At 37.4% G+C, this 60,755-nt stretch overlaps 3 protein-coding genes across 3 annotated transcripts; 2 read left to right on the top strand and 1 right to left on the bottom strand.

The window, feature by feature from the left end:
* Positions 1-2,409: 2,409 nt before the first annotated feature.
* LOC124155944 (leucine-rich repeat and WD repeat-containing protein 1-like) lies at positions 2,410-13,980 on the top strand. Its single transcript, XM_046530174.1, has 6 exons — positions 2,410-2,762; positions 2,832-2,974; positions 3,054-3,280; positions 4,236-4,470; positions 5,836-6,134; positions 13,412-13,980. Exons 1-6 carry the CDS (start codon positions 2,607-2,609, stop codon positions 13,762-13,764), a joined length of 1,413 nt encoding a protein of 470 aa, XP_046386130.1. The 5' UTR covers positions 2,410-2,606; the 3' UTR covers positions 13,765-13,980.
* A 3,747-nt stretch (positions 13,981-17,727) lies between these two features.
* On the top strand, positions 17,728-34,922 carry LOC124155945 (regulator of MON1-CCZ1 complex). Its single transcript, XM_046530175.1, has 13 exons — positions 17,728-18,006; positions 18,139-18,300; positions 18,392-18,535; positions 19,777-19,951; positions 20,065-20,386; positions 22,215-22,320; positions 25,271-25,433; positions 25,780-26,129; positions 27,924-28,019; positions 29,493-29,813; positions 31,201-31,340; positions 32,133-32,287; positions 34,707-34,922. Exons 1-13 carry the CDS (start codon positions 17,899-17,901, stop codon positions 34,787-34,789), a joined length of 2,325 nt encoding a protein of 774 aa, XP_046386131.1. The 5' UTR covers positions 17,728-17,898; the 3' UTR covers positions 34,790-34,922.
* Positions 34,923-47,009: 12,087 nt separating this feature from the next.
* LOC124155026 lies at positions 47,010-48,863 on the bottom strand. The gene has a single exon (XM_046528771.1). The coding sequence runs from the start codon at positions 48,846-48,848 to the stop codon at positions 48,411-48,413; it is 438 nt and encodes a 145-aa protein (XP_046384727.1). The 5' UTR covers positions 48,849-48,863; the 3' UTR covers positions 47,010-48,410.
* Between the last annotated feature and the right edge of the window lie 11,892 nt (positions 48,864-60,755).

A 60,755-nucleotide genomic window follows, 5' to 3' on the forward strand; every position in this document is an offset into this window, starting at 1 on the left:
AGCTGACTGGTGGTAATGCAGTAGTGGTGGTAATAGTAGTAGTAGTGTTTCTCTTCGAGTGGGTGTACTCCTTCTCTCTCTCTGTTTTTTCTCGCTGGGTGCCGTGCCCAATCAGTGGCACGTAATTCGATTCTGTCTCGAGCCGCACCGGGACGACCACGCCCGCTTAACTAACGGCCTCGCCGGCTATGCCCATCGCCTCCCATAAATACGTCCCTTCCGTCCCACTCTCCGAAGCTGGACTCAAGCCCAGCATCGCCGCCCCTCGACTTTCAGACCCACCGGACAGGCGCTCCGAGATGACCAAAGGGTTCGACTCCCCTCGGCCAGGAGTGAGCCGTATTGGGAAGTCCCCCTGGCCTGAGTAGTTGGGAATCTCCCCGCATACCCATAACTGGGGAAGGATAGAAAGGATCCAATTAATGAGGGCACCGAGGGAAGAATGTTTGGGTGGATAAAACGTCTCGTATTCATTCTTAGAACCGTTTTCTTTTCTGACCCACGGTGGGCTTATTCGAGGCTGCCCCGCATAAAATTATGGGTGTTCTTAATTCAATGATCATATAAAACTATCTTATTATTGAAAAACGATATTGATTGATGAAGGTAATTTATATTGTGGCATTCTCGGTATCTGGATACTGCGAAAGAATGCGTTTGTAGCATAGTATGTAGTATCAAGAGACTGGATGCGCTGATGTGATAAAATTTGGTGGAAACGGCTGGGATGACGTGACAGAAATTTTAATCACGTGTGGCCATCGATCGAAAATAAGATACGTCACCACACTTCACGGCATATAAAGAATCTGGAAACTGCTTGTCGGAGCTAAAAGTTTCATGTTCCTAGAAATCTTCTGCATTTTTTATCCCATCATTCTCCAGACCCTTTTTCAAGGCCCAGCACTAAAGTTACTATGCTCCACTGACGTGATTTACACATGCATCAATATATTCATTCTAATCATATTGTGAACCTCATAGAATAGGAATGGAACCTAGTAGACATGTCTGGTATTTATTTTTTGGTTGCGAAATTTAATTTCTATCACCGCAGTAAAAAGTATAGTTTTTCTTTCATGCCAGCATTTATAGAGCCTTGGCAGCTAAAATATATTTATTGGGAACAGTATATGCATGGGAAGAGCAAAAAATAGATTGATATTGAAAGTGGAACAGAGTAAAATTATATGATACCAATTTGTGGTTTATTTAATATTTTACTTCATAAACAGGATGATTATAGGGTAAAAGAGGTGAAAATATATCAAATCAGCCTTAATTATATGGTTATTTTTGTTCTTTCTCTAACGCACGGTCGTTGTTTTTCAGTGCATTGTCCATATAAAAATGCTTACTTTTCCTTTTGTGCTAGGAATTCCATTATCTGTTTACTCGTCTCTGTTCCTCGAAAAAATATCATTTGTTGAATATCAACCTACTTTACTGACATTTTTACCTCATCCATAGGCAGGGGCGGATCCAGGATGGGGGTGGGACAAGGGTCTGACAGGTCTTATCATGCTTAATATCAAAAACAAAATACAGCAATTACTTTAGAAAATATTCTCTTCATTTTGATGTGAAAGTTAATTATATTAAATTAAATGATGAAGGATTCGTAATACACAAAATAAAACGAACGTAATGATAACCCTATTAAAAATCTTGTCTATTTTTTAAGCGTCTGGGGGGACCGTGCCCCCGTGCCTACCCCCTAAATCCGCCTATGTCCATCCAGACAGCCTCACCACGCATTCCCATTCTTTTCCATTGATTTCGTAATAAAGATGCTCTACTACTATTGACTTTGAACTAAAATTATTGTTCATGCTGAATATCAAAAATTGATTTCCCTCTACATGGTATATAGGCAATTTTGCATGAAAATTATTAATTAGCCTTTAAAGGACGGCTTTAAGTCAAATGGCTAGAGTAACCTATTTTATGATCTTAGCGAGTGTCATTCCAGGAGTCTAAAAAAATATTTACTCTATCTCAGCGACGAAACTCATTACCGGCCGATTTTAAACGAAGTGTGTCTCATTGTCAGTGGTCCCTAAAGGGACCGCAAGGCCATAAACGAAAACATTAAGTGGTCCCTTTTGGGACCGCATGGACGATAAAGGTTAAGGGATCCTATCCCTTCGACGCTAATTTGACTGCAGTTACTTTTTAAATATGGACATAACTCGGAAAAGCTACGTAAAAGTTCTGTATTTTCATTTCTCCATATAAATATTCCTTTGTATTTGTATTTTAACGAACTTATATTCCTTAGTGCTTTAATTCAAGTTGCATTGTCTTTTGCAAATAGATTCGAGCTCCCGCGTTTTTAGACCACAATCGACTCATATCGAAAAAATCGAATATCGACTATCTTCTATTTTTCGTTTGTCATTTGTAAAATTAGCGGGAAGTTTTGTGGTCGGGGGCACTGGGGTGAACAATATAATTTTTGTTGGAGTGAGATACTAGTGCGTAAGTCTGAACTCGAAGGTTATAAATAATAAGAGTTCAAATATCTGTGATTGTATTGGTATCATTTTCACGCCGTTAGTAATAGCTGAAAGTTGGGTCTGAATGGTTCAAATATAGTGTGCAAAATGAAAAGAAAGTTAACGTATGATTCTGATGAGAATGAATCAGGTAATATTGAGGAATGCACTCAAGGGCTTGAATATGACAATAAATTTTTTGAACCCGTTCATTTTCTTCGCTGCCATTCCAAAGCAAATGATCCTGCTGACGTGAAAACTCAGGTATTGAATTCAGAAGTGTAGCTAGGTATATATGTTTATTTCGATTTGATAATATATTTTTCCTTTTAGGTTTGGCAGTGTGCGTTTGAACCTGATATGAATTCTCCCGGACACACAACGAATTTATTGGCTACTTGCGGAGGAAATAGCGTATGTTTAGTGGATGCGGTAACCGGGAAAGTTTCGAAAAAGTTTTACCCTGAGGAGGCATCGTAAGTCACTATTAACGTTACTGTCTTTTGTTGAGTCTTTTATATTCGTATTTACTAAAATATGATTTCGTCATTTCAGAATCTTACTTTTTTCTCTGGCCTGGACAACTCTTCACCCTGGTCGCGGCCGCAAGTGTAACATCCTTGCCGTTGGAGGTTCTAAGTGCTATCTTCAACTTATTCTTCCCACTAAAAACTGCTCCCTGTTGTCTCCACCTCAGTTCTTGAGTCCTCCGAGTAAAAATAAAGCTAAAGATCTCATTTCCTGTCTGGTGTTTCATCCAACAATGCACGGTGTACTTTTCTGTAAGTAATACGTTATCATCTCTTAGCGTTTTCATTGTGTATTGTGAATTGCTTTTGGCACAATTATTATGGTATATTTTGGCGCAGAAATCTATTTACTCTGTATTGGTAATGATATCTGTATGTCTTGGAAAATCTGTTATTGATGAAGTCATATATTCTCTAAGAATGTTTTGATTGTGGAATCACAATTCTATTTCTATGAAAAAGTGCTATCCAGAAGCTAATTAATTGTATACCCTTACTCAGGCTCTTAAAGTTTTCTTTGGTTAACATTGGTCGCTGTATCTTTTCCTATTTGAAATCGATGCTTGCCTCCTATCTCCAACTAAATGTTTTTTACTCATTTTTTTATCAGAAATAATTCTGTTTTTACAAATACCACTCCGTTTTCTCTTGCTACGAATCCCTCTGTGTCAGTATACAGGTTAAATCATTTTAGCTCTCAACCATTTTGCCCATATTTTGTATTATTAACAGATAGTGTCTCATAATTTTTCCTGAGTGTCATTTTGGTGCATCATGGTATCATTTTTCTGCATGCTCAAGATATGCCATTTTAGAAACCTTATGGCTGTTCAATTTCCGCATGTACTTAGGCATTTACCGCATCCGTATGTACTCAAGAAAATTCTTCTAATGTATATGAACTGAGGTAGCAGTAAACATGAAGTAGTTATGTGAATCTGCAATAATTTCTTAGCTTCATCCACCTCCTTCCTAAAAGATCTGAAGGTACATATCAGGTAAAAATTAAATTTTGCATCTCAATCAATAATGGATTTAAATTTTACTTTTTGTTCATCATATTGTGTGTCTACTGAATTATGCCAGCATACCAAAAAATCCATATACACTATTTGAAAGTACATATTTATGTAATTTTGGTGGTATTACTGCTGTGTATCATTGTTTATGTCATTCATCCTTGAAATATTGACTGGATTTATTTCAGGTGGTGGGAGTAGTAGTAGCATTGCAGCATGGGATATTTCTCAGTGTCATCCCTGGAGTGATTCTTCCGAGCCCAAATTGCCTGAACTTTTGATGTCAATAACAGCTCATTCAGAGGTCTTCTCCTTGTCTTTCTCTAAGACTTCGAATGTATTGTTGGCGGGATGCAACTCAGGACTGTTTGGCTGGTCAATGAATGAAGTGAAATGGGAAAAGAATGTTGCACCTCACCAAAGGTTGTACAGCTAGTTTGCTTGTCATTGATGTTATCTTATTATTTTATAAATGCTTATTTGGAAGAAGTTAGAAATATTTTAGTAATATCAAATTGATTTGCTGTTATAATGCAAGTCCTTTTTTCTCGTAATCGTAATTTCTGAGAGATTAAGGGAAGTTTATTGTCCTTAAGTTTTTCCATAAAATGATAATGGATTCAGGGCTGCTTATCAATGACTAAATCTGGTTTATGCAATCAGTGAGTATTTGATGATTAAGAGGTAAATTAAGTTGACATTGTCAGTTAATGAAAATAACTTGCGCAGTTACTTGAAATTGAAGTATAAAATGAGTTTATGATAATTACAGACATAATGGTAAATAATTGCTTAATTTTGGTAAAAGTAAGCTGGTTGCAAATTATTTGAATGCCTATGAGTGATTTTGTGTTATAAATAGGCCTTGTTTACAAGGGTCCAAAATAAATATCCATGGAACCGAAAGCACCACAATATCTTTATTTATCATTGTTATTGAAAGTTGTTGTTTTTTGTGCAAGTATGGTCCAATATTAACTTTTTGATATAAAATGATAAAGGAAAAAATATCTACTCATTGTATTTTGGGATGTTTCCTAACACATTTATCTATTTCATATGAGCAGTATTGGATAGATGATCCATCCATTGAAGAGCCAGCCAGCAAGCCATCTATTAATAACTAACATTGGTACTTTTCTCTCCATGCATTGGCTTGTAAATAGGTTGAAAAATAATTATGTATTCTATACAAATGTAAATTTGAAGTAGAAGAATTTCACGCTTTGAATGCTCATTTGCCATTAGACAAATTGTTACAATTTAGCACAATCATGTGTTAAGGCCTGTTTACACGATACATTAACACATACGAGTTAATGTACATTTGCGTGAATGATTTTTGTGGACCGGAACGGAACGTGTACGAATGCATGAACCAAATTAGAACAGGTTCTATTTTCTGTGCATGCATTCGCACAAGTTGGGTGGTTACACGGTGCATTTTGGTGTTCATTCTCGCGTTCATATATTTAGACATTAACCCGTACGTGTTAATGTACCGTGTAAACAGGGCTTTAGATTAACTTCAGTTCCCATTTTATTTTAAAAATGATTGGTAATTTACAGTGGTAGTTCAGTGTTTACAAGCAATAGCTCTTCAATAAACGTTGTATGATCTCACTTGCTGATTTAGTTAGCTTTCTCATGGAAGAAAATTTAATTTGAGTGGCAGCCGCTGAGGAACGAAGAGAGTATTTTTTAAAGAAATCCTACACTAAATAATGCATCTGCATTATAAATGCTGAAATATATGTGTTCCTTAATATTCATTTGGGTCTTTTGCAGGAAACCTAAAGGCATTGAGTTTATACTACCTGAGGTCAGCGAGGGTAATGGAGAAACAGATGATGATGAAACTCTTGTGGATTCTGTGGTGTGTATACCTGGAAGCTCATTAGTAGCCACAAAGTGTGCACTTAGAGGACTGATTTACCTGTGGAACCTAGCTGCCACAATAGAAAACATGCAGGTCAAATCCAATAAGATTTCAGAATCCAGAAAGGTCAAGTTGAGTGTCACTCCCGTGAAATGCTTGCGGTGGAGTGACACTGATGACTACTTTATGGCAATGGGCTGCTCTCCTGGTAAGTTATAATTAATATAAATAGTGATGTGAAGTGAAAAAAAATCCCAAAAACGTTTATCACTCAGCAAATTTTTATTTGACCCTTTCCTACCGGCGCCTACAATAGAAAAACGTTTTCGTGCTACGAATAGCATAAGAATATTTTAAACGTCTCTGTACGGGGCTCTTTTTTCGGGGTGAGTTGCCTGGGATATTTTCGTCCCTCAGATTTGGGACCCAGCTTAACGGGGCTGGCCGACAGTGTACTTCACCCTCTAACCCTATCATAGCACGAATCCACGGTCAACTTATTGCGTTACGAGTGTTTTTTTCAACCAAACATTCCAGTTGATTTTAAATGATTTACTCTTCAGAAAGAATTACTAATGCTTTTTTTAAGCATTGTGGAGTTTTAAACGGGTTTCTAGCGTTAATAACAAATAAGTTGGTAAATATAAGGTAATAAGACTATAAGTCCGGAAGTCCATTATTTTTAACGCTAAAATTCCGTTTAAAAATTGCTTGGGCACAGAACCAAACGAAGAATTCATTTCAAAGTATAAAAACATAGTAGTATGCAATAAAACATATCACTGAAAAAACCATTGAAAACGTAACTGCTATGCAATGGATTCCTGTGGTGAGGATGGTCATAAATGAGTAGGAGGGTCGGGCTTTTTTGCCTAGGAGTGGCCCTAAGGACTCGCTAAGCTGGGTCTCAGGCCGGGCCTGAATTAATGAGACAATTGCTACCTCAGCGGTCAGTTGCCTTCCCTTTTGTCGGCCAGAGCCGACGTCCGGCCGTTTGCGTTGAAAAATCCGCGACAGCTATACCCGACGTCAGGTGTTTTGCTTATGAAAATGCCCGTTGGCTCCACCCGACATCCGGCACGAAAGGGTTAATGAGAATGGTGGGGGTCACTAATAAGCTGTAAATTCAAACACAACATATTACCATGGAGGTTTTGCATTTGCATTTGGCAGGGTACTTGGTCTGGCGGTAAAGTTGCATTAAAGGTGTGCCAGTATTGAACAATGTGACAACTTATTGACTTGTCATTTGTGAAATCTCATCATAATGGTCAATCACTCAGTTATTGGACCTGAAGGTTGGTTTGGTTAAGTGAGGGTAGTGCTCATGCCAGGTGAGTCGTCTGCATGTGAATATCTCTTGTTCAGATTAGATGGGTCTGGGCCATTTCCCACTTGGATGGTTGTTGGTGAGGGTGTGTAAAGGCTTTTCCTGAGATTTAAACTCAGGACCTTCGATCAGTAACAAAGTGCTGTGTCTCAGTGGCTGTGGCTCCCACACTCCCCTCTGACACAGAGTATCTGACTTGAATGGCTTACACTCACCTGTGGCTTAGTCTGGAGAGAGCTCTTACCCAAACGCTCTAAACCAACCTTAGGGTTGAATCACTGAGTAAGTTATCCTATTAGAAACAGCATCCAGCATAGTGTTAATGCTACCAAAGCGATGATGAGACGTGTAGCAGTGGCTGAAATTGTTTGGGGTGTTGTTAAAATACCAAAGTTTTGTTAGCCATATTTAACATATGCGCAGCCATTTGAAACCAGAATTTTCAGTGAGGTGTTTTGATTTGAAACATGAATCTTTCTTGAGAAAAGTTAGAAGAAAGAGTTACTAAGAACTCAATAATGATGAGGTTTTTTCTTGAAGACAGGGATCTGAGTTCACGGTTGATGGCTTGTAACGGCCATGTGGCTGGAGGCACCTCTAGACAGTTTACTCCCCTTTGTTATTACATTCTTGTTGTCTCTAATATCTCTAAAAACCACATTAAGGCATCCAATTTAAACTAGATAAAAAGATTCTTTTTTCAGACCCCCACCACTGTTGGGGGTTACCTCCCAGGATATCCCACACCTAGCTCCCCCCTTATCCCGCTTCTCTATATAATAAATACAATATATGGTTTGGCAGAATTTTCTAGAAGGGAGTATGAGAACATATGTATTAGTTTCTCAGCATGATTCTTGTGGGAAAAATGCGATGTGGTGATTGAATAGCCTCTGTTGCTATATTGTGAATGTAAGTACAAGGTGGCTACAGACCGGGAAAATACAAAAAAGACAGGGAAATGAAATGCAGCATAATTGGACAGGGAAATGTCGGAGATCTCAGAATCTTTTTTGAAATAAGGAAATTAATATAAGCATTCCGAGACTAGCCTCAGTGATAACTTTTACGGATTCACCCGCAATGCACGAATTGTGCGAAAAATCCAAAGAGGAAAATTCATTCGCCTTGACCGGGATTCAAACCCGGATCCCTCAATTTCTGGCCGAGTGCTTCAGCCAGTTAAGCTAATCCGGCCAATTAAGCCACTCAGCCGGAAATCGAGGAATCCGGGCTCAATCCCAGTCAAGGCGAATGATTTTTCCTCTGTGGATTTTTCGCACAAGGAAATTAATAATTAGTTAGTGCCATACATCATGCCTTTGGTGCTCTCCTCCTATGTTCCTACATTCACTGCCCAAAGAAGATATGTGCATTGCTATATGGGATCCATATGCCACAGTCCATGATTGAATCAAGACAAAATTGATGCCACATGAAATGATATCTGGAGTGGAGCACTTATGCACCCAACTGCCACACCCCCTGTAAAGTATGCAAACTCAAAGAAAATGTGTATTGCTTTAAAATTCCTCTGGGGAACTCCGTAATCAGAAAAGGCATCATTGGCATTATGTCTTGGCTGAAACTCTGTATAATAATCTCATGAGTGAAAATCTTACCCAACCAAGCAATATGCCCCTTTGAAGCAGGCAAATGCGTGTTTTTCACCATGAAAAATGCTAAGTATTTTTAATATTTGAGGCCGATGCACAACTTCTAAACATTGATTGATTGAGATCTTCTGTTGGAGAAACTTCATTTTATTGCTACAATGGTGTCATATTCTTGACAATAGTGTCATTTCTCAAAGTGTATCAGATGCTGAACAGTCCTCTCATTTCTTCATGGTGACATTGAGGATCATCTCTGAGATTGTACCTGTGGTTTGTCAAGTCAGACGTTCAGCCACTTAATATTAATGTAGATGATGTTGCAATTACGTATTGATTTGAAACTATCCCAAATCATTATTGGTCTGGCAGCCACCCTTGCTCTTCATCATACAAGAGTGAAGGGCATCAAAGTGGTTTTATTTAGTTTGGAAGGTAAGAAGTGTTTGGTCCCCATTGTAATGATAATCAAGTGGAACTCAGTTCAGTAAAAATTTACCATTGCAGGATCATTTCTGGATCCTTACAACATTCTTAAAAAACTTGAGCAGTGTAAAAGTCATGGATTCTTGTTTTGGGATTCTTGTGTCTGCCAACCACATGACCACTTTGCTGGGAGACCATGTTGGTATCCAGTTCAAAAAGTTTGTTTCCCAGGTGGATAAAGTACAGCTTGCTGGCTATAATAGGGATACAGACACTCATTCTATGCAAGCCGACTTAGCAAACGAGAGGACTTCAAGGATGTATGGGCAGCTGTTAAAATTAATCCTGGCACAGTAAAGCCTTTGTGCAGAAAGACATGTCGGGTGAGAACTCACAAGGATGCTCTCTTTCCATTGAGAAAAGTTTGGGATGGGATTTTCATTGTTAGTGTTGAAGTCAAGGCATCTGTGGAATTTGATCAGTTATGCAATTGGAGCAAATGTAAAGTGCAGAGATGTGGTTCAGATGAGGCCTGCGGAAATGGCAAAGAGGAGAGGAATACCGAGAGAAAAAGAAGAAAATGATATGGTGGTGAATGAATCCCTGAAAAAAACAGGGAGAAGTTGAAAGAAATATTAAGGAGACAAAGCATATAAAGTTTTTGCTTTAAATTATTTCTACTGTCAGGTGTTGTCTGAATTATTTATTTCAGGTCTTATGTTAGACCACAATATTTTCACACAGAGTTTCAAAGTAGAGGATCGATTGACGTGTTTATTTTTCTGTCAGTAATGCCTCATATTTTTAATTTTGAATTTTTATCAGAATATTTTTTCATATAATGAAAATACTAGCATGATGAGGGAAAAGGTTTAACTCCATAAGTGTTTTGCCATGTAGTTGTGTTACGATATACATAGAATCAAGGTTTCAAAAATTTGTAGGTTATGCGCCTGTTTCCATAAGGAGAATGACAGAAAGGACATAAGTAAATTCATTATGAAGCACATGCTTGGCATATAAATATTTTCTAAATTTGGCTGATGTTGCTCAATTCTTTTCTCATTGCAATAAAACAAGATGCAATGAACATAACTGCATTGCAAGAAACACATCCTGCACCAGCAGTCTGCTTACAAAAGCTACAAATATACCAATGGGACCAAAGCATAACATTGAAATTCAATGTGGGACTGCGGTTTAACTCATTTGTGCAATTCTGTTAGGGATTAAGTGATGCATTGCAATCAAATCCCATTCATATCAGCTTTTGTACTTTTTATAAATAAATTATCATTATTGTTATTTAATAATACATTTTTGGTGTATTTAGTGATGCAACAATGTATTTTTATGCTTGACATGTATATTTACCATAAAATTCTTTATAAATTTATTTTTTAATGATGCTTCATTTTTTAATATCCTTTCAAATGTAATTTTTGATCATTCAAATGCCTAGAGGTACCAGACTGTATCTCATAACTACATACTACTTCTAGGAGAATGACAGTTTGAACTTCATACAGTAAAACTTCGATTTTACGCACTTTGATTTTACATCAAGTCTCGTTTTTACGCAGCGACACTCAAGTCCGGCCGGAAAGCATAGGGAATTGCAATGGTGAAACTTCGATTTTACATATTTTCTTGATTTTACGCAGTTTTTCGATTTTGCGCAGCATAACCCCAGCCCCAAAGAGGCCGCTAATCTTGATTTTACGCAGTTGTCCTTCGACTTGTTTTGAAAATCCCGACTGGAGCAATATGAAGTTAGGTTATTTATTCGTCTCAATGAGTTGTAAAAATGAATACAGGAACGGTTGAAATGATGCCGCGCTGTTGAGCGTGAAACTAAAAACATCGCGAATCTAATTATTGCTTCCCCCTGCGCCCTCTCAGTAATATTTCAGGCTCCTTTACGAATGCAAATATCGCTGTTAGTTCAAATTATGCCGTAGGAGGAGATATCGAAACTTAAAACATACGGCAATCGCCGTGTATGCGTAACTACTTTTGATTAAGACAAATGATCGCCGGAGATATGAACATTATCAATTTCGTTTATTATTCGACTTATTGATCAACGCTGTTTATAACATCTTTATTGTAATTACAGTAGATGGTCGTTGATACGGAATTATGAACAACGGAATATCTATCCCTAACGGAAGGTTTTCTAGAATTTTGCCAACGCTATGCTTTTCGTCGCCCCAGCGAAATATAATGGCGAAATGAGCCGTTAAAAATCCTTCCGTGCCAAAATTTTGGCTTCCAAGGTGAATCAAAAAAGATAGTCGTACTTCTAGTATGGACGTAAGTCGATGGTGATTCAACACGATGGTAAAAGCAGCATGTGTTTTCTCATTCCGCGGGCTAACCCCGCATCTACGAGACGAATGGAGGCGAGGGAAAGTTGCTTGCGCGGAGCGCTTATCAGAACTTACTCAACTTGTATCTCATTGTCAGTGGGTTTTTAAGTGAAACATGGCTGGAACATGAATAGCTATGAGCTAAACTCCAGGAGACAAGCGTTTATTTTTAACGGAACGGGAGTTAATGCCCTCGGAGAATGACTCGCGTCGTCAATCGTCATGTAATCATTGAAGTCAAATTCAAGACGTGAGTGATAAGGCAGTCCCTTTAAACTCAAGAATGGCTTAACACCATTAAATTGAAATACAAAAAGTGTCCGGTGTTGTTATCAGATATGGGGAAGCAAAATATTACGTAAAGCTGAGTCACACGGCTTTTGAGTCAAAGGTCCCGGCGCGGAAGAATGCCGACAGAGAAGCTATACCCGGTAGATTCGATCTACTAATGCTAAAATTTCACGGGAAAATGCTTTTTTAATGCGTAAAAATTATAAAGTGGGAAAATTGTTCCGGACTATTAATAATTTTTTTACTCATCACTGGCGGCATGACGGTATTTGCGCGGTTATTTAAATAGCTCACTTAAAAAAAAGTGATCTAAACACCGGAAAAATCTGAATTTCCGAATATCCCGGGTCTTGTGTGCTCCGTATTATCTATGGTATGCTATTTGGAAGGAGGTAACCAACAGCTGGGGTCATTAGCGCCATGAAGTAAGGGCTGGGGGGATAGGAACCCTATGTTGGCATTAGCCAGGTTGTAATGACAGACTCCAAACGGACCAGGACTTAACGTCCCATCTGCTGGATAGAGTGGTGCACTGGAAAAGCCCTCCACATTACACTCAAGTAGGGATAGGGCTATCTCTGATAAGTTTCTGCTACTGCCAGGACTTGAACCTAGGCCCACAGGGTGTAAAGCTTTTGTGATGTATTAGCAAAATTTTGCTCCCTGTTAATGGAGTTAATTTGGATGACCATCCTCAGATATCTCATTTCTTAAATCTCCAATCTTTGTTTGTCTGTAGGTGGTTAAACGGATTTCCTGAAAAGTGCTTTTAATGAGAATATTTTCCAAAATTAGCTTCTCTGCGAGCATTTAGTAACACCATTCTGGAATTTCTCCTGGGTAAAAGAAGTAATCTTAGCACCAGAAATGCTAGCAATTCAATCATGTTGTTCAACCACGGGAAACATTGTTCAGGAATGCAACGTTGTTTCTCTAAAGGTAACATGTCATCTGTGGTGTTGCTTGTGAGTAAATAAGATTATTAGGCTTCATTTTCTTGCCTCCAAATGAGTAATAGAATCCGGGAAACGTATCAGACGCAATTGAAAAGGATTTCATTCTCTTTTACCGTAAAACCTCATATATGAGACTTTTTCTGGTTCCGGTTCTGGCGTAAATCAGATATATACAATGTGTATGACTGAGTGTTCTAAAAATAATGAGCAAGTGTTATCCTGAAATCTATACTCCTCCTCAATACCAACTCTTGATTTTACACACTTTGATTTTACACAGTGCCCATATTTCGGTCCCTCCAACTGCGTAAAATCAAAGTTTTACTGTAATTGCATATTGAAGTATAATGGTGATGTCTATGTCCACACCAAACACATAGGAGAAGTGGTTCACAATTTTGTCTTAAAATCATTGTGTGATTAATGGATAGCCTGAGCTTAAAATTAAAGTGAAGGATTATTTGTTGCATTTCACGAATGACTACATTTTGTTTCAGATGGGCAATTACTGGGCTGTGGAGATGATGAAGGTGGCGTCTGGTTGTATAACATTGGCAGGAATGTAGTTGAACACAAAGCAAAGAGGGTTAAAAGAGATGCAGATCAGCCATCAATGACAGAGCCTCATCAGCGTTTGCTATGGCCAAGTACTTTAGCAGATCCAGAAGTGCAAAATGCTAGGAAGGTGAAGAGATTGGAAGGGCATGGTGGAGTAATTGATCATGTTACTGTGGGCATCACTCAAAGTGGAGCCATTCACCTGGCATCGGTCACAAGTACTAATTTGGTATGCATATGGAAAGCTTTTGATGATGAAGAGATGGTCAGTGGTGACAAAATGTTGAAGTGACAGTAATGGCTGTGATTAATACATTCTTACATCAAAGAAGTGCAGTTGCATTTTATCAGTGAACTAATTTGTTAAAAGAACTTATTTAACAAAGAAGTTGTGGATTCATGATAGGTGATATAAAAATCTGTTATCACATTGAAACTTCATGGAATGTGTTTGATAAGAAATTTTTGGGTATGTATTACCATTTTTTTAAATAAAAATTTACATACATATCTACAAATATTTTGTAATAACCTAATTCCTGTGAATTACTTAGGTTATAATCTTACGTACCATTGATTTGCTGGTAAATGTTATTTTTTTAGAAAAGCTATGTAGTTTTTGGCATCAATGATCAAAAGATCAGCCTAAATTAAATCATAGTAGATAATGAGTGCAAAACATCATCAGCATATCAAGGTGTTTATAATCTCTAATCAGGGGTGGTCTGGCATTGGCGATCACAGTGGTACTCGAGCTTAGGGGGCCCTCCACAACGTTCGCATAGAATGTGAATTTAAATGAAAGGTGTAATAAAAAAGATATTAAAATAGAAAAAATAAAAAGATAATAATAAAAGACTCAGATTACTTTAATCAAGGTGTTTTTGAAATTATAAAATTCCGCGTTTTCATTATTTGCTTTATTTGCAACATCCTCAGTGTAAAAGGATTATGTTGAGAAAGGTATGGTTTGCGATAAATAACTTAAGCCGTTAAGATAAAGATACGCTTTAATATTGTAACGAACTAATGATCTATACAGGAAATCGCTCTGTTCTTCTACCAACATAACTGCTTGCTGGCTAGTGAGTGACTGACTGCCTGCTCACATACATCACACACATCGAGAATCTATCATTAGTATGCGCATGCGCACACAACACACACCAGATAGCGCTGATAATACAAAATTATTCACATAATTCTTAACAGATTATATTTAAAAAAAAACAAATTAAAGTTGTCAGAAAAATGAAGAGAACCTGATGCTTTTAAAAATGGTAGTTCAAAAAGGTTTTTTTTTTAGACTTCAGTGCAGTTTCAAGGAACAACTTCACTTAATAGATAATAGAGCTGTAAAACATCGATAAATTTTATGAGCTGTGAAATCCTCAATTTTCACAGTAATTTTTCTTAATTTTTTTATTAACTTTTACCTAGCTTTTAAGAGCCAAAATCCATTTTTTCGGGCATGCAATTTCCTAAACTTTTCCAGGGTAAAACCCTAGAATCCTCCGGAAAGGAGGGCCCTATCGCATGAGCCCTAGCAGAGGGCTCCCAATCACCCCAAACCGCCCCTAGCTCTAATACATAATTTGAATTAAGTTGCTATTACAGTATATTGAAATGAAAGAGAAAAACACTTCACAAGAGGCATAGGCTGAGACCAAGTAAAATGTAATGTTGTGTAAAATCCGTTAAAAAGTATGACAGAAAGAGCAAAATTCAGGTGTGGCTGTTATTAACTGGAAAAGGTCATTACATATTCTCATGCATTATACTTCATTAACTTTACTTAATTTCTCTGTCAGCTTCAAAGTGTTTTCCTCACAACTCCACCTGTTATGTTTACTGCTCTTAAGCCTGAAATACCTAAATATCTCTCTTCTTCTTAGTGTCAACAGCTTGTCAATATCAACATACCGTATTTACTAATTACCCGTAAAAATTGGGGTTTGCTGCTTACATGAATCCGCCAAATTTTAATGTAAGCCGCGTTCCATTTTCCCTCAAATTCTTTTTGTTCATTTCTCCAGATTTTAGCATTGAAACTTGGAAACCTTCACAAGAGTTAAATTTCTAACACTGCTAACCTTATTAATCATGGAAACGTAAATTTATCGATTTAGCAACGAATCACGAGTTCCTATTAGACCGCACCCAAAAAGCGTTAGGAAGTTTTTTTCCCCTCACGAGCCGGCCCAAAAATCGGGGTACGCGGGATACACAAGGGTGCGACTTACACGAGTAAATACGGTAGTTATGCTCATGCTACATAAGTATGTATACATATTACCACTGTACCAGGGCCGGATCAAAGGGGGAGCCCAGGCCGTGGGCCATCCACCAAGCTTGAGCCTTCCGACATTATTGAGGTAAATCTCACAATATCAGAAAAACAGAAAAAAATCATCATTTATGAGGGGTAAACGATTTTAATTTCTCTCGGTTAATAATATTGAGAAATTCTTCTCAGGTTCTCAACCAGGTTAATTCAGTTTTATAAGCCAACGTTTTGGAAGACGAGTCGTCTTCCGAACCGTCAGCTTATACGACTGAATTAACTTTGTTTTTCTTTACATTTATTTATTTATCCCTTTTCTGATGAGGCCAATTGGACAATCATCAGACCCACGGTAAATAAATAAATGTAAACCAGGTTAATTCAGTCATATAAGCTGACGTTTCAGAAGACGACTTGTCTTCCAAAACGTTGGCTTCTACAACTGACTTAACCTGGTTGAGAACCCGAGAAGAATTCCTCATGTATGAAGGAATTGGAACTAAAGCCGGGTTGTTTTTTTCTGTTAACATGCAGTCGTCCCGCCCTGCACTGTACTGGTATTTTTACTGTTGAAAACACGGTTTAGACTATCCACGTGTGTTGTGCACTTTTGTTCCAGTGGGAACTTAAGAAAAACTTTTAAACGAATGGGAAATTAACCTATAGATAAGTGGCTAATTAATTAAGGAGTTTTGATTAATACTAAAGAATTATTGTGCATGAATAAACACCCATTGCATTGTTAGTGCACGGAATTAAAATTTATGAATCAAGAACTAGAAATGTAGTGAAGAGAAGAATCTGCTTTAGGGAAGGATAATACAGGATTTGGATAGAACTAGCACTATAAAGGAAGAGAATGCAAAAACTGTGATATGGAGTTGTCAGCTGATCAGTAAGCCATAGTGATGAGCGATATATCGCTAACTGTGATTGAATCACCGTTACTGAAAAGTAGCAGTCACTGTCGGTGATTCAATATTCGAAATCACCGTGATCGGTGATTCAATCACTGGATTCGGTGATGATAGCGCTGGCTACTAACAAGTGATATGCGATATATCGCCACCTGTGATTGAATAGAAGTAGCCGATCACTGCCGGTGACAAAATCACCGAATGCTCGAAATCACTGCCCGTCACTGCCGGTGATTGAATCACCGAATGCTCGAAATCACTGCCGGTGACTAAATCACCAAACACTCGAAATCACTGCGACTGTGAATACGGTGAAGTTAGCTTCGGCAGCTACCATGATGCTACCAACGGTAAAATAACGACGTCTTATTCATATTTAATGGTAAATAAGACATTCTGTGCGAAATATACAGCTGAAGCTTTGAATTATGATGGTTTGATTATAAATACGTATAAAAAATGATTGCCCCTTATCAATTCTTCTACCACATCAAATTTACTTTATTGTTGTAATATAAACTCGGAATCAGAACTATTCCCTCAAAAAAATATTTTGTCTAATTTTACAACTTTCTATAAGTTTATTTGTTCCTATTGAGAAGAGCTCATTCCTTGGAATTGGGCAAAGTAGCAGGAATAGCAGCGCCACAAATCACCGATGACTTTAAAGAGTGATTCACCTCGGTGATCGCAATCACAGTTAAGAATCACCGTTACTGATGAGTAGCAGTCACAGGTAACGAAGTGATCCGAAAATCACAGTTCCGCTCATCACTAGTAAGCCAACTGAATTTTGGTCTCAGTAAAGGAATACAGTCGGAGATGGCACTGCTTTTCATAATATTAAATGCTGAAAATTTGAATTCAACTTCAATTCAATTCTATCTATGGTCTTCAAATCATATCTATGGTCTGAAATTAATTAATTCATCGATTCATCTACGCGGTGCTCCGACAATCGATTTGAAAAATAGCGCCTATATTGCCTGATTCAAATCACTGCGCTGTGTGGCTATTCAACTAACTACAAATAAGTGAGAATCGGATTGTGTCACTCCCTCCCCCCACCTGTATATTTTCCGATTTCTGCGTATGATCACGTAAGAAGGAGCTGGAATGCAGCTTGATTTTGTTTATATCAGTGGGAGCAGTATCGATTCTTTTATGGCACTTGCTATGTTGTCGTCGATTTAGATAGTCTAAAACGTTTTCAATATCAACAAAAATGGCATCATCGTCGGAAAAATATTATTTGGAATTAAGTTCCAATCCTATCAGGTTCCAGTCTGTTAGTAGTGTAACCAATGTTTTTTTCGATGATTCCAATAGACAGGTGAGTCGATAACTCTCTCGAAATACTAAAACGTATGTTGCTCGCATTTTAAGATGTTTTTTGCGTGTAATTGAGTGAACATAAGCACAATTTAAGTAATCTCTTTCTCTCTGTTTTCTAATGATTTCATAGGTTTTTACGGTTCGCTCTGGAGGAGCCACCGGAGTTGTTGTGAAAGGCCCTACAGAGGAATCGTCTATAAGTTTCGTGATGGAGCCTAAAGGCCCAGTGATATCAATTAAGTTTTCTCCTAATCAAAAAATATTGGCCATTCAAAGATCTAAAACTTCTGTGGTAAGCAATGAATTCCGTTCATCATATTTATTAATGTTTTTGCATCCTTATAAACGCTAGTTTTCATTAATAAATTCTCTATAACTCTCAGGAATTTGTAAACTTTCCGTACGAAAGGGAGTCTGTGGAGTACACTCAAAGCTGCAAGGGTAAAAATACAATGATACTTGGTTTCGTTTGGACTGGAAACAACGAAATCGCATTTATCACAGATAATGGAATTGAATTATTTCAAGTGAGTATACCCTTGTATTCATTTGGAATAGTATTTAATGCACCCTCTTAAAAACTATATTACATGGCTGTGTAGCTGTCAGTTTAACTCCAAGTTTATAACGATGGATAAGTTATACAATCTTTATAATTAATCATAATTTCTATGACATTTGTGTTGCAGTTATGGTACGATGATAGAGTATACTGTTCATTTTGTTTTTGTAGGAGAAAGAGAAGATATCCTATTGCCCCTTCAGTGTTATCTCGGAAAACTGTTGCTTTTTTTTGTTAATCCAATTGGAATTGAAATTCAGCTCTAAATAAAAATATTCGCAATGGCCTTGTGGCATTCGAGATGCATGCCATTGCTTTTTCAATCATGTGTCTATCATAGAGCTTTATTATGTTCCTTAGGTAAGCTCCTCCATTACCACAGTACAGGAAATAAGACAAAATATAATTTGTCGTATTATATGCATTCCTAATCTCCTGGGCTGGATCAGATACTGTGTGTCCTTTCCTCCCATGGGGATTTTGATGTAAATCTTACGATGTCCATGCTGTGTAATGCCTTGAGAATTAAGTAGAATTAGGGGAAATGGAATGTGACATGTAAATGGAACTGGGAAATAATAGCTTTGATTGGAAAGATAGGATTGCCTTTGATTTCATCATTCTACATCAGAAAATAGTTACAAAACAAAAGCAAGCAAATAAAGGGATTGTATATGGTAGAAATAGTGGAATTTTACTTCATATGTACTTATTGGTGAGAAATTGTGGCTGGCTTTGGGTTTAGCCTCAAGCAGGTGGAGAGTGTTAAAAATTGTGAGGTAGCTGGGTGCATGCATAAAATAGTATGTTAAGTTGACTTTCCCATTTATTATTCACTTGTGATCAAATGTTAAGGCTACAAATATGGTCACAATGGGCATTTTTGTCCTCTTTATCTGAATAATACAGCTTTGGAGTTGGTATGACAGCTAACTCAAGGAGCCACTCCAAGGAGATGCTATCTGTTTGTTGTTTCTGTTATCTCCCTGTACTGTTTAGTTATAAAATTATTCCAAAATCATCCCTATGAGGACTTCATTTATTTGGTGTGGTTCTTGTAATAAATATAATTTTTACTATATGTTGAATATGTTCTTAGAATGTGTTGCATCATTCTTATTTTTGTATTTGTTTCATATAATCTTAATTTAGTTATAACTTTTTTCCATATAATGTGCTTTTTCGAATCTTCCTATTATCATTCAGGTTATACCTGAGAGGAGGGTGCTGAAAGCATTGCGCAGCCAAAGTTGTAGTGCCCTTTGGTTTGTTCATTGTCCACGAAGTAGCATGGTCCTGCTTTCATCAGGAACTCAAGGACACACTTTACAACCATTTTTGTTCAAACCTGGAAATATTGTTCGCCTTCCAAAGTTTGAAGGTATGTTTTGACATGAAATTGAAATAAAAAAATATATAGTTTAGGTTAGTGAGCTCGGGATTTGGCGTACTTTGGGATACTAATTGCCAAATTATGCTTTCTTAATCATGCAGTTGAACCACCAACTGGCGCACCATCATCAGGGGCTGGTGGGTCATCTCATGGTTCTGGTTGGGGTGTTAGTGGCCAACGATCAAGTGGAATGCTTCCAGAGCGAGACGTCACATTGGGTGTCCTTTATGGGAACCCATCAGTTTTGGTTTTGAGACATCATCGCCCCAGGCCGCCGTCCTCCACTCCCATCGCCTCGTCATTAGCGTCTCCTGCAACGGCCCCCCCGCGTTCTCTTCACTTCTCTCGTCCGCCCATTGTCCCTCATCCACCTGCCAACAATCAACCCCTCGGTGCCGAGATTGTAATTTACACTCTACAAGGGTGAGTGGATGTGATTGATTTTTGCCATGGTTGTTTATTTGTATGGCTGGACTTTGCTATAACTTTTATTTTTGAAAACATTTACTTTATTATTTCCAGTGGAGCTTGGGATGAATTTAACCATCTTTGCAGTCGGAAATCTTACATACCTTGGATCTTTGTTAAATATATTTTGTATTCAGATGTTTTTATATTTAATTCATTACATAAATCACTACAACTCACCTTACCTTCTTCCTCATCGAAACACTTAATAATAGAGTGTTATCCTGGAGTCAGGAAATTTCATTTAATTTAATAATAATGACGATTAAACATTTCAGATTAATTTCATAAAAATGTTAAACTATTTCAAAATATGTTTTGCCAGATGCTTTGTTTCTATCATTTACCAGATGGGAATGGCTTCATTAGTTGGTAATTTAGGAATATTGTTAAAGAATATTTTCATGTATGTACTTGCTCAGAAAATTTGCTAGTGTTGTGTGTAATGTAACCTTAATGTTACACAGCTTGAGGGATTGAAATGTGGACGCTGTGTAAAATCAAAGTACACATTTTGAGTCAAGAGCTAAGGAAAGTATAACCACATGAGGTGCACTGGTCTGACTTTTACAGTAATTTCTGCACTCCTCCTTAAAGTAGAAAATCCTGATATGATAGCATTTGTGCAATTGATTCAGTACATTGAGAACTCTCTATATACTCTGTGAAGCTGGAAATATGAGTTCCACACAACTTCATGACTGAATGCGATTGAGCTTCAAATCCTACGTACAATTAAAAGTTCTGTTTCTGAAGACTTCTATTCAATATATTTTTCTTGTCAAATTATTTTTTTGGGCATTTTATTCTATTGTACTGGTTAAAAATAATTGTCTCTATTATTCAGTATAATGAGGAGTTTATAATTCCTGCTATGTTATTGCTAAGTAGTGAACTTGAATTTATAGTCTATGGTCATGGAAAATTAGTGGAATATGAAATTTAATCATATGGATGACAGAATTAGTTCTTAAATGATTTATATCAAAAGACGTTGATAAGAGCATTAAATATGTATTGTCTCCTCATTTGAAACTTTCACAGGAGTGGAGTTTTTTTTATTTTTTTGAAAGAATAAACAAATTGCATAAAAAATAATCATCAAACTAAATATATGTGAATCGAATGCTTTTTTTATGATGCCATCCTTTAATTATGTAAATTGTAAACATGATAGCTATGAAATTAAAACTAAATCTGAAACCAAGCCGCTACTTATGTTACAAATAAGCATACCACTCACAATGTCTGAAGTTGGGAAAAGTTATTCCATTTGAATCTGATAAGAGATGAGGCAATTTTCTTCTATTGAATTATAGAGGAATTTACTGCTAAACCGGTTATCATGTTTACATTCATACTGTCGTACCTATGTTTAGAATATGCTTCATTTACCATGGATGGTCTGTGCAGGACATAATGTAATGATAACTTGCAATGCTAAATGCTCTTTTGTGCTTAATGCATTTTGTGTTAGAGAGGTCTTATTGTTTTTTTTATTTCAGTTGGTTATTTATTTCTTTGCTAGAGATTGAGTCTGGGCTCAAATTAATGCATTTCTAAGTAAATTGTCTCATAGTGTGACAGAGTTATTATTTTTCTGCTCTAATATCTGGTGTAGTAACTTTGTAATGTATATTCCCTAATTATTGATCATTTGTTTGTGTGTTGATATTTCATTCCGTAAATAAGCTTTTAGACAGATGGAAATGGTCACTTTTTTCAGTTGTATTTTCCTGAAGTATGTGATTCTTATGGATGTATTTTATTTAATTCTAAATAGCACTTCCCAGCCCAAGAAATCACACATCCTTGAATTGAACATGAGTGGAAGATTTGCTGTGAACATTGTGGATAATCTAGTCATTGTGCATCATGAAGCGTCTAAGGTCAGTTTAAAGTATACCGGGACTAGCCGCGGTGATAACTTTTACGGGAGTCACCCGCAATGCACAATCGTGCGAAAGATCCACAGAGAAAAAATCATTCGCCTTGACCGGGATTCGATCCCGGATCCCCCGATTTCCGGTCAAGTGCTTTAGCCAGTTAAGCTACCGAGGCGTCATTCCTCCCTGTGGATATTTTCGGGCACTAGTGTTCTATGCCCGGGCCTGCTCTCCGGCTGTGGCGCTGTGTGCACGATTTGGACTGCTGGTGGCATCATATGCTCAGCAGTCCAGCCACATCTTGTCCGGTAGTGCCCGAAAATGCCCATCTCTGGGTCTGCCACTGGATTGTAACATACTACAATCGTGTAAAATGGGCCCTAAGTTTAGAGCTATTTTGTATTTCAATTTGTTAAAGTAAGAAAATATAACTAAATACTTTTGTACGAAGTGGCAACCGCCAAAAGTTTGGATTTTATATTGTGTGTATTTCGACCCAATGGGGGTATAGCTCCCTCTACCCCCATAGATCTGTCACTGTCACCATATGCATATCCAAGGATTTGGTCTTTGGATTTTACTTATTTATAGTAAAATCTTCCAAAATAGTTGGCACATTAGAGTATGGTTTCGCTAGTAGTGGGTCCTGGTCGCTCTCATAGCGGCAAGGTATTACCCTATCCCACCCTTTTAACCCTATCCGTACCCCGGAGACGTCGACGAGCTCCTATCGTGGCGGCGCCTCAATCCTTTTTCCTTCCCATTCCACTCCCCTCCCCGGAAGCGCAGGCGTATCAGTTGTAGTGCTTGGTTCCATCTCCAGTGTGTTGTATCCTTGAAGAGCCTCCCTTGGGTTCTCAATCTTGTCACCATATGCATGTCACATAAATTGTTGGTAAATGCTTCAGGATAAAATATTTACTTGCTTTGGATTTCATAAATTGTGGAAATATTTCATTCAAAATTTGTACTTAATGTCAAATTTACAGTAGGGATTTCAGTCATTGTACACCTTGTTTTGTAATTATACCATATTTTATTATTTTCCATAATGTCCATGTTGTAACATTCACTATTAATTCACAAATCGAATTTACACATTAGTTATATACACAATTGTCCTGGATAACTACTTGTGAAGAAAAATCTGGAGCAGTGACATGTTCCATTACTTCACAAATCAAATTAATACAAATTTCAAACACATTAGCCTTTAATAATGTACTCGTGAAGAAAAATTAGGAGGGACAACACCTACAATGGAATGCCTCTCTTTCCAGTACATGTCTCCCCATGTCTTTTATTTTGCATCGTCCACCATTATTTTACTCTCACTGTTTTCTCCTGTCATCAAGGAGAATTGTTACAATATGCATTTATCTTTTGCTTTGAAAGTTTAAATTAAATGATGTGGTAATGTTTGGTGAAGTTTTTTTTAATGATTTCATTGCTTCTTATTAAAATGAAAGGCCTAATCTATGAAACATTTTTTAACCTTTATTTCAAAAGAGTTATAAACATATGATCATTCATGCTCTTTGTCTTGAAAGATATTGTACTGATGTCTGAAACTTAGCACTAATTTTTTTTATTGTTATTTTGATACCGCCATTCAACACTTCTAGAGACTTCAATTTTTTGAAGTATTTATATTCCATGAAATATTATTGACAATAGGATGCAGAATTCTCACAGAAATGTCTTAGCTGATATGAATCAACACTGAATTTCTTTCATATTATTGGTGTCACTCTCTTAGCAACAGCAACATTAGCAACATCTTTGGGAGGAATTATTTATTGGATGATGATATTTAAAGGATTTTTATTACCTACCGGCGTAATTTATTGTCTTAAACTATTTAAAATTGTCAAGTAACTGAGTTCAATACAGCGAGAGAGAAAACCATCTGTCATCCCTTCCATTCATGACCAGTGTCTAGAATAAGTACAGCACGCTCCCGATTATCCGGGCTAATAATGGGAAGAGACGGCACGAATAATTGGAAAACACAGATAACCCAAACTTTCACTTTAATGTGTCTTGAAATGTTCATAATTTACGTAAAACAAACAGTATACTATTATTATTGCAGTTATTCTGTTATTCTAGAGTGCTTCTCGGACTCATTGAGAGCTTTTTTCGCCAGTTCCCGATCTTTTCAGCGGCAATAACATGGTTGTACTTATATTATTAATGCTCCATGTAAGGCCTGGTTTCGAAAACCACTCATCCGTGGCTGTGTGATCATGGATACAGAAAGAAAAGTGGTTAGCACAAATGCTTCAAAACCACTGCTTGACGTCGGAGACTACACTGTAAGGCACAACGCCACGTAGTCGCGTCTTGCACAAGTTGCCCGGGTTGCAGCTGCTGCGGGACGTGTATCCATAATCACGGAGCGTGGTCGAGCACTGAGAGGCTTGGAAAATAGGAACACGGTGCTCCTGTGAATGCAGCTAGGGTTCGATCAATTACGTTTTACGAAGTGAATTCTAACAGAAATGATAAGCCCGGTGTATCTTAGCATTGATGATAAATTCTGATGATTTTTCATCCAATTTTATATTTTTTATAAAGATCAGGGAAAATATTCAGCGAGTGCATGGATAATCCGCAACACGGATATACCACAGCCGGATAATCAGGAGTCTGCTGTATCTTGCAAATAGCTGATGTAATTAACCCCTGAGTGCTTGCATATGGAAAACTTATATAAGTGATAGGACTGAGAAGGTTTTCTGACCAAATATATGCACTTATTTTATTTCACCATGCATCCACTGTTTCAAACTTGAAATCCATTGCATTTCAGTGCCCTGTCACCAATGCGTAAGTTGCTATTACCATGTAATATATACATATATTTATTTTCTAATTTATTGTGGTGTATTTGTAAAAGGTCTCATCTTTAGCCTAAGAAGTCTTTCAGTGTTTTGTGTTGTTCTTTCAGACATCTGTCCTGTATGATATACGCTTACCTGGTGAAACTGATTGTGGCATTACTAGGCATAAGCCTGTGGCACCACCTCGCCCTATTCGGCCCTTCAGTTTGAGACTTCCTCAGCCTTTGCCTCTCCAGCCTTCAGAACCTTCAGAAATCCCTTGTGATTTATGTATCCTTTATCGTGATTTCTTTGCATGTCTAGTAGCATCTTGAAAGGTGAATTACTCATTATATAAATTCTTTAATTTAATAAGTCTGAATTTTATTTAGGTACCATTTTTTAACCTGCTGGTAAAGTTTTTTGATTGTAGCCAATTTGTTCTTAATTGACTTGATGAAAGGATGGTGTTGGAAAATATAGTTTATAGGCTCATGACTATATTTACCTTGCTCAGGTTTTTTCACTAATCTATTTGTTGATGTCTGTGTATTATTTTTGACTTTCTGGTTTATTACTTTTATTGAAAGTTTTTATATGCAACAGTGAGTCAATTATTCCTTAATTAATGCCAAAGATTCTCCAAATTGGGTGGTTTTCCAGCCTGATGTCATAATTGATGCTAAACTTGGCTGTTTGTGGTGCGTGGGAATTCAACTTGAGCCTTTGGCGCATTTGCTCTTACCCTCGCAAGCTCCTCGCTTGGTCCACTTTCTTACTCATCGATCTAGTCTTGGAGGAGAAGCTTGGCGTGTATTGCTGAATATAATGAAGGATATGATCCTTTCGCCCAGTGGTCCTTCCGAAACTGAGAGACCTTCTTATGTCGACCCAAATCCAGGATCCAGGCTAACATCCTTGGCTGCAATTTTTGACCGGTTGAATGCAGTGCATCATGAGTATGCAAGAGCTAAATTAGCTGCTCAGGTAAGGATTAGAGCTACCTTATGAGCTCAGATTCTGTGAAATGTTCGCTAATTTGATGAAATGATTCATGGGAGCACCCTAGCAAATTGGTGAGAGTGCTTAGCTTCTGATCAAAGGGTCCTGAGTTCAAAGCCTAGGTGTAACCCTAGGACACCCCCAAAAATAAAATCCTCGTCAAGGCACAAGGTGGCCTGGGAGGAGTGTGCTTGACACTGATCTTAATAATTATGATCGGTTTTCATTCTGAACCATTGACTCTGATTGGTTAGCAACAGGATAGGAATTTGTTGTTTTGAAATTTTCATTGCGACAGAGTTGTTAGTAATGGGGTAGTTTCCTTCATCAAAGAAAACGAAAGGCATTGACTGCAATTCGTTACCCACCATTAATGTATTCATAATATACAATTTATTTGGTTTTAAAAATACCGGTTTAGACAAATGGCAAGGGTAAATTTTATCCTCATTTGAAAAAGGCCAGATTGGCGCCCATGCGATGCCACTCCACCTGTCGTCACAGGGACCTAGTTTCTATACGAGTAGATAGGAGTTTTACATCGTCTGAAATTACCAATGCTTGCATGAGGCACAGAGCTCAGGGAAACATGTCTTAATAATCACCTATTAAAACTGGCTAAGGTCGGAAAGTTTTCTTCGTTTGATAAGGTATTAATAATCCTTACTTAGCCAAGCACTACCAGCTAGCATGGCACTCTGCTTCCTGCTAGCATCCTGCGTCGTATCAGCACTCAGAGCCTCGTCCCAAGGTCACCTCACTTGCGGCAGCGGGAACCAGAACGACGTCACACAGAGTTTTCCCGGCATTCATACTTAACCCGTCACGTTTTCGCGCACTTGAAAATTTTCACTTTTCATTTAATTGCAAAAAATAGATATCGTCATTTAAAAATCTAAAAGCGTGAAATACGTACTCCAGGAGTAATATTCTTTCGATTTAGGCAATAAAAAAATAATAGGAAACCACCCTATTAGAGTAATACATTTCAAACTCAAAAAAGTCTATCTTGTGGCAACCTATCGGAATCAACCATTTGGAATGGAAACTGATTTTAATAATACTAATAAGTATGGAGCTCATCTCCCTAGGGAAAGGAAATGGCCCCCATACTCTGCATTTGAGAAACTAACATGTATGTGGTGACCTCTACCATCAGCTATCCAAACCAACCCTCAGGTTGAATCACTGAGTGATGTATTAGGAGTAAAGTCCACAGATGCACACTTGCATAGTATATTAGGACTAGTTAGACAACGAGTTTCATGTGACCTTAGACCACTGGGTAACCAAGGTCTTATCCTACTTTTTCCATGCCTGTGAGTGTGGATATCTTGTCACTCAAATAAGTCTCTTTTGAGCAGAATATGCTACATAATTGGACCATTTTTGGTTCATGTTTCTATTTAAAGACTGGAAAGTAAAACCTTAATGAACTTGTCCCATATTTCTTTTACAAAGCTTTATGAGAGTTGGCTGCCTCAATAATTCATTATACTTATAGTGAGCAAAACTCTCACTATTAAATATTCTTCCTGGATTAATTGCATTTTCAAAAACATGTGGGGTCATAGTAAGGTGATTTTTCAAGTGAATATGATGGCCTTTTTTAACCTTCTTTCTAATATGAATGGAAAACAAATTTGGAAATAATAATTCTCTTGTCCTGTTCAACAAAATCTAAATAGTGGTTATGTAAGGGTCCTTTGATTATGCTTTGTGCTCAATAAATGCCATTCAATCAAAATAGTATTGAAACATGATAATCTTTTCTAATAGAAGAGTCTGCCTGCTTCTGGATCATCTCATCTGTCTGCTACACAGAGTTCAAACTCATCCTCCTCTCAGCAAGGGAACATATCTGCTCAGCCACTAGTAAGTTATTATACTCTGGTGTCAATATATGTGAAAAATGATGGAATTAAAATTATGTACTACAAATCCGTTCTATAGAAGTTAACAATCAATCCAAGGATCTCATTTTAAGATGGATATTGCCATTGAAATAACATGAATGTCATCAAATTTCATAATTAATGTGAGGAAATTAAAAAAAAATAATTTTAACATACATATTTGAGAATGACATATGAGAAACTATCATGGAGTCACTTGCATGGATTCACCATCAGCTTAGGTTTTTACCATCATTTTTTTGCAATTTATCATTGAGTAGTTAAAATTAACTATAAATTAAAAGTTGTAAATTGTTTTTGAAATACAGTAGAGCACATATATAACAAAGTTGAGGGGGCTGGAGGGTTACCTCATTATCAGCAAATTACATAATATGTGGGCCGACGCTTGTGAACTTTGAACTTCAAACCAAGCTTACTGCACTATTCACACAGCAAATACATATTTTATAACCTCACATGATAGAAAAAAATTTTCTGAAAGCATTTCGAAAAAGTGCTATCATATTAATTGACCAAGAAAACTGCAATTTTTCTTCATTTCATCGCCTATCACTTCATCCAAAAGCACCAATTTTTTTATTGCCTTCTCTTGTGGCTTAATAGTGATTTAACAAATATAATTACAAAATGTGAAGTCCATGACTTTGATTGACCATAAGTTTCATATTGGCCTACCGTTACTTTTCTTGACAAATATAGACTTCAGAAAAGTGCACACTGTCTTATTTACATGGTATTCTTGAGGCTAGAAATTTGCATAAATAATGAGAAGTTTTGTATTTATTTTAAATTAGCATAGGTTGTATTGTGTGTTTATGCCTTCTCTAAGTTATTCATATGTTAAACAAATTAGGACACATGAAATAGTGGACATTGTAATATGAATTGAGAGCCATCGAGTTAAGCAGCAGCTGAGCCAATTCGTGATTTTATCTAAGCCTCAAATTTGAGCCTTTTCTCCTCATTAATAATCTTGCCTCAGAAGGGAAGAACGTTCAATGCCTTAAGTTTTGGAGTAGCAATGAAAAGAAACCAAAGTTCACAAAAATCACTGCACTTCTTATGTCGTCTGCTTTAGTATCAGTCACAGGGAAATATCAGAACTAGGAATTAAGATTAGTTATAAAGACATGACGCTTCAAATGCGACTGTCAGTAATAATTTCACAATTTGAGAGTGTCTGAGTGATTTCAAAAGTTTTAAATGTACTTCATGAGCAGAAATTCTTATAAAAATAAAGAATCGTCATTGCTGCAACTCCATTACTTTGAATTTGTTCAAGTATTCCTTCACAATGGGTGGTTTTCTCTCTACATCAGTGATAATCACAGTTGTTCATCATTACATCTGAAAATCTTTGTGATTCAGTGCTGACTTGGTTATTATTTGTCAGAAAACCTGCTTTCAATTCCTTGTGTCTTTCTTTAAGGTGGTTCTTGACCAAGCAGATATGTATAGCAATATCTTCATCAAAATGGGGTCTAATCAAGGATCTGGAGAAGTCAGCGGGAAGATCCTTCAGCCGTCAAGGCCATCAACAGAGGTCACAGAAGAGTCGTGGTGGGCAGGGCCTCGAGGGCGCTTTGCTTCTGCTGTTCTCGTAGAGTACATCCGATCTCTCTCGGAGCACTCAATTCCAGTACAGCATTACCTTCATGAGATGCTCATCAATGCACTTGTGAGACGTGGAGCTTTCTTCCAACTTCACCAGTTTTTACAGTATCACGTTATTGGAGACTCAAAACCACTGGTAAGTTTGCGTCATTGTGGAGTAAATGGATATATGTACCAATTCATGCACATTACTTCATGCCTATCCTTTAACGTTTAGTGGAATGAAATGTGTGAATTTCTCTGTTTTGTTGGAATATTTACGAGACATTATGGTATACATATCCATTCCAGTTTGATCTTTTGTTTCTTGAAGTTTTAGGAGTGAAAGATATGTTTCTGGAGTTCTTTTTATAATTCTCATAATATTTCCTGTTAATATCTACGACAAAAACTGAATTATTGTTGCATTCTCTCCAAACATAATTATTTCAGGTTTAGCTGCAGGCAAACAGTGGTAAAGTCTTGCTTTATTCATTACTCCAGTTGCAATCTTTGAATAGTATTGAACTTTAAAACAAGAAATTGAAAGTCAGCCTTAATTTTAATCCCTGCAAAAATGCACTTTGAATTCATACACTTTACGTCAAGTTAAAATTGCATGCTATTGGCAATGAATCATAATAATTCTCTCCACACTAGATATTTGTTCTAGCCTTAGTTACTGCTACTCTTTGAAAATAGCTGTAGCTGACACATTGTGACCATCTCCTTTTATGTAGGGTTAATTTATGCATCATTCTGTATTTTTTGGAATAATCAATTTAATAATTGAATATATTTATATTCTATATTTAACTGTTGGAAAATAATATCTGAATAGTATTCATCATGCAAAATGCAAACCCAATTTGTTGGATATTTAATTTAATACAATAAAACCTCTATGTAGTGAACCTCTTTATCTCATAAAACCTTCACTTATCATACCAAGGAGACACCTCCAAGACTGCCTAACTACCTTCGCAAATTGTACCGAGATAACTAGAGACCATTAATTCAGCCACGATTACGTACATAGAATGATATTTTCAGCAATAAATGTTTCACACTTTTTTTTCTTTTTCACCTTTAATATGCTTTAATTTTCACACTAACTATTAGTTATGGCCATTTAGTTCCATATGAGAGCATACCTAAGAGTAAATAAGAAAAGAGATGTCTAACTATCCTAATCATTTTAAGTGACTGATGAATTAAGAGAGATCACATCATTTTCTCTTGAATCATGGTAAAAATCACGGGATAGCACTCGCTTTGTGTTATCATTATATAATAAACATATATGTTCACTAATGCAAGCATGTTTATTTAAACGCATAAATATAATGGTTTAAAAGGCAGTAGTGCCTTCCATTTCCAAAGGATATGAAAAAAATTGTGCATATCACTAAAACCTCTCTATAGTGAACATCCATACATCAAATTGCTCAAATTTTGGTCCGCTCCATTACTATGTAAAGAGGTTGTACTAACTAAGAGGTTGTATATGTGTTAAAAAAATAATTTTCCTTTTTGATCCTCAGGCTTGTCTACTTCTTTCACTTGAAAATGTGTATCCTGCTGCTCATACCTTAGCCCTAGACATGCTTAGGCGACTCTCTGGAGCTCAAGAGGAAATTGTTGAAGTTTTGTTGTCTCGGCAGCAAATTCTACCGGCATTGAGGTAAGTTAATAAAATTAAAATGTAATAGATGGGATAAAAATCTCAATGAACTATAATTAATACATTTAATGGGTATTTTAGAGGATACAAAGTCACTTTCCTTTAAAGATTACTTTTGAGTGGTGGAAATGGGGGCAGATTTACATGATTTTATGAGTAACATTTCCCTGCCTTAAATGACTTTATATTTTTGCTTTTTTTGTTCCAATTCATTATCTTACCTTAGTCTATATTTTGGTGCATAATTAATCCTTTTATTTTTTGTTCCAATTACTGTTGACTCTTATTAATGTAAACAAATTTTTCATAACATTTTTGTTACTATGAAGTAAAGTCATGGTTTTGACATGGGTATTTTGATGTATGGTATAATAAGCAATATTATAGGGTGTTCAATGTTTGACATTACTAGCATTAGACATGGTTCCAACTTTCTGAAAAAGTAACGCTATTCATATTGTTTATTGTGTGCACAATGGAATATAAAACATCTGCTTTACCATTAATGAGGAATTTAGCATACGTCTGAGAAATTCAATATTTCTGTGCAAAAAATAGATCACTTACAAAAGCAATTGAGCTGGCTTGAGGATACCGACTTATTAATGGTTTCAAATAGGTCATGTTTTGTCTCTACTGATTCAAGATTGTTATTGCAATTTTAGGAAATTGATTATATATTAATATTTAAATTAAGATTTTTTTATTATCCCATTTGACCTTACTTCAAGTTATAAAATTTTGTTTGCTTGATGGGTGAAATGATTTTAATCTGTTTTTCATATTTTATAGATTTGTCCGTAACCATGGATCTGTAGATCAGATATCTGCACGTAAATATCTTGAAGCAGCACGAGCCACTGGTGATCCTGTTCTTTTTGCTTCAGTATTCAAGTATTTCGAGGGACGCAATCTTAGGCTGAGACATGGTCCTGCCTTCCCTAAAGGTTTGTATCATTTGTAGTTAGCAGGAACATTTAACTTCAATTTTTTATGCATTGTTGTTTCTATTCATGAAAGGTGTTACTATTGAAATTTTTATTTATTCAGTGTAATATACTGAAACCCTTAGCTATTTGGCAATCGATACAGCAGTTGCTTTTAAAAATCCCTTATCATTCCTAGTCACTTCCACTGTTATTAGTGTTCAGACTTTATTTGGCAGAAGGGTAATTACTTGTCATTTAGTGCTGCAAACTATGTGTGTGTGTGTAGTCAACTATCCATTATCCTTGCTAATGGGGGTGAGGCAATAGGGTGGTCCTTATTTTTTAAGTTTTTGAATTTCTTTTGGGACGCCCCCCAGTTTTGTTCCATTTGGTGAGCAAATATATCATGAAAATTATTTTTGCAATGGGATGCTGGGAAAACGTGCTGCATCACACTTAAAGTTCAGAAATTTTGGTATTTTTGAGTGTTTTTCAGACATAAGTGAAGATGATGTCATTCTCGGATTTTTCTATCACTTTTTTGTCTTCTACAACGACTCATTAGACATTTGCACAGTAACATATCAAATTTATTTCGTTTCTGCCCTTTGGTTCCCGAGATATCCCACCGAGAGTTAGCACGCACCACCCCAGTCATACAATTTGGGTGGCACGTGGGTTGCATACTCTCAATTTTTGTTGATCATTCTTACTCGTCATGAAAGCATATTTGAGTTGCCTTCTCTTTAGGGCAAAAAATTTCACTGCGCAGTCATATAGTCATGCTTCACCCTCTGCAGTAAGCTGTGCTTACACCGTACGTGATAGCATTAGTTCCGAACTTCACCTCGCACGAATGGTTCCGTACTTTCCAGGGTGGGTTGACTTAAAACCAGCGAGTGTTTACCGTGTGGGTTCAGTAAAGTCCGGTTTCATTTTGATTATGTAGTTTTATTTTCATTCGCCTTCGGGCCATGGCCCTTCCAAAGAAACAAGTGAGAACTTTTAAAAGATGGACTGAAAATAATTGAAGATGAAGAAAAGAATCCGGGCTAGAAGCGCGTGAATATTGCAGAACGCCCCGGTATGTCCAGTAGCACATTACGGCAGGGGTGGGGGTAGAGCGAGATACCTGGTGAAAACAAGAAGTGGGATGAAGCCGAGGGTCAGGTGGGCGTGCCGCTGACGATTAACGCCTCATTGCCTCAATCACATTAAAAATTTAATTGCAAGAAAGGAACATTTCAAATAATGAACTATTTTTGGCCTTCTTGATCCATCTCATAATCAATCACTGCGACTGCGAAATCAGTTGTTTGAGGCATAACATGCGCATTTCTCTCGTATATATGTGTACTTGAAATGGCATATGATGGATAAGAATTTTTACAGTGAAATAGCTGTGAAAATTCCGAGTGGAGTGCAAACATTTTTTAGCAAGGCATGTTCCTTTAGGATATTTGAAAGAGATATAAGTCGAATCAACAATATGACCTAAGTGTTTCGATAAAGTAATAATATTCCTGTAATCAGCTAAAATCTTGTTTGAATCCATTGATGAATATTATAATTCGCTAAAATCCAGCGTTTCCTGGGACAAAGGCAACCTGGACAAACAGTCCCGCATCGATCGTTTTCCTGCATTCATCGTTTTTTTTCATCCATCCCCCTGAAGATCGAGGTTCCACTGTATCTACGGCCATCTTTTAAAGATTTTCATTATTTTTATATCTTACCAATTAGGCCACCATGATATCCTAATTTAATTAAGGATCTTGAATTCAAATAGAATTAAGTGATTACCATCCAGAAACCAGGCTGTGGATGTATGATTTTGTGATATTTATGATGAAGGCTTGTCTGAAGGCATGGATTTATTCTTTCCAAAATAATTCCTTCATTTTTTGTTATTTTTCATGTGGTTAGATTTTTGTGACTTCTTTATTACCTAATCTTTTTGAAAAGAGGAAATTTTTTTTGCTTGCATCTGCTCCCATCATGACTCATTAGTGAAAGTTATGGATAAGGGATTAGCGAACCCTGTTTTGATTTGAGTGTGGTGTCTGTGGCTTTACCTACATATTTATAAAAATTTTAACTTTTTTCAATTTTTCTATCAATTGTGGAAATATTTGAATTATCTTATTTTCATACTTTTTAGTGTGATTTACCTATATGGTATGAATTTGCTCTCTTCAGGAATGAAAGGTTTTTGATATTATAAATTGTGAATACTGGCCATCATTAAGCAAATTTACAATTAAAATGGTCTAAAGTCATGAAGGTCAAAAAATAGGAAAACTTCTTTCTGATCCTAAGTCAATAATAGATAATTGTTTAAATTTGGAATAAATTTCTATCCAAAGAAATATGTGAAGTATAATTGCATCATATCAATCTTTAGTTCACTGGTATTGATTATCTCATTTCTTTCTAGGCGAGCACTGTGATATCTATGTTAAACATTATCAAAAGCTGTTTGGAACTCCTGGTGTGGTTCGAGCTACAGAGTGGACGTGATGTACTCCTTCATTTGTTAATTTATTTTTGTTGATTTTACAAAGCTCTAAAAAGCTTTTATTCCAATATTGTTGTTTTTTATTAATGTGATGTAAAATGCTATTCGAAATAAAATATGAAGGGTTTATTTCTATCATGGAGTTTTAATTTTTGTACAAACCTATGCCTTGCTTAGTGCATTTTGTCATAGTGTAAATTCCTTCATCAGAGAAACATGTCAAAGCTTCTTAGCCTAATAAAATAGCCTTAGCACTCTCTTGATAAAACATGAAATTGCCACAAGTGCACACAAATTACTCTTATTTTACGCAGATCAATAGTATTGCTTGCCTCAAATCTTCTTCTTTGTTTATATATATTTGTGAAATCCATTGCTGTGCAATGGCCAAAAACATTACTTACTTGTGCCAACCAACTTACAGAAGTAATTTTATCTGGTCTCCTTAACTGAATGATAGTACATAGTTCATTTAGATCATTAAGTTTGGACCCTATTGGAAATATTCAATTCTGTTCAATTGAAAAGTGACAAATTTCAATTGAATCTATGGAAATTCAATTGAATTTCAATAGATTCAATTGAAATTTGTCACTTTTCAATTGAACAGAATTGAATATTTTCAATAGGGGAGATATCTATCCACGAGTGTTTGTTAATGTCGTGTAACGCTATGTCAGCTGTGGTGTAAATGGATGTAAAATACTTTAAATTTTCAAATATCAATTTGTATTAAAAAATAATATTCAAAGTCATTTAACACGTTGACCGCCATGCCGGTCATAATGACCGGAGTCGAGTGGCTCCCGTCATAGTCGCCGGTCTCTCCCACCGGTCATAGTGACCGCCCTTCGAGCGACTGTTTCAAAGTGGATTTCTGATGCCGGAGTGACTGGAATCTCTAGCTAACTTTCGGGCCATGACCGTTGTTGCATCAGAATATAAATATTTATTTTAAAGTAAAGTACAAAATCAAATTTAATGTTTTATGATCCGGGAATAGTTAATGGAATGGAAAACACCAATGTCATCAGAGGACATATCTACTAAAAACATCATGGCGGTCAACGTGTTAAGAGTCATGAAAATTCAATCCACCTTTGCTGAATGGCCAAATTCTTTAATGCTAAAACACAAGTTTTCTCAGTACAGCTTGTATCTGCACCAGAAGCAGCATTTCATTTGAACATGACCCAAATGAATCACGAAATCCTATAAGTAAGTAATATGAACAATGTACCAATATTGTGTGCTGCTTATTTTGATTTTTAACTGTTAGCTTTCACACTGGTGTTTGATTACTCTCAATTCTTCCATCAAAAATCCCCACATCATTATTGAAGTTTATTCGCTGCCCTTAGAAGTGGATTTGGTTGAAGTTTCTGCTGAGTTAACCTACCAAGGAAGTATTACATGCTTAATGTAGCTCAACGTATTCAAAATATTGAATGATAGAATTCAATATGGAAGACTAGATTGGAACTTACTTTATGATTGCCTGCTTTTTGTGATAGGTAGACATTTCTGTTGCATGTAATAAAGGAGGATTTTAATGAGATTTTCAGGTTATTCAATAACACACCCGTAGAGCAGTCACATCATAGCTGAGTCAGTTTGTATGGATGTCCGCTATTTATCACCATTGTTTATATTTATCCAAGAGCTTGCTAGTATCCATTTGAGTCGCTTTGTGGTTGTTTAACTTCAATGTATGATAAGGTTTATTGAATACGAGTTGTTAATAATAGGATATATATATATAATTCATTCAGGAAAGGTATGCAGCATTAAGTATGGGAGACATTAATTGTTTCGGCAAATATAATAAAAAATGTGTTGTCCATTTTTTATTCCTAAATTCTTTAAAATGAAACTGCATACAGCAGTGCAGTATCTAAACGGATGCAGATGGTATTTTTGGATATGCAAGGTTATATATGATTAATATTTGTATTTCTTACAAATTAAGAGATCATGAGGTGTATGCTTGGGATTCAAATGGCAATGTCATTTTCTGACACTATAGCGGATACATAGAATAAGCATCACAGCTTCCCTCTCAGCCTGGGTTTGAGAGAAAAGCATAAGTGAAGATTCGGTGGAACAAAATAGTTTTGTTTCTTCTTGCAGCAGAAAATTTATGCCACTGTGATATCATATTTGGTTTGATTTTAAAATTATGAAAATAAGGTTAATTTTTATCTGTTTTATCTTTTCCGGTGAGCAATAGCTGTTATCTACATACTCGCAAATTTATCTAACCTACAGATTCCTGATTAGTCAAAGACTGGAGAATCAGATTTCTTTCGAAAATCACGGTAGGAACCTTTAGAAATCACAATGTGAGAATTTTCATCTGGCAGCCGATACTGTTTGGCTGTCTCGTCTTTTTCCTGCCTGTCTTCAGATCTCCCAAAGTACAATGGAGAGGTCTTCATACGAAGCTATAGAGGTTCCCTGAGCAGTAATACTCCTTATATTTTATTCTCGCCATGGAGAAATAAGCCTCAAATCTCGCATGTTTTGCACCTGGGACGTTAGATTTTCTAAAAAATGGACATTTTAGAAGCCGGCTATTAGTGTCGTATGTTATGCCAGGAGGTAATCTTGTAATAATGTCATTAGAATTTGTTTACGTTTTTCCTCGCCTTCCGCAGCTTTCGTGGTTGTTGACTGATCATTGAACAGCTGGCTTCTCGTGCTTCCCCTTAACGGCTGGCTAGTCGTAATGCACCCCCTCCGCTTACCCTCTTTCCGTTGAGCACCACGCCAGCCAATGGAAAACAGAGCATTGGGAAGGAGGATGAGTTGCCATCCACCCACAGAAACAGCTCGAGTTAAGTTGGGCAACTTTTAGGGATACCTCCTTATATGTTATCCTCGCCGCGGAGATACAAGCCTAAAATTTAGCTGATTTTTGCCTCGGGGACATCAGATTTTCTCAAAAATGGACATTTTAGAAGCCGGCTATTAGTGTCGTATGTTACATTAGGAGGTATCCCCGTATATGGGGGCTTATTACGTAAGTCATAACTCCGGAGCTATGGAGCTATAAGAGTTATGATGGCTGCCATAGCTCAATTTGCGATTACAGTAGTCAAAATAACTCCGATAGGAGTTGCGAACTGGAGCTATCTCGGGGCTGGAATAACGCAGGCTTCTGACCCGTCCTTATGGTAACTCCAGCCCGATTTCCTTCGCTTCTCTACTGTCATTTGTTAATTTCTGCCGTTGGAAGGTCGGAATCTGAAGGATTTGGCAATTGATGGACCAATAAACATATTTGGGGAAGGATGATGAGGGTGTTTGCGGAGTATGAAAGAAGAAGGAGGCATCTGACATTAGAAATGAGACGAAATAAGGGGTTCCCACTATCCGATCGAATTATATGAAGACCATTTTCGAATGTTTTTCAGAGTGTCGAAAGTCTCTGGGACCCACACTAAGGAAATGCAGAGTATATGGACTAAACGTGGAAAAACAGATAAATATTATTAAAGAATTTTCATGATACCACTATGGGCGTGTGTAATGTTGAATCTTCTTATTCTGCGTCTGAGATATTCCGCGCTTCCTTCCTTACTGCGTGTAGTGTGGGTCCCAGAGACCGGTAGAGATATTGATAAATGTTTTTCGACACTCTGGAAAACATTCGAAAATAGTCTTCATCTAATTCGATCGGATTGTGGGAACCCCTTATTCGTCTCCTTTCTAATGTCAGATGCCTCCTTCTTCTTACATACTCCGTAAACACCCTCATTATCCTTCCCCAATATATGTTTATTGGTCGATCCATTGCCAAATCCTTCAGATTCCGTCGGCAGACATTAACAAATGACAGTAGAGAAGCGAAGGATATCGGGCTGGAGTTATCTCATTTTTATTTTCATTATTGGTATTTAAAAAATGTGTCGGTGTGTGTGCAAATATATCTTCGTTCTGTGTAGGCATCTGTCAATCTCACCAGCACATTTTTGTTAATTGTCAACGAAATATTAAGGTTTATCGCCCCACATTTTATTAATTGTTGCCTCCCCGTTTATTCCTTGGAATACGCCAGGGCAAAGCTTCTGTGGTCACTCATAAAATTAGTGAGCACCACGCACTGCTTCCTGCTCATTTTCTCCGACCTTTGCAGGTATATTAAATTGTATTCATTGCCATAATATAAACATGGGCAGAGAATAGGTTTGCATTCGACGATAAATGAATGACTGTATACAATGGATGGCATGTAACTGTATATGAATAAGCTTTAAAGTATAAACATTTCAACAATGTAGTTTACATTAATTATTTCACGTCAACTTACGAAATACAAGTTTGGGACTCCATTCCGAAATTCACGTTAAACCCGTCTGCTCAGAAACATTTACTATCGAATACCTAAGCTCCTATTGGTTGATTCATTTCTGGAGATTTGCTTTCCGAATTTTCCATAGCCACTGTAGCTCCGCATTCTTTCGGAGAGTTCTCGTAACTCCTGCCGGTACGTAATAGGGTTGGAGCTACAAATCAAAACAAATCCGGGCGGAGTTACAGATAGCTCTAGCTCCGAGCCAAAGTTACGTAATAGGCCCCATGGTATCATTAGAATTTGTTTACGTTTTTTGCGTCGCCTTCTGCTGCTTTCGGCCTCGTTGACGATCGACTTAAACGACTGGCTTCTCGTAATGCACCCCTCACGCCAGTGGCGGATACAGATGGGGGGCGCAGGGGGCGCGCGCCCCCCCCCCTTGCGGGTCCGGCTGTATTGCCGAGCATTGCAAAACCAGAATTGTAACTTTTTTATATCATAAGATGGCATTGTCTTTTACATGTTTATAATCACTTTAAATAAAATTTTCATATACTTTGCCTGTGACTTGATCATCTCTTATTAACGTAAAAGTAAAGACAACTCAAGATATGTTGCGCCCCCCCCCCCCCCCCCCTTGAGTTTTTTCTGTATCCGCCACTGCCTCACGCTTTGCCTCCCTCTGCTAGATACCACGCCAGCCAATAGTAAACACAACATAGTGGAATAGGGTGAGTAGTCGCCCGCCAAAAACAACAGCTGAAGTCAAGCGGGGCAACATACAGGGATACCTTCTTACATGTTTTACTCGCGGTGGAGATACAGACCTCAAATCTCACCGATTTTTGTCCCGAGGACATGAAATGCGCTCGAAAGACCGCATCTTCGAAGCCCACTCTGAGAGTCGTATGATATACTTGGAGGTATTGTCGTAATTGATAATATTTCCACTGCTGCAAGGATTTATTACGGCAGTCTGTGATCCCCTCGTTTCAAAATCGATTATACAGCAGTTAATTTCGGCGAAACAATTACGTTGCCGCATAGAGATTAGAGAGTCTCAAACTCATTGGCTTCATTACCTCCCAGTCAGGGACGGATCCAGGATTTTTTCTGTGGTGGGCACAAGGGTCTGACAGGCGATATTATTGGTCGTATCCTCCCCTATTCTCTTTTCTACAGCTTCTTAAGCCAGTTGATGCTGAACCTCCTTCAATTTTTCAAACTGCAATATGTTTTTCACGGCTTTCTTCAATTTTTTAAATTTTAGGTGGCATTTCATCATAGCTAAGTTATGGTCACTATCGATATCTACCCCTGGATAACTTTTGCAGTCCTTCACCTGGTTCCTGAATCTTTGTTTCACTAGAATGTAGTCGATTTGGAATCTTCTTAGGTCTCCTGGCATCTTCCTCGTGTATCTTCTTCGCAGGGGATTTTTAAATAAAGTGTTGGTAATCACTAGCCTGTGCTCAGTGCAGAATTCAAGTAGCCTTTCTCCTCTTTCATTTCGGTTATCTAACCCATATTTCCCAGTTATTATTCAATCTTGACCTTCAACGGCGTTCCAGTCACCTAAAATAATAAGATTTTCTTCCCCCCTTACCTGCTTGGTAACTTCCGCTATACCTTGGTAGACATCTTCTACTTCTTCATCTTCATAATCTGACGTAGACATGTAAACCTGCACCACTACAGTAGCTACGGGTGTAGTATCTATCATCACCATTACTATCCTTTCATAAACTGCAGGTAGCTTTTAGCACGCATCCCGGCGCTCTTTCTAAGCATTATGCCTACTCCAGCATTACCATTTAGCGATCCTGTGTATATCATTCTGTAGCTTCCACTCCAAAAGTCTCCTTCTTGGGGTCACTTCATTTCACTGATGCTTAATACTTCGAGGATCATTCTTCTCATCTCCACCTTCAAGTTCTCTAGCCTACCGCGGGTACGAAGTGATCTAACGTTCCATGTTCCTATCCTTAACATTCTATCACCTTTGACTGCTGTGCCCTCTTTAGTAGTCCCCGCCCTGAGATCCGAATGAGGGACTGGTTTACCTCCGGAATATTTTACTCGAGAGAATTCCATCTTGAAATTGTATAAATTGAGAGGAGTAGCTGCGACTCCTTGGGATGATAATTTGGTGGTTTCCCCTTGCCCTCCACATCGCAGCACTACAGCCATTAAAGTAAATGTTACCACGCGCGTAGTGAAATGTGTGTCGCTGTACCGACCAGTATGGTCTCTACCTTCGCACATATGAAGAAGAGCTGCTGCCCTCTCCCCCGGGTGATGAGAGGCATAATTGTTGGCGGCCCCCAGTCGCCAAGTCGCGGTATCTTCACAGGTTTCGGTATCATTTAAACGGTCTAACTTACCCAAGGGTATCCCAATACCCCCTCAGAACACCGCCGCTTTTTGTCCACGACTGCTTATTCGACAAGAGATCTCGCTTATCTCGCAGCTAACCTCTATATATAAAGGTCTACCCACCATCAGTAACCCTGTGGATGCACTCGGTAACTTTAACCTCAGCTGCGAGTTTATTTTGATATGAAAATTATTATTATTAAATTAAATGATTGAGGCTCAGTAATACACAAAATAAAACGAACGTAATGACAACTGAATTAAAAATATTGTCTAGTTTTTAAGCGCCCGGGGGGCAAATGCCCCCGTGCCACCCCCCTAATTCCGCCTGTGCTACATAGTTGTAGGTCCTCTTCATCTCAAGAATACAGTGCGGCAGTTGTTCAGCAGTAGAGGGCGATTTTGTTATAGCCATACTGAGTAAAAATCAAGTGAGCAATGGCAGAAAATAGGAATGCGGATAGAAAAATAAAGAAATTATCAATAAAAAGCATAAACCAAGAAGATAAATTGAAAGTGACCATAGAGAGCGTCAAAGCGATATTGCGCGTACGTTTAAGCTCACGACTTCGACAGTCTGCACCATTACTATGAATAGAGACGAAGTTAAAACGTCAGTGAAATCAGCCACACCAACTTCAGCCAAGCGGTCACCACGTACGTGAAGTTCATTGCTGGAAAAAATCGGAAAGACTTCTTATTACCTGGATTTATCATAAACGGTCAAATTTTGTTCCTCTATCACAGGCAGTTATTTGTGCAAAATCTGTGGCTTTATTTGAATCTATATGAGAAGATGAGGGTAGTGATTGCTTCGAGACATTTAGCGGAAGCTCCGGTTGGATCCATAATTTTAAACGGCGAGCTGGTATTTTAGTGCTGCTATTTTAGGTGAATCTGCAATTGCTGATGACACAGTCGCTGCAATATTTTATGATAAACTCCAAGGTGTAATTGAGAGTGACTCTTTTCCCCCTCAACTAGTTTTTAATGTTGATGAGACGGGATTGTTTTGGAATATAATGCCATCTCGTTCATTCATTTTCAGGGAAGAAAAGTCTGGGTTAGATTTCAAGGCATTTAAAGACTGTTTCACGTTTCTGCATGGTGCCAATGCCTCGGAGCAGTGGCGGCTCGTGAGTCAAATGCTGGGGGGGCGCACTCCACCGGGGGGTCATAATTTTTTAATATTTCGTGTATTTTATTAAGTTTTTACGGCAATCTAGGAATAAAATTTTGTGATGTCATATGTTCTGTTTTTTTCAACAAAAATACCTAGTTTTCCTATTAAAGCTTGATTAATAAATACGAAATGCAGTAGACTCTCGGTCATACGGATCGGCTTAGTCCGGACTCTCGATTATACTGATCAATGATCTTGAAGAATAAAAATATATTTGCTGCGATATTTTGCAAATACAAACGAAAACACGTAACTTTAGGTTTTAGCGCCTACCTTCTTCGTGCGGATGTGCCCGCAATACACTTATGTTGTTCGTTTTGCAATCATAATGCGTTATTTGTCAAATCTATACAACATTTGTAATGATTTAGGTAGCAATGACACTTGTAACACCTGAGGAGGGAGGGGAGTGTCACTGACTTCCACTAGGCAACAAACACTACTAGAATGCGCGCGCTTTGCTGTTGCAGATGTAAACTTTGATTGCGGTGTTCGCGTTGCTTCATGAATACAGTATGATTTAAATCAATAATTAAACATTTTTCACACATTTTTAACAAAATCTGAAATACTCACATGCCTTTAGTTATATTGCAGAAGTCCATCCTTCTTTTCTTTTGTCCAGCAAAGTGATCAATTACACGTTCGTTGAAATCAGCGCCGGACAACAATTTCTTTCCGATTGAACACATGGCAAGGGCACTAGTCAATAAATAAACAAGGGACGACACAAAATGGGCCGACGAAAAATACGACCAAAAAGAACAAGGTGCCTGGACACAGAATTGGGAACAATTTTCCCTATATTTCCCTAAAACAAAAACGAGCACTGTTGATTAATTCAAAATTGTCTTCTTGAATGTACACACAGTACTAAGAAACTTCTTAATCGGCAATTACGCACAGTTAACTCCTCGAAAATGATGTCTGAACTCATTTCACTCCGTTCTTCCCGAGAGTCTTGCCGTTGCTATAAGGACGACTCAAGGGAGATAGAAGTCGTGGTCCACTAATGCTGATTCAGCTGAGGGACGAATTTAAGGTCAGCAAAGGCATTCAAGCAAACAAAAAACGTCACGGACCATCTCCTTGAGTCTAAGATTCATATGTGGTAAACACACAAAACGCCAACGGGTCGCACTTGGAATAACCATGTCTTCGAAATCATTGCCATGATATAATAGAAAATAAATTCTATATCGTAAAAGAAGACGACTCTGAACCACAGATAGGAGCTGTAAGGATCTCCGCACTGATATGAACTCTTCGAAGCCACCTAAATCAGACCCAAGTGGATATTTTCCGTCAGACAGCTACCGCTCTGCCGCTGAGGAATTAGGTGAACATGAACTAATAGAACAAGGACGGCTAGAAAAATGATGAACCTACACACAAAAGGTGCATTGTACGCGGAACTTCTTGACATTCATTGAATGACTCAATTTAAAGTCACATTTTACGGGTTAAATCATGTTTAATCCTTCACCCTATCACGCACGCACCTATTTCTTAAATTATAAATCAGTGGGGAATGTTAACTAATTTTTCCTAATACTGCAGGTCTTTTGATAAATTTATCTGAAAAATAGGTACCGCATTTCTAATCATCGGGAAGATATGAATACATTGTTAAGGCCTAAATATTATAATATTAGTTTCCCCAAGGTTCTTGAAATTCGTAATCATAACAGAACTGTGGCAAATACTCGAGAATAGTTTTCCTACGTCAATACGGCCTTTAACTGGTTGGCTTTTATGTGTTAGGGAATTCAAACACCAAAAAACGCAAGCATAATGGGATCATTTATTTTCTGTAGCAATACCTACCAGTAATTAAAAATTAAAATCGTATAACTACACCCAGTACAGTGACCATTCTGATTCCGTACGTCCCTTTTCTGTGGCAGCACCAAGTAGACGCCAGATTATACGCCCGCCGGCCTGCGCAGCGATGTCAACTCACACGTCGCTCTGCGCATTCTCGGACGACGTCCCAAGACCTCCATAAGACACGCGTTACGTTGTAGACGCGTCATAGCACCAGCGGCCCCCACCACTACCACTCTCCATATAACTGCATGGGGATGGATTGGGACGTTCTGGCCAGCGCCCCGCGGCTACAAATACGAACTTCTCGCACTATTTCTTTTCGTGTTTTTCCAACACTTTCGATGTATGCGACTGAAAAAACACTTTGATTAATTAGATGTATCAATATAAATTAATGGATTTTTTTTTACTTTTTCAAATATTTGGGAGGGGCGGCGTCCGAGAGTCCTTATGGGCAAGCCGCCACTGCCTCGTAGAATTTCAAATTAGAACCAGTTATGATTTATCATTCACAAACTCCGCGAGCAATGAAAGGGTATTCAAATTAGCATTTTCCTGTCATTTAGATAAGTATCCCTAGCGCTAACCGAGGCATGGGTGTACCCAGGCTGAAACATCATGTTCTTTAAATGCTATTCCTGTCGATTTTTTAATTTTTGTTGCGTGAACTTAAACGGACATTCTTATTCTTACTGAATTACCCTTTTATACATTATTTATTTATTTATTTGGGCCTTAATTACTGCATTTAATTTGGATTGAGTCCCTTGGAAAGAAATTTTCCTTTTTCCATTGACTTAACTCCTTGTTTGCAAAATATCAGTCATAACAAATAGTGTCAATTGATTTTATGGATATATTAGATTTTATGGATTATTATAATTAGAAATGGTGTTATGCCTTTAGGCAATAGAAGTTGATTTATGCTGGTTTATTGAATTATAGCTTTTCAATATCTCCTTCAGCAGCGCATGTCACTGCACGAAGAGGCGATGAATATTTAAAATAAAAATTTTCTAATTGACTGATTCTACGTGGTGGTACCCTAGTGAAAATCTCTATAGGATTTTTTTTTCTATCGTAATTTGACAACAGGAAACGTTTGTGCCTATAAGAAATTTTTAATACAAACTTTTCCTATAGGAACATAAAATTTTCCTACAGGAACAAATGTTTCCCATTATCAAATTACTATAGGAAAACAAAATCCCATTGAGATTTTCAATAAGGGATAAACCAGATGATTAAAGCATCTTTTAGCTAACCAAAAATGTTTTTACCAACAGAGAAGAGGAGTGACCACCAACTGGACTGGAAGCTATAGCCGCACTCTTTAGGCCAAGATGGCTAACTTTTCACTTTGCGAGAGGATGTATCGTTGCAAATATTTATGAAAGTTCATGGAGGGCTCCCCCCGCAGTTTATTTTCCTAGCTTTAATTCCATTCATCTTCACGTTGGTTTATATCCTATGTAGGTCAATATTCTTACAATGGCTTGTTTTCCTCGAATCTCCCATTTTATATTCTCTTCTAGAAGGTAAAACACGCACTCTCCCCAGTTGATGGGATTTTCATCACATTATTCTTTGAATTTAAATTTCACTGCTGAGGAGATTCAGATCTTATATTTGGCCCCCTGAAGCGTCTTGTTGTTCTTGACGGGATCTGAAGTCAATGACAAAAACTACCTTTAGTGTATATCACAGAGAAAATTTGAATTCAAGGATCAATTTTCCTGAGTGATGTGTCTGTGGAGCAGTTTTTATGCATAACAGAATGGTGGAAATGATTTGAAAAGCCATGAATTTTTCAGGAATAGTTTCGGGACCAAAGGTAACCTTTTTGAGGATCAAAATGAAATGATTCTTTTTCAAACGGTGCGTTAAATATGTGCTATTATCAGGAGGACTTTTCATGAAGATTATATCAACATTTTACATTACTTAAAGTTTTTTACTTAGAGTTTTACATTAATTAAACTGATGTATGTTACATTCTGATTGCAGGGTGGAGAAATGATTAATCATATGGAATAATCAAAAATATTGAGCACCAATAGCGATAATTGCTTTTATTCTCCCAGAGCTCTCATCATATTCTTACCTCAGCATTTTAGGTGCGCATTTCTACCATAATGATAAAAGATGTTGCAAAATACCTTGATGATCTTGTCACATACTCTTAAATCACATCATCATTACCAACTGTATCTTGTTTTCCATCAGAATTTTCAAATATCATGTGAAGGGGACTGGGCAAAAATTGAATGTAAAGATTAAGCATATTGAGACATCAAAATTATTTTATTCTCTCACCCTATCAGATTTAATATCAAGTATTTACATTCATCTAAAGTATTGTTGTACCAAGACAACTTTTATTAGTACAATTTACACGTTTTATTATTTTTACATGAACAATGTTCATTGTTCAAAAAAGGAAAGGAAAATACATCTGGATAAATTAGATGAAATATTTTTTGGGTTTTATATTGTGGTAAAATTTAACCTACCAACGTCTGGTTTAAACAAATTTTACGATAAATTAAAATAAATATAGAATATCACATTCCAAAAATCCTTGGGCAGGTATAAAACTTATCTAGTGTTAATTACCACTTAACCATTAATATTATCATTCAACTATACTAATAGGAAAAATTGCTTCAAGCTCACGTAAAATAGTAGGTGAGGAGAGACTTTGGGAAAATATATTTGCGCTTCATTCCTGCTCTCGATATATTTTGAACTCTTTATGTATATTTATTTTTCCTGTAATGTATCCATTCCCAGCAATTTTTTCATGCTGTTGGTATTGTACCACGATTATTTTGGAGGCTTATCCCATTCTACACTGAAGTTTTATAGGTTTTTTGCCCTGAGCCTCAATCTATTGATGGGGTAGCCTCCAAACCAAATTTGAAAATGAACTGCGATATAGCTCGCTGAAAATCTTACACATTTAACATTTCACAAGAAAAACTATTTGAAATTTTCGGAAGAGTAAGTCATGTTCCGAGGGATAGATCTTCCCTAAAAACCGTTTATAGCGCTTTTTCAGTCTCAGTAGCATGAGTATAGAGAGAGGACGATCATCGAGCCATTAACACTACGAGTGTAAAACTTTCGCTTTTAGCCAAGGGAGTCGAAAACTGAGGAACTGTACCTTGCTCCACGGGGTGAAACAAAACCCCTATTGCAAACGACGTTGCCTATGAATTTATGAAGTATAGGCGATATCAACGCCGATAAATATCAGAGAGAGCAAAATAATGCTAATGAAATTCACTATGACCTTAAGCAGTCATTCACCTCATCGGCAGATGTACATAAATCCATCCGAAGTGTTTTGAAAGAATGGAAATCAATTGACGTAACCCGCTATCATCGATCTTTTCGACCCGATCTTGAAAAATTGTTTTATTCATTCAAATATTTTTATTTTGATATCTATCGTGAACAGAAGTGGGATGTCATGGGGGTTCAAATTCCTCCGAAATACTGTATCTTCCCCCCAAATGAAACCTCCAAAAAATGAAAACCTTTGAATTTTATCCTGGCTATGCTCATGCTTATGTTCGACGTAATTAGTAAACATATTACGAATCGATTCGAAAGAACAATGAAAAAAGACTTTTACGAAAATAAACATCGTTGTTGATGATTTAATGATTGATCAGAGGATATCAATGCCATTAAATATCGGAAAGAGCGAATCAAATAATCAAAATGAAGTTAATCTCGTCTCTCTTCGTAAATATGGCGCATAGTCGAAGTTGCGCCTCACGATAGTGTTAATATGAGTATTTAGGATTACACGAATATTTTGGATCACAACTTTAGAGAGGTTCTTTACAACGGCCCAATTATCTTCCATGCCCTCTCTATGCTCATGCCTAGTAGTAGTGCAAACGATGCCCACAGCTGCCGTTCTCCATCAGCGGCGGACGATCTTGGGCAGGCTGTGGTGCACGAGACGCCCTCTCATGGAGGCGCATACACAGCCCACGGGCACCTCCTCCTCGGAGGCGCGCCACACGTCTCCGTCGGTCCACCTGCGCAGAACCACGGGCGCCGAGACGGTGACGCACGTGTGAGGGCCCCGGTCCGAGCATTTGATGTCCTCGCATGCGCATTCGACCTTGAGCAGCGACTGGGGCCACCGGTTGACATCGTGATCCACGAACACGTGAGCGGAACAGGGCGAGGTGGACACGAACCAGTCCTCCGAGGTCATGGACGAGAGCAGGATGGTGCCGCGGGGTCGCTTCCTGTACATCTCCGTGCAGCTGAGGTCGTTGCATTTAGGAGAGAAAGCGACGCTTCGTAGCCCTCCAAGGGCGTCCTTTGGCACGTGAAGGAAGTCGTTGTCCATGGTTACCAAGTTGGGTGCTTCCTGTTTCGTGTCGTAGGTATCAAAGAACAAGCAAAATTGCATTTAATTAGGGAAACAATTGTATTTCAATAATTATCTTCATATACATAATAATAATTATGTGTTGATTGACACAATCCCTTTTGTCAATAGCTGGAATTTTTTCATACAACAAGTCGTGTATAGTAATACAAATAAAGTATAGGCAGCAAATAACCTGTGTTGCGTCAGAGCCATTCAATCCTGACTCCCCGTCGGAGGTGAGCCTTTCAAAAGAGCACAAATTTGATCCGAGCTTAAAAAAATCTATGAAGCACCGATTGCAGAAATGTTTTCCCCAAATGTGAATTATTTGCATTTCCATTTTCATCCGCCTACTTGGGTGATTTCGTTTGAGGCTAACGCCCTATTCCTAGCTTTTGATTATAAGTGGTCATCCAATATAGTAGAGGATTGTGCGAGGGTGCGAGTTTCGAATGGAAATGTCTTTGATACATCCGGAGAGAGATTTTTTCCAGACTATAGTACCTATGTAGAGCCTTACGAAGGTAACAGTTCCTATTATTTTAATTACACTGATTTCATATCAACATTATTTAATTTTAATGGGTTACATTAGTCAAAATAATCCAACACCCTCAATCCATTTTCGACTACCATTTTCCATTCAAATTTTACTCCTATTCCGGAGCACTTCCAAAAGTCATTTTGGATTATGTATAATGTTTTCATAATCAACTCTTTTATTTAAGAATAGAATTCAATACGATATTCAATTTGATTAAGTGGTATAACATTTTTTGATAGAGTTCAAAATATCGGTTAAAGCTAACGCTTAGAAACTTAGTTTAGTAATTTTTAATTATTCTTAAACTTGTATCCTGTACTATATACTTCTCTCAACTCGTATATGTAATGCGTGGTGGTGGATTTCATGGAGCTCGCTTCATCGTTATTTTTCAAGAAGTAATGGATAATTGTAAATGAATCCATGTTCTTTAATTCCAAGACATTATAAAAATATATGATCCATACGGCCTTCTACATTCGTAAATCGAATTGGCTGTCCACCGTTTTACACAAAACTCGCGGTAAGCACTTAAAATGTTTACATGCTTTTAAAATTAGGAAATGGAGTTTATTACGTTTAAAATTCAAGCTATCAGGTGCCCTGTATTAGAATTAAACGTGAATTCATGAATTGAATATTTGATATTTTTGAAGAAATAATAGTTTCTTAAAGAAAAAAATCGCCGCTAGAATGCCCTTCTACTACAATACATTGACTATTTATTAATATTATCTCAATGTTTCAATCCCATTGAAAAAATTAACTATTAAATGGACCAGCAGCAAAATAGATACATTTTGCATGAGTCACAGGGCGTTGTGAATCATTATGCAGTAATATTAGGATCCATTTTCTGGGCCATGCTTAGTAATTCAAGTTGCGGAGAAATCATTTTCACTTTTCGGAAGTGTTTTATGTTCTAAAATTGGTTTTAAGATAGCGTAAGCTAAGCCTTAAAGAAATTGTTTCTTCGTTTAATATCTTACATTCAGCACACTAGGTGAAAACGAGCGATAGAGTTCCTCTATCGTTCCTCAACTGATTATATTCTTTTATTGTAATCTTCGCTCAGTGATACAACGTTATTTATATTTGGTTGCTTTACTCAGAATAATACATAATGCGAGAAAATCTTTGCCTCATCCTTCCATGGGAACTGAATATAAAAAATAATGGTAACCAAAAAGATCAATGAAAATTGGAACAAAGAGATAACTGACGTAGGTGAATTGCGTGGCTATTATTCATTATATTTAATTCAGATTTACTTATTTTATTAGTTATTTCCGGAAAAAATTACTGTATATGAATACTTCTGACATAGGTGAATCGGGATTCTTTTAAAAAAAGATCCCCTGTGACTTGTTTCAATTTTATGTCAATTTATTTTACTACTTTGCGAATAATTAGCTGTAAAGAAGTATTTTTACCAATTTATGTGGCTTTCCTTTCGTCTAAACTTACGTAGTTTTGTGGAAACTTTTTTATGCCTTAGAGACGTAAAGTTTTCATCTTATTAGGTGCAATTGTATAAAAATACTTGTGTAGTTCATCAAGATTCAAAAAATCAGGTAAAGGATAGCTGGAAACAGATAATAAATGTGAACTCATAATTTCTCAACGATATGAAGAGACGAGATCTTCTTAAAGAGATATTTATGACGTTAAATCGCAAAGCATCCCCTCGAAAGAATTGCAACACCAACCCAATTTTTCAATAGCTAAATTGTCTATTTTACAAACCCGTAGAAATATTTCCCTTTATCATTCAATTTGCGTCACTTCAATGGGGTCGTTCACTCAGACTTCCCATCAAGTTCATTAGAATTATTCAGTAAATGGAATGGATGGATAAATTGAAGCTTCGTCCAGCCAATTATTATATTTTTTAATAAGAAGACGCAATATTTTCCGCTCATTTCAAAAATTTGTGACGTGATTAGGGTTTTGTATAATTTAACCGTTCAGTGAGGGAAGGAATCACCCACAAGATGAACCATGGGAAGCTGATGCGAAGAAGGGAGGAGTCGCTGAATAGCATTGCCTAGCCTGGTGAGAGCGCGTGCCGTCACCAAATTATCTGCATAGGGATTAGGATAGCTCATTACCTCGACGAAAAGCGTCACAGGAGGTCATCAAGATTTTCCATTTCGCTTGAAAACCTAGGCCATGGCGCACTTAAAATTTTCCTAATATCCCTAGGCAAGAATGATTTTTTGCTGCCATTATAAGATATTGTTCATTTAAGCGTTGATATTTAAGAGAAATTGGCTTGAAAATAACGTTTTTCCCATGTTTTCCATTACCTGTTCTTGCAGCTTCGAATTAAAAATAAATACGTCAGCTATTAATTGAAAATATTGGTCCTTTTTCGTCTAATTTGAACAGTACGCCCCACTTTATCCATCGATAGTTAGCTTCATACAATATATGAAAACATGAATCGCACATATGAAAATGCTTACGGGTATTAAGAGGTTTTCCCCGAACGTTTACATAGTATGGTGAGTTAGTAATGCGAGGTTACGTTGAGTTTCAAATAAAAAATAGAGGATAAATAGCTTATTTTCGAGCGTTACGCTTTCCGTTGGGGCCATCAATTTATCGTTACAAATAGCTCAAGAAGTACGCGATGGATAGAAAAACGGACAAATACGGACCCCTTTATTTGCCAAACTCTATCACAATCGAGTGTGAAAAACGTTTCACGAGCCCATTGACTGAGCACAACCCTGAAATTAAAAATGCGTAGATAATTTCGTCAAAGAAACTGACCGATCTCCTTCTTATGGAGCCCCTATCAAACGGATGCCACGCCTCGATCCTTTTCCTCCTCTCCCTGATGCTGGACCTCATGGCTGCGGCGAGGAGACCCATCAGGCATTGCCTCGTCGTCTCCGAGGACCTCTGCGTGACCAGTTCGGTGGTGACGTTGTAGACCTCCTCCTGGGCGAAGGCAGAGCGGCGCGGCTGGAATTTGTAGGAGACTGCTGGCCCGACGAAGAGGAAGACGACGAGCAGCGACCGGAGACTCGTGTGAGGCCGGGGGAGAGGAGAGGCCATGGGTCGAGACTCGCTTTCCTCGCTCGTGTGGAGCACGCGACCTAAAGCCCGACCGGCGGGACGCGGGCCCTTATAACCGGTCGGGAAGATAGGCGTGGGCGAGGGTTCCCGACGCGGGCGCCGGGAGGATTTCGAGGGAAGGAAGGAGGAAAAGGGTTTTCTTAGGGCGACGGTGTATAGAGTGTGGGGTAGGTGTTCCGAGGGGTCGGGGCAGTGAGGATAATGGAGTTGGGGGGACGTCGAAAGGGTCCGGATGAGACATGCGAAGGAGGCCCGTCTACGGGATTAGTGGGATTGTTGGCCTCAAAACGTTTCATCCGGTCGGAACCTCAAACACAATGTAAAAATATTCTTGAACTCATTCTTGACGATTGTGGGGGGGGGGGATAGGTAGAGGGAATCAGTTGCTTTTTTCTCGCGAATAACAGAGAAATAAATCCTCTCCACGATATTCCTGCTCATAATATATATTGCGCTTTCACAACTTCACTTATTATGCGTAGGAGAGAAAAACAAGTATGAATGAATATTCAATGTCAGATTTTTATGGGACCATCAATTAAAGGAACCATCGCCTCCTGAAACTATAAAACATATAGAATAATTATGTAATAATTCAATTACGGAGTCTTCACGAATATTTTTTAGAAAAAAATGGGTGGAATCCATTTACTGCAACATTCATTCCACAAAATCTTGTTTGTTACCCGTAAGCACAGTTAAATACCGTCAAGATTTTTAATAATTCTTCCACTAATCAATTTGCCCTAGAAAAAAATATCTTAACTGTGTATGGTTCATCATTTGCGAGAACGTTTTTGGCCAGTCAAGGGTATATTCCAGTTAGAATAGGTATTATTTTTAGTATCCTCTAAAGAAAAACAGTTCGTGATGGCCTTGTGGCGTTTTATTCAGAATTCATTCTGTCTAGCTGTAAATAAAACTGGAAGAAGTAATCAACATGTGGTGGTTTTTTAAGTACGAAGGAAAGCTTTGTCACTGCGCGTATCTGAATTAATATAACAACGTTTTGTGGCAAAAGTTTTCATTTTTATCAGAATCATTAATATTATGTAACGGATCGCAAAACCAATGATGGTTCTGTAACTAAACGTCTCTAAAGTGAGAATAGGATCAAATTATTTAATTCACTTTTCCGGGGGGTTCTTGTAGCAAAATAAGTAAGAATTAGTAATTAATGGTATTTAACGGTGGAGTCCATCAGTTGGTTTTTATAGCCACTCATAACAGATGGTTCTACGTCACATTTTGTGAAAATTCGAATTTACGGCTTCTCAGCTGGCGCCGTTTTTTCTTCGGTAATCCAAATGCCCTTCCTTGCTTAATATTTGGATTCGAAAAGTATTTTTCTTTGATCCTTCAGATTCTTTAATCCTTCTTTTGAAATTAAAAGCAGATTGCAATCATTAGGGCACTGGAATCACGTGGCGAATCAGATTTGCTCATTAATGGCTTGATGTTTTCCTCGACAAGTATGTGTAGTCTAATTTTATGATCAAGAACGGTAATATATTACTGAGGATTGCGAATGATGAAATTCGGAAAATAATATAGTACATATAATTATTTGTGGCTTGAAATAAAATAAAAATATTTTCAATTTTTTCTTAGAGATCACTTCATAAAATTGCATTTGTACTTAATATTCCCGGAGAACTCTGTCAAAATCATTCCTTAGCAATAAGAAATTAACATTAATTATAAGCACCCTCTTCAAAAACTTAATAGAACTTAAATTTGCTTAACTTACGTCATATTTGGGCGTATCGAGCGGTTATTTGATTGTATGTAAGTAACATCTATAAGAGGATTTCCCAAGAATAAACGGACATTTAAGACGAAAAAATCATAAAGGAGGCGATTAGAACCCACCTTAAGGGACATTTTTTAAGGATTGATGTAAAAGGATAAATATGAAAACGATTACCGAAAGACGAATGGAAACCTTTTAAAGACTTCGATCGTAGTTGGCTGGTGAATGGAAAGGATTTGGAAGGGGAGACAGAGGGATGAATGGAACTGAACGGATTGTACGAGAGAGGATGTTTGTTTGGCCTGGGAAACTGAGGCAGGGAAGAGGAGCAGCGCATGGATACTTCGCCCTTTTGTAACGGCCGCCCATATCCTTCTTTAGTCGTCATTTTCATAGGAGCTCCATTGTGATCCCTTCTGAAGACAAAGTGAAATATATCCAAACACACATCGTCATGGAAGAGTTTTTTTAGTTAAAAAAATATATGATTCCAATCCTTGCGATTAAGCCTACTCTGCATCTTCACTCGAAAGAAGTGAGTGTGGTAGTCAAGTGGGTAGAGCTTTTGATTCCAGGGGTCTCGGGTTCAAATCCCAAACGATATATTTGGACACCCCAAAACTAATACGTCCTCGAAGCGCGAGGTGGTCCAAGGATAGGAAATGGCCCCCCTACTCTTAATGTGAGAAATTTACAGGCCTGTGGCTTAGTTCGAGGTGAGCTCTACCCTCACTTTTACAAGCCAACCTTCGGGTTCAATCACTGAATGAGCGTAATAAAAAAAATTATGGCACAAACTCTTTTGTTTTATCGTATTATTTAAAGTTGTTTTATTATCCGTGAAGAAGTTACGAGGGTATATACTTGGATATAAACTCGTACTTACTTGGATTAAAAATGAAATTGATTTTTTTTCTGCATTAATTTGTGAAATTTCTTCATTTCGACCGTTTAATTCAATTGTTTGACAATTTAATTTAGTTTTACTAACGTTTTTCATATTTTACTTGCTTTTTAAGTTTAGCCTTAATTATGTTAATACGTGAAGCAGGCCCATTAATACAATCAGTGGCTTAATTATGAGGGGGATTAGGGGAATATATCTCCCCCCCAAAGTCTCATAGAGATTTTTTTAAATTGCTAATATTTTCCCTATGTCTAAATAATACTAATATATTCCATGTTGCCATGATTTCGCGTGGAATTACGAGTGAAACCCAAATTTTAAGTGCCAAAAAAATGTGAAATGTATTTTCAGGCATGTCTTTTATCAAAATCCAGCCCCCCCAGGTCTCCCTCCACATCCTCTCCCAAAGCATATTCCTAGTTATGCCACTAAATCCAGCGATAAAAAGATGGGTGAGCTCATATTTCATTTTACTGTGAGCTTGTTGAAACCTTCCGAGGTTTCCTCAGGAACGATGTTGAGGCTAATTCATTTTTATCTTTGCGCCGTCATATGAATTTCTCATTGTGAGAAGTCAGCACGTAACCCGAAAACGGCTGAATATATAATCCATTGATCTGTGATAAAAATTATTTTTTATCAAATATTAATGAAAACTTTTCAGGATTCTATTTTTATGCTTTAGAGTTCATTAATTAGCCAGTAAAATTTAAAATAATATACAAATTTTCGAAAATTTCGAAAAATACACGAGTAAGTATTTATGGATAACTGCGGAAATAATGTTCTTGAGCATTAAATCCTTTTTCTTTACCTCTCTCTCAGCTCCTCCTTCTCTTCAGAGGAAACAACCTAAATTTTCTGCATTTTTCGAGGTCGAATGACACCAGCCTATGAGTTTTGACCTTTCATCTATTTTTTCGTTCAGGTTATACTTGAAGTCTCTGTTGTTCCACGTTTCCGCCACTAAGTAAGAACCAGTGGCGGATACAGATGGTGGGCGCAGGGGGCGCGCGCCCCTTGCGGGTCCGCCTGTATTGCCGAACATTGCAAAACCACAATTGTAACTCTTTTATATCATCAGATGGCATTGTCTTTTACATGTTTATAATCACTTTAAATAAAATTTTCATATACTTTGCCTGTGACTTGATCATCTCTTATTACGATAAAAGTAAAGACAACTAAAGATATGTTGCGCCCCCCCCCCCCTTGAGTTTTTTCTGTATCCGCCACTGCTAAGAACTCAAATATATAGAGATGAGAGATGCAAGCAACTGCCCTCCACTAAATCCCAGCATATATCGAGCTGCCTGGATCAGAGGGATGAGAGTATTCAATTTCCAATGTAAAGACATAAAAATCAAACGGACCCACCAAAAGTGCCTTCTGTATTTTTGTTTTCCATGCAGGACTGGACAAAAAATAAACAAGAATTCGACAAAGAATAGGATTGAGCAGCTTTGTAATCGATAGCCTTACCACACACAATGCTTATGGTGAATATTTTCCAAATTATAATTCGCGAGGCTCGAAGGCACGCCAAGACACGTTTTCCAAAAATGATCCCTTCACTGATGTTGCCCTAGAAATACAGATTCTTCCTAATCCGTCGCGAAAAGCGATCGGAGTCGTCCCTGCGTAACCAGGATTAAAAGGGCTGGTAAGACTTACCTACTCACCTACTCTCTCTAAGGGAAAAGAGATGATATTCGTTTGAATACTTTGGTACACAGGCTTTCTATTTAACTGCCGTTGCTGAAGGGTTACAGACATTAAATTAATTATAAATAAATCGTAGCTTTGAAACTCTAGAAGTAAATTACCATACATTCGGGGAATATAATGGGTATTGAGCACACATGAAACAGCTAAATCGCTCGTTTTTAAATTGTTAAAACCAAATCTCCACTCAAAAAAAGGCGCTAAAGGGTCATTTTGGTACATATTAATATATTTTGTTCCAGATGCTATAATTATATTTATTCTCTCTTACTTATTTCGTTAGAGATCGAGATTTGACAATCAATACATATTATTTAGTGCAGTCAAAATTATTATGTTATTCATATGTATTTAAAGTTTCGTAAATAGTTCTTTCTTCTCAACATTCTGCATTTTGAATATCAATATAAATTTCTCTTGATGGTTCCTAAGCTTTCTATTGAAAGATATAACACCACTTACATGGGGAAAAAATAAATTTCACGATTTTAGGTACTTTATTCTATATTCAACATAGTATTATTAGGTATTCTATTCTTAATTCAACATGTTTCTTGAAATACAGTCACTTTGATGCGTAGAGCATAAAAAGTAAAATACTAAATCCGTGTGTTTGATGCTTCTTACAGAGCCATTTAACACGATGGTAACTGTAACTCTTACATGCCTCGGGGCTGATTCAGTGAGCATTATCCTAGGTGGGATAGGTTATAACCTAGGTTCCAATAAAGGTCACCCCGAATCCTGCAACGTATAAGCCAATGAAAATAATTTGGAATTAGGTTAACCTCCGATTCAAAAGGCACAATGATTTATTTTTTTAAGATTATGATAGCAATAAATTTGGTGTTACTCGACAAGCTAGCGCACTAGGTTTTTTTTCGAGAAAGGATTGCCTTAAAAATGTATTTATAAATTAGCCGAATTTATTGAATAGAATAAATTAAAGCTTGACACTGGCATGTGATATTTTTCCCGTAGAGGCGCAACTGTCTCCAAACAATATTTTAAATAGATAATTCGAGAGAAGAGTTGTTTAATAAAATCTCAGCACATGAATCGCTAATATCCCAACTCTTTAGATCAATAAATGGAATTTTCTTCCATCGCAAGAAAAATGAGAATTTTTCATGAAATAAAAGAGAAGAAAGTGACTTCACTATTCAAATCTTCTGTCTGATAAAGTGGAAGATTTAGCCTCTCGGGCTATTCACCCACCGCGTACGTCAACGTTTTTTATTTGGAAATTACCAGAATGGCGAATGCCAGGAAGAAATCAGATAATCCTGGATTTGATAGTGATTTTTAGGCAATCTTGAAGTCAGGAAAAGCTAAACAATTCTCGTAATAGACAAGCTGCTATATGGAATGCTCATTACCTCTTATGCACACGAGCCAATCTTATTTTTCCCTTTGTTTGGGCAAAACATTTCACCAGCTAAAAATTGTGCCCGTCAATGATTTTAGTGTAGTAAACCCCAAAAAAGGGAAAAATGAAACGTTAGCCTATTTTTTTTCTTAGGTAGTGCATTCGTTTTTACGTATCGCACCAAGCTGCCCTTATCTATCGCACTGACTTGAAGTATGAGAAGCGTCTTCTGCGTCGAGCCAGCCGCGTCGGAGCCCGGCTCACGCAGCCGGTGGTTATCCCCGTAAATAAGAGGTACTAGCAATGCCAACCTGCCTGTTCCACATCCAGGTTGACTCAGCTGAGCTACCTTATATCCTACCTTGTATTCTATAGTTGTGGCGCCGCGCTATTGCCTGTCATAGTGTTGCACCTATTTCTGGTTACTAGAGTTTTGCAAAGGAGAACTACTGCAGTGGGGAGACAGGAATTAATTGTGGCTTGCCACTGTTTGTCGCCCGTTTTGTGGGAAGGCTGTTTGCGGCCCATTTTTGCACGTTTTTTGTCCGCACCTTTACGCAATGTCGAGCTACGGCGCTGGGACAAGTAAAATGTGCGTGCAGAGATTCTGCGTCGAATACAAACTACGCGGTGTATTATCGAAAGCATTTATCATGTCATGCGAGCACAAATTTACTCGTTTCGCGACATACATCCATGGTCGAGAATTTTTTGCTGGCATTCAATGCCACCGGACCAATTCCACTCAAGCCACGGATTACCTTCCCACCGTTGTGAAGTAGTGAAAGTCCGTCGTCCGAACGTCGCTCTATCTTCCATCGTGTGACTGCATTTTAATATGCGATTCAATGCAAACGGACCTCTTTGACTTCAACCCATGAATTCACTTCCTGCAGATCTCGACACTCGCCATCCCGGGTCCGAGGCAGGGGGCCACAAAGTTTTCCTTCAAAGCAGACAGACTGAGGCGCTGCGGAACTTAAAATACATGGATTTCATGGAGTAGCAGGTAATAATTTCTAAATCTTTCACCAAACACTTCTCATTATTCCAGGCTATTATTCACTAAAGATATCTCGACGGGGCAGTGTGGGGCATTTTTTGTAGTCCTCAAATATGCTCGAATACAAAAAAATTATAACTGCTTTTTATTTCATGCCAATAAACATTGCGTTGATGTTTATAATTCAAAATAAAGAAGAGTATATTGAAAGAACGAATTATTAGAACTATATATAAACAGAAAGAACTAACTTCTAGCGCAGCGTGAAAAAAAAACAGGAAAAAAATCGTGAACTAACACCTATTATACTCGAACGCATTATTTACTCCTGAAAGCACAAAAACCGACACGCACTGAATGTCGTAACTTTAAAGGCACGTAATTTAAAAAATGGATCATTCAGGAAAATATTTTCTCTATTCAGGAAAATATTTTCTCATGTTATGCCCAGTAGTACACTCTACGTAGAAATATAATTTTTCTCAATAATATTTGAATTTCATTTATGACTTTGACCCAACTAGATCGCGTATTCAGACCACTGTGCGCCGGCGCCCTGCACCTCGCAAAATCACCTCTGATCTCCACCAAAATCAAACTATACGGTCAAAGCACAGATAAATATGGAGCACGCTTCTTCTTAGCGAACTATATAACTGCAGTTCTGAAACTTTGAAACAACGATATTTGAAATGGTAGCACGCCCTAAGGAGTAAATATCATTTCCGTACCTTCTTCAATCCTGATGCCTAGCTGGTGTAAGGAATAATTATTGAATAGTCTCCTTAAGTCTCCTTTTCTCTCTCTCTCTCTCTCTCTCTCTCTCTCTCTCTCCCTCAATGCAACTGTGTCGGATCACTCAACAACTCAAATATAATGACATTGAATGTGATACGAAGAAAACTCTCTCATATCTTCCCTATTTTTTCATTAAACTGTATACATTTAAATATATCAAAACGCATACATTCCGTTTTAACAATTTTTTTCATTCAGAAGTAAAGTATTCAGATGAAATGCAACCGCTATCGCTAAAACAATCGTTCGTAATCATTTTTTTAAACAATCTTGGAAAAATGATTCGTTTGCCATACCGCTAACCTCAACTAATTGGATCGCAGTGGTCCTACGTATGTTACGCGACATTATGATATTTGAGAAATAATGAATTATGGCACCGTACAAATTATGATATTATATTACAATTGAAACCATCAATTTTATTACCAAGCTCATGACTTTGCCAAAATTAATTTTTCTGAAATAGTTATTGCTCTCAGGCCCCGCTCCGGTTGATGTTTTGTAATAGCGCCGACGCACAGTGGGCTGAAATCGAAAAAAGCTGGCCAAAAATCAAAATATCGACTTTTTCATTTCGAATCGGGAATGCTATATTATCATTTTATAAGATCCAGGGCATGCAAAACTCAAGTTAGTTTTTTGTAAAAATATTTATTTAATTTTTATAATTCGCCAAAAATCAATAAAAATCTAT

The sequence above is a fragment of the Ischnura elegans genome, chromosome 3 (genome assembly GCF_921293095.1).
Source record: "Ischnura elegans chromosome 3, ioIscEleg1.1, whole genome shotgun sequence".
In the NCBI taxonomy this organism is placed as follows: Eukaryota; Metazoa; Arthropoda; class Insecta; order Odonata; family Coenagrionidae; genus Ischnura; species Ischnura elegans.

Bases quoted from the DNA above. Each gene is read 5' to 3' on its own strand.
- LOC124155944 (XM_046530174.1), top strand. From the start codon at position 2,607: ATGAAAAGAAAGTTAACGTATGATTCTGATGAGAATGAATCAGGTAAT. The intron at 2,975-3,053 runs GTAAGTCACTAT...TCGTCATTTCAG, and splicing joins TTTTACCCTGAGGAGGCATC to AATCTTACTTTTTTCTCTGG. The intron at 6,135-13,411 runs GTAAGTTATAAT...ATTTTGTTTCAG, and splicing joins GGCAATGGGCTGCTCTCCTG to ATGGGCAATTACTGGGCTGT.
- LOC124155945 (XM_046530175.1), top strand. From the start codon at position 17,899: ATGGCATCATCGTCGGAAAAATATTATTTGGAATTAAGTTCCAATCCT. The intron at 18,301-18,391 runs GTAAGCAATGAA...TATAACTCTCAG, and splicing joins AAAGATCTAAAACTTCTGTG to GAATTTGTAAACTTTCCGTA. The intron at 25,434-25,779 runs GTATCCTTTATC...TTAATGCCAAAG, and splicing joins AGAAATCCCTTGTGATTTAT to ATTCTCCAAATTGGGTGGTT.
- LOC124155026 (XM_046528771.1), bottom strand. From the start codon at position 48,848: ATGGACAACGACTTCCTTCACGTGCCAAAGGACGCCCTTGGAGGGCTA.